Source organism: Adelges cooleyi, unplaced genomic scaffold (genome assembly GCF_023614345.1).
Source record: "Adelges cooleyi isolate 19-005CV unplaced genomic scaffold, UGA_ACOO_1.1 ACOO_flye_CR_arks_rails_tigmint_CR_PRNA_574, whole genome shotgun sequence".
NCBI classification, from domain to species: Eukaryota; Metazoa; Arthropoda; class Insecta; order Hemiptera; family Adelgidae; genus Adelges; species Adelges cooleyi.
The window spans coordinates 8,333,773-8,405,861 of NW_026096268.1; the positions used below are offsets into that span (position 1 = coordinate 8,333,773).

Here is a 72,089-nt window from a genome sequence, read left to right on the forward strand (position 1 = left end):
AGTTCTGGATGTACTTGAACAGTTTTCAGATATTTGATTTTTCCCGGTTGAAAGATAGCTGACGTCGTATCACACCCACCAATCTCATGTAGAAACAAAACGTATGAAATTTTAACTTTAAACAGCTCTCGAAAATATTTAACAGATTTATGTGATTTGGTTTCTGTACTTCCTTTAATAATTTCTTGAAAAACTATCTTTTTATCAACCGAGCTTCGTACCAAAAGAAGTACAATGATATTGAAGTAAACGACTAGTCTCTTGTTGTCATGTGTTCAAGGGGAAATGTAATATCTTTACAAATTCATAGCAAATGAACGGATAGATGAAAATTTAAAATTCAAACGCTAAAAAATGTTTTTCCTTCAAAATTATAGAACAACAATGACACACGTTGCCGTTTAGGAAAATCAAATACCTCTTTTTTTTTTCTCTGAAGGTTTGGTATTATACAAATTTTTAAAATTTTGAAAAATATAGTTCAATGTATACCTAAAAGAACAAGACATTGTTTTTTTTTCAAAATATTAAAATCTTCCGAGAAATCAAATGACTTATCCAAAATGAATCAACCTGTATACCATAAAAAAAACCAATTGTGTGATGAGTACGTCATACAGATTTTTTTGACCGCGTGAGATGCAAGCGCTTACTCACCTGACATTTTTGGGCAAAAAATGTTTACTGGAATTTAAAAACGTATGTATATTAAAGTAAAGTTTTTAACGGCAAATTGCTTATAAACATGAAAAATCTTTTTTGTTAATATTTTACATTGATATAATTATATTTATTTTAAACTATAAGAAAATTGATAAAGAATTTTTTAGAATATTCGTTTAGTCATATGCGGTGTTTACTATTTACTTTTTACTTCTAAACCAAATATGTAAACTTATTATGTTTATTATCAATCACCTACACTATTTGCCTTTTGGGATGTATTCATATTGAATGAAAAAAATATAAACATAATATAATTACCTTTAAATATGTTTTTAACGGATTTTGAATATTGGCATTATGAAGTGTTGCATAATAATTTAACTATTCATTTAAGTTATCAGGAAAACTTAACACGAAACCTAAATCTAAATAGTAATTCAGTTGACATTTTGAACGAGCTCTTCAATTTGAATTTCGAATTGATGCACGATATCCGTTATTCGTTTACCTGGTGACTCAATTTGAAATTGCTGCATTATTATTCTGATAGGCTGGCCGTACTTCACTGGAAGTATGCAATACATACATACAAACGGTTCCAACATAAATTTATTCTTGGAATTAATGGACTTGAACAATATTGAGGGAAAATGATCAACGTATGACTTGTATTTAACATCTTTTTCATCCATAAAAGTTGGAGAAAGGCTATTTAAATTTATTGATGCATCAGTGTACCACTGCACCAACAGTAAAATGTTTTGTATGTACATGTTGAAATGTAAAAAATATTCCACGGGTGGAACCAAATTTAATAAATAGCTCAATGCGTCATACATGTATTCAAACATCTGCTGGTCATGCAATAATTGTTCATACAAAAAATTAAAAAATGTCCATGAACTTTTATAAGTATTAACTTAATTGTAAGCAATTTTTTTCTCGACAACCGATGTAAGCACATTGTTTTCGAATCATCACTATTTTATCTACGTGGTTAATCATGTAGTTCGGTTTTCAAGCGCTTACTTTGCATTTGTTGTCGATCCTCATTTTCCTGTACGATTTTCCTCTTCCTTTGTCTCTAACGTGCCATATATGATCTCTGTTGAAAAAGTTGTCTTACATATGTACTTACATGTAAAATATTTTTTCCAACGTTGTAAATTTTTCTGTCGCACCCGATATCCATGTACATTCACTGTTATAGTAAATTACAAAAAAAAAACAAGTAACCCGACTAACACTTTGCTCGACGTACTATTGTGTTAAGAAACTGTAGGTATAATGAAACTAAACAATTTTTTTTAGTATTGTATTGTACGTAATCGTCAATATTTATTTTTTGCAGTTGTTTGTAGCAGTTCTATTGTGTGTAAAAATGAACAACAATTTGCAAATGTATGGTTACAGAACACTTGTTTTAAAAAAATAAACAACAGAAATGTAACCGAATGTTATAACATGGTGTGGCCTTCGTTTCGATTTTGAGAAATATCCGAAAAACATTTTTCTCTTAGTAAATGATCATCACAAAATACTTGAAATTATATTAAAATGAAATATCTTACATATTAACTTCCGAAAAAGAGAAATCTCTTTGTCATAATTTGAAACTTACCGGTGTTAATCCCAGAAGAAAATTTAGTTAGTGAACCTAAATCACTGAATTACAACGTTATTACCATCACCAGGATTCCAAAGCAGTGTTCAATATCAATCCCGAAAGTGGCAGATAGGTGTATGTTAGACCTATCTTAAACCTAATTTCCAGATCTAAAATCCTAATATTGCACAGCAAACGACCAACCCCGGTTTAAGAAAAAAATAGAAACATATTATCTTATCGAAATCAGTAGCTTCTTACTATCGCATCGATGCTAAGTTGATATTTTAAATGTATAAGCAATGAGTCCTATCTTCATTAGAGTTAGGTTATAATCTCACCCTAACCCTCCAAGTAGTTTTTAAAAATTCAATAATGATTATGTAAATTTTTTTTATTATTTAGTCTTCATCCACGATATGTCTTTAACCTATTTTTCTGATATTTTTATCAAAAAAATATTATTCACATTATTTGAAAAATTGTGCAGCAAACAAAAAAAAAGACTGTATTATAGCGTTATATTATATTGTTGTTTTTATATAGGCAAGTGTTTTAGAAACACAAAAATTCGTATACATGAATACATATATGACGCATTAAGTTATTTATTCAGGTTGGTTCCGTCCAAGCTTTACATTCTAGCATAGAAAACATATTACCGTTAATACAGTGGTACAAAAATAATATTAAAAATAAGATATTATTGCAACCAAATGTCATGAGATATTTGTATAAGTAGACGAGTATACAGGGTGATTTTTTATTTATTTTGGGCCACTTAATATCGCACTGGGTTTAACCAAAGGAAATAATTGAATTTTTTTATAGTGTGTTTTTTGTATAATGTAGACTCAATTGACCATCATTTTATGTTACTCCCTTCCTCCTAAACTAATTATTTTTATATCGAATTTTGAAATTTAAATGGTAACGCTTACATTTCATTAACTTTTTATATTGAGAATAAAGTACTAAATTTTTTACTGGTCGATAACCATTTTTGGATAACTATTTTTGATGTTATTGATATTGGAGTTAAGGGCAGGAGGAAAGGTTGATTGTGGTATTATTTTTGTCTGCGCGCACTTCCCAACCACACTACGGACTACCCTTTCCGCCCTAATTTTAAAACTCTTATAACATTAAAAATAGTTTTTCTTAACTTATAGTTATGTAATTTAACAGTTTTCCTAAACACGTCAAAATACCAGTAATTCTATTTAAAAATTAGATTACTCGTATCTCTACACTTTGATGTAGAAAATTAAATACGTAGATTTTACTTTTAAAATAAATAAACATTTATTTAAGTACAAAATTAATTTAAATAAAAAGTGTTTGAATTGAACGTGTATACTTATGATTATAATTTATAAAATAATTATTTAATTAGGTCATCAGGAAAACTAAATACGAAACCTAAATCTAAATAGTAATTCTTGATGACGTTTTGAACGAGATCTTTAATTTGAATACCAAATTGATGCATGATATCTGTTATTTCTATACCTGGCGACTTATTTTGAAATTGCTGTATTAATTTTTTGATAGACTGGTTGTGCTTCACTCGAACTATGCAATACATACACACAAACGGTTCCAACATAAATTTATTCTTCGAATTAATGGACTTGGACAATAGTAAAGAAAACTGACCAACTTTTGACTTGTAGTTTACATCTTTTTCATCAACAGAAGTTGGAAGAATGCTTTTTAAATTTATCGATGCGTCTTTGTACCACTGCACCAACAATAAAATTTTTTGTATGTTCATGTTAAAATGTAAAAAATATTTCTCGGGTGAAACCAAATTTATTAAATAACCTAATGCATCATACATATGTTCAAACATTTGCTGACCTTTCAATAATTGTTGATAAGTAAAAATTAAAATTTTCCATGAACTTTTATATTTAGCAAGTTCATTGTAATGCAATGGTGTATCATGAACATTATCTTTGACATTAATTCTATTCTGTTTACTTTCTTTGTCGATAACCGATGTATGCACATCGTTTTCCAAATCATCACTATTTTGTCTACATGATTGATCTTGTAGTTCAGCTTTCAAGCGCTTACTTTCCTTGGGTGGACGAGCCTCATTTTCTAGCCGGCGTTTCATCTTCCTTTGATTGTAACGTACCTTAGCTACTCTGTTTTGCATAAGAAGTCTTTCATTTCCACTAAGATTTAAAAGATTTTTAATCAACGTTGTAAATTCATCTGTCACATTTGCGTAAACACATGCTAACAAACCAATGACCATGTAGTATTTTTTGTACACGTTTTCAATAGTAACATGAGAGTTTTCAATGTTTCGAGTGTGGGAGAACAACCCTCTGTAAATAAATATATCTTTACCAGTGAAGGGAAATTGATTTGTGGAATCTGGATATTTGGCTTGCAGATGTGTGATCTTTGCCCATTGTGCATGTCCTAAAAGTGCGTTTATTACGTCACTTAGACTTTTTTTGTCCACGCCCGATGCCATTGTACGTTTACTGTTATAGTGAATTAGAAAAAAAACAAGCAAACCAAATAATACTTTGCCCGACATACTATTAAGTTAAGAAACTGTAGGTATACTGAAACTAAAAAAAATTTTTTTTAATGTAAAACATTATATGGTGATTGGCAATTCATGTAGCGCAGTTTTGTGTAGGAAATAACCTATACCGTCTAAATTTTAGAGATATTTGTATTAGTAAACGACTATTTGCAAATGTACAGTTACCAAACACTTGTCTACTTCTATAAAAAAACCCACAAAAATGTAACAAAATGTTATAACGTGGTGTTGTTTTTTAAAACTAGTTTTGGATTTCCTAAAATTCATAGACTTAAAAATTTTTAATTATTGGACCAACTTTGACTTGCAGTTAATATCGTGCTCACCGATATAATTTGTATTACGCCTTTTAAATTTGTTGATATATCTTTGTATCAGCTCACTAACCGTTTTAATTTTGGTACGTCTTTTATGTTAAAATGGTAAAAAGATTTCTCGGGAACCAAACTAAATAAAAAACTTAAGTCGTCATACATGTATTCAAACATTTGCTGGCCATTTATTAATTGTTGATACAATTGATTGAAAATTGTCCATGAACTTTTATAGTTAGTAAGTTCATCGAAACACTAACGTTTACAGCTATATATTTGATATTAATTCTATTCTGTTTACTTTCATTCTCATCAACCGATGTGTGTTCATTGTCTTTATCACTAGTTTGTCTATGTGATTTACCATGTTCAGCTCTTAACCGCTAACTGTCCATTTGTTGCCGAATCTCATTTTCCAGCTGGGGTTTCATAAATATTTTTTTATAATCCTAATATGCCCTGATTTTTGAACACTTTTCTATCGAGTCTTGTTATTTTTAAATGAGTTTGGGATTTGCTTTATAACTGAGAAATAACCGTAAATCATTTTTATCTTATTAATGATTACGATGTTTGAGAAACAAGGGGAAGCAATTATTAGGATAGTGGACCCATCAACCATAATCCCACATTATTGTGTTTGTTATTTAATATTTCTGCCACCTTGAAATTCATAAAGATGGTATTATTTAAAAGTGATTTCTGAAATGTTTAAAAATAGAATATGAAGTAGCTATAATTTTGTATACAAATTAAACATATTTGTTAATGTATTTTCATGATAATAATACTAGTTCATAAACATGTATTCATTTAGGATATTAAGTATAGACATTTAATGCAAATGTTCGATGTACAAAAAATCTAAATTGAAATAGTAATTATTGTTAACTTTTTTCAACAGCTAGGAATTGTTTTTTATATGGAAACTTAGTTTGAAATATATTTTTTTTAAAAAAATAGACCAATTTGGACTACATTGTGCTCACCGATATATTAGCTTGGGATATTGTTTTTAAATTTATTGATATATTATTGTACCATCTTACTAACCGTTTAAGTTTTGTACATTTTTTATGTTTGAATGTAAAACATATACCTAGGCTGAAATCGACCTGAATAAATAAATTAATGCGTCATACATGTACTCAAATATCAGCTGACTGTGCAATAGCTAAAAACATTTTCCATAAACTTTTATAGTAAAAAAAGTCATCCTGTAACAAACATAATATACTACAAACTTTAGATTTTAATATTATCACCATTCTGTTTGTTATATTTTACATCATCCGATGGCTATATTACTTATAGTGCTGTTCTACAGTTTTTTATTGCTTACTTTACCGTTGTTCTCCAGCCCCATTTTTTTGGCTTCCTCAGTTTTCACATAAATGTATTCTTACTATTAATGGAAACAAAACATTTTGAGGCAAAACTGAAGAACTTTTGATTTGTAGTTAATATCGTGTTTACCGATATGAGGTGACAGAAGGATATTTAAATTTATCTATACACCTTTAAACCACTGCATCAAAAGTATTATTTTTTGTACAAATGTTTTTTATGGTTAAATTAAAAAAAACATATTATAGGTTGTTTTGACTTCAATTGCTAGGTTGTGAATGCAATAACCTAAGGGCCTAAGCCTATTAAAGGTCTAATATTATTTTACTATAGGCGTACATTTTTATTCATGTGGTAACGTTTAGTATGACCTCATATTTATATTATTAAACATTTTAGTATTAATTAAAATTTATTTATAATTCTTTAGCTTATACCCTTTCAAGTATAGACCACATTTACAGTTTTTCACGTATTTTAAATTATAGTAGATATTATTACAGGTAACTAATAGTTATCAAATATTCTAAAATCATTTATTACTTATACCTTTATGATTATTATATTTTCTAAAGCCGAAAAAGCATTTATACCTAAAATTGAATGAATTATTTATTACATAAACACGTTTAACAAAGTATGTTGAATACTGGATTTTGAATTTGGTCGTTATAAAGTTTTGGGTAATAATTTAACATGTATTTCTATGATTATAAAAAAAAAATCATTCATTCAGGTTATCAGAAAAACTAAGTACGAAACCTAAATCTAAATAGTAATTTTTAATCACATTATTAATAAGCTCTTGAATTTGCTTTTCAAATTGATAGATGATAGTCGTTCTTTCTTGACCTTGAAAATCCCTTTGAAATTTCTGCAACATTTGTTTGATGGGCTGTTTGTCTTTTTCTAGAAGTATGCAATACTTGCATACAAATGGTTTCCATATAGAGCGAATCTTAATATTAATGGAATTAAACAATTTTAAGGAAAACCGACCAACTTTTGACTTGTAGTCTACATCTTTTTCACCGATATATGTTGGGAGTAGTCTTCTTAAATATATCGATACATCTTTGTACCACTGCAACAACAGCAATATTTTGTACTTATCTTTTAAGTTGAAGTGGAAAAGAGATGTCTCGGGGACCAAACTAAATAAAAAACTTAATGCGTCATACATGTATTTAAACATTTGTTGACCTTTTATTAATTGTCCACGCGCAAAATTGAAAATTTTCCATGAACTTTTATAATTAGTAAATTCATAGTAAGTTGAACGCATATCATTAACTTTATTTTTGTCATTACTTCTATTCTGTTGACTTTCTTTCTCAACAACTGATGTATGGAAATCGTTATTCGAATCATCACTCATCAAACGTTGTGATTGGTCATGTACAAGTTCAGCTTTTAAGCGCTTACTTTGTATTTGTTGACCAGCCTTATTTTCCAGTTTTAGTTTTCTTTTCCTTTGTCTATTACATTCCTTAACTGCTCTGCTTCGCGTTAGTAGTCTTTCATTTGTACCTACATTTAAAATGTTTTTAATCAACGTTGTAAATTCATCTGTCACGTACGCGTACAAACAAGCTACCAAACTAGTGACTATGTAGTATTTGTTGTATACATTTTTGACACTAACAAAAGAGTTTTCAATATTTTTAGTGCGGGAGTACAATCCTCTGTTAATAAATACATCTTTCCCAGAAAAGGTGTATTGATTAATGGAATCTGGATGTTTGGCATTTACAAATGTTACATTTTCCCATTGTTGGTGGCCTAAAAGAGCGTTTAGAACGTCAGCCAGATTTGTTTTGTCTATGTCCGATGCCAATATACGTTCACTGGTATAGTACACTACAAAAAAAACAAGAAAACCTATTAACACTTCGACCGACATTCTGTTGAGGCAAAAAACTGTAGATATACTAAAACTAAAAAATATGTTATCAAGTAAAATATTATACGGCTGTAAAAGCTGTACAAAGCGCTCTTGTATGTATAGAAAACGTATGCATGCCGTCTAATGTGTAGTGATATTTGTATAAGTAGTCGTCTATTTTCAAGCGTATAGTTGCAAAACACTTGTCTGCAAAAAAAAACAATTAATGTTATGCCGTTATTTGTTAACAGTGCTATTGCTTGCAAAATAAATATATCTATACAATCTAATAACTAGATATTTATATCCAATTTTTTTTTTATGAATACCAATGTTTTTTCTTGAAAATGAAAACCATAGGTACTACCATAGATAAATATGCCATAGATAAACAATGGTCACTGCTCATTTTATGATGGAAAACTCAAATACAACACAAATATTTTAAAGTGGATTTGGGTCGCTGGAAGCGCTCAATGGTTGAAAAGGCATAAGTTTGAAATCCATTCTGAGCCTTATTAGCAGAAAAACGAACAAAAAAAAGAACTCCCAACCTTTCCATATGCAACGTGTATTTATAGAAAATTGAATGTATGGTACTACTAACTACCAGTTATCAAACCAAAATCAAAATAGTAATTATTGAAAACATTATAAACGGGCTCTTGAATTAGCTTTTCAAATTTATACTTAATATTCGTTTATACCAAAAAAATATTAAATAATTTATTACAATAACACGTCTAATAAAGTAACTCAACTAATGGGTTTTAAATATGGTTATATGATTATAATTTATAAAATTAATACTCTTATTGGTAATCAGAAAAACTGAATACGAACCCTAAATCTAAATAGTAACTACTGATGACAATATCAATAAGCTTTTCAATTTGCTTTTCAAATTGATACATGATATCCGTTTTCTCTAGTCCCGGAAAATCACTATGGAATTTCTTCAGTATTTTTTTGATAGGCTGGTTGTCCCTCTCTTGAAGTATGCAAGTCTTACATACAAACGGTTTCCAATTAGCAAGATGCCTGCGATTAATTGATTTGAACAATTTTGAGGAATAATGACCAACGTTTGTCATGTAGTTAACATCGTGTTCACCGATATCACTTAGAAGAAGATCATTTAAATTTATCGATACATCTTTGTACCACTGTAACAGATGTAATAATTTTTGTATGTCTTTTATATTAAAAAGTAAAGAACATTCTACGAGCGAAACCAATTCTAACAAATAGTTTAATGCATCATACATATATTCAAACATTTGCTGACCTTTTAATAATTGTTCACACGCAAAATTAAATATTTTCCATGAACCTTTATAGTTAGTAAGATTGTCGTAGTGCAAACTTATACCATGAATTTTCTCATTGACATTAATTCTATTCTGTTTTCTTTCATTCTCAACAACCGATGTATGCTCATCGTCTTCCGAATCATTAATATTTTGTACATGTGATTGATCATGTTTAGTTTTCAAGCGCTTCTTTTGTAGTATATGACGAGCGTCATTTTCCAGCTGGGATTCCATTCGCTTTTGTTTGTTTCGTACCGCATATGCTCTCTTTTGCAATAGTTTTCTTACATTTCCACTAAGATTTAAAAGATTTTTAATCAACGTTGTAAATTCATCTGTCACATTTGCGTATACACATGCTAACAAACTAAAGACCATGTAGTATTTTTCGTACACGTTTTCGACTCTAACATGAGAGTTTCCAATTTGTTTAGTGCGGGATAACAATCCTCTGTTGATAAATACATCTTTCCCAGAAAAGTGATATTGATTTGTTGAATCTAGATATTTGGCTTTCACATGTGTGATATCTTTCCATTGTTGATGGCCTAACAGAGCGTTTAATACGTCAGACAGATTTTTTTTGTCCACGTCAGATGCCAAAATACGTTCACCATTATAGTACATTACAAAAAAAACAAAAATTCCGATTAACACGTCAAATGACATTCTGTTGAGGCAAAACACTTTAGGTATACTAAAACTAGTAAATATTTCTTTTTTTTATACATTTTTATGCACTGATTGCCAATTCATGTTTTGTCGTTGTTTGTAACAGTGCTATTGTTTGCAAAATCAACATATCTATACCATCTAAGGTCTAAATATGTTTGTGTTAGTAGACGACTATTTTTTAATTGTATAGTTACAAAACATATGTCTAAAAAAAACAAAAAAATGAAACGTAGCGTTATAACATAGTCATGTTATTGATAAACTAAATAACAATAGACTTAAATGAAATTTTGATGGAAATGGACCAAATTTTCACTTGTAGCCAAAAGCATGTTTGTCAATATAATGTAGGTAAAGCTTTTTAAATTTAACGATATATCTTTGATTCAGCTAACTAACCGTATTCATTTTTATACGTATTTTTGTTAGAATGTAAAACATATTCTTTGAGCAGAATCAACCTGAATAAATAACTTAATGTATCATCCATGTACTTAACAACTGCTGACTATGCAATAACTGATAACATTGTATTGTTATTTTAGAATGAGTTTTGGCTGTTTTTCGGAGTTAAGTTATGTACGAAAATTATTTTTATCGTATAAACGATTGCGATGTTTGAGAAACAAGAGCAAGCAATTATTAGGATAAATCATCCTATACGACTCATCCTATCATGACAATATACGTTCACTGTTATAGTACATTACACAATTAACAAGAAACCTGATTAACACTTCACACACATCGAAACCCCGATTTTTAGTTTCGGTGAGGGGCAGCGATCCTAATGGTTTTTTGAAGTGACACAAATATAAGTCATATTACATTTTATTATTGCGACAATGAATCTCAATGGCTTGTAAAAGTAAAGTAAGAAAATATAATATATATATATATATAAACAACTTTATTTAAAAAAGAATAATAAATATATATATAAAATTAACTGCATACATTTTGTGTTACCGGTCGACACATCACATTTAATAATCGCGTAAATGACATAACACACACTAGTAAAAGAAACTAATAGTTATCAAATAATCTAAATCAAATATCTAACTTATTATAAAAACTTTTATAACGCCTTAAATGCGTTTCTACCTAAAAATAACAAATAATTTATTGCAATTACTTGTCTAATAAAGTAAATCAACTAATAGGTTTTGAAAATGGTCATATGATTATAATTTATATAATAAATATTCATTTAAGCTATCAGACGAACTAAACACGAACCCTAAATCTAAATAGTATTTACTGATGACATTTTTAATAAGCCCTCCAATTTGCTCTCCAAATTGATTCATAATATCCGGGTTTTCTAAATCCGGAAAATCACTTCGGAATTTCTTCATAATTGTTCTGAGAGGCTGCATGTCCTTCTCTGGAAGTATGCAAGTCTTACATACAAACGGTTTCCAATTAGCAAGATGCCTGCGATTAATGGATTTGAACAATTTTGAAGAATAATGACCAACGTTTGTCATGTAGTTAACATCGTGTTCACCGATATCACTTAGAAGATCATTTAAATTTATCGATACATCTTTGTACCACTGCAACAGATGTAATAATTTTTGTATGTCTTTTATATTAAAAAGTAAAGAACATTCTACGGGCGAAACCAATTCTAACAAATAGTTTAATGCATCATACATATATTCAAACATTTGCTGACCTTTTAATAATTGTTCACAAGCAAAATTAAATATTTTCCATGAACCTATATAGTTATTAAGTTTGTCGAAGCGCATACTTATACCATGAATTTTCTCATTGACATTAATTCTATTCTGTTTTCTTTCATTCTCAACAACCGATGTATGCTCATCGTCTTCCGAATCATTATTATGTTGTACATGCGATTGATCATGTTTAGTTTTCAAGCGCTTCTTTTGCAGTATTTGACGAGCGTCATTTTCCAGCTCGGATTTCATTAGCATTTTTTTGTTACGTAAAGCATATGCTCTATTTCGCAATAGTTTTCTTACATTTCCATTAAAATTTAAAATATTTTTAATCAACGTTGTGAATTCACCTGACACATTTGCGTATACACATGCTAACAAACTAAAGACCATGTAGTATTTTTTGTACACGTTTTCGACTCTAACATGAGAGTTTCCAGTTTGTTTAGTGCGGGATAACAATCCTCTGTTGATAAATACATCTTTCCCAGAAAAGGGATATTGGTTTGTAAAAACTAGATATTTGGCTTTCACAAGCGTGATATCTTTCCATCGTTGGTGGCCTAACAGAGCGTTTAATACGTCAGACAAATTTTTTTTGTCCACGTCAGATGCCAAAATACGTTCACCATTATAGTACATTACAAAAAAAAAAAGAAACCCGATTAACACTTCGAACGACATTCTGTTGAGGCAAAGAACTTTAGTTATACTAAAACTAATGAATATTTTTTTAAAATAAAGTCTTATGCGGTGATTGTCGATTTAGGTTTTGCCTTTATTTGTAACAGTGCAATTGTTTGCAAAATGAACATACCTATACCATCTAAGGTCTAAATATGTTTGTATAAGTAGACGGCTATTTGCAAATGTATAGTTACAAAACACATGTCTAAACAAAAAAACAAAAAAAATGAAACGTTGTCGTGTTATTGATGAACTAAATAACAATAGAACAATAAACAATTATTTTGATGCATATAGCATTGATCTAACTATTTCGACAATTTTAATCTGTACAACACCCAGAATAAAAGCAAGCATTTTATAGGGCATGATTAAAAGATGATAAGTTCTTTAACGGGATCATTATATTATCAAAGTTCAAAAGATATTAATACCTAAAAAGAAATATATTGTTTATTACAATAACACGTCTAATAAATTTAATCAACCAACGGGTTTTGAATATGGTCATATGATTATAATTTATAAAACAAATATTTATTCAGGTTATCAGAAAAACTAAACACGAACCCTAAATCTAAAAAGTAATTATTGATGACATTATTATTTAGCTCTTGAATTTTCTTTTCAATTTTATGTGTGATATCCGTTCTTTCTAGACCTGGAAAATCGCTTTGAAATTCCTGCAATATTTTTTTGATGGGCTGCTTGTCTTTTTCTGGAAGCATGCAATACTTGCGTACAAATGGTTTCCACTTAAATAGAATCTTATTGTTAATAGACGCAAAAAAATTGGCTGGAAAACTCGCCCACTTTTGATTTGTATTCAACATCGTCTCCACCGATATAAGTCAGAAGAAGGTCGTTTAAATTTATCGATACATCTTTGAACCACTGCAACACAAGTAATAATTGTTGTACGTCTTCTGTATTAAAACGTAAAGAACATTCCTCGGACGGTTCCAAACCTATTAAATAACATACTGCATCAAACATATATTCAAACATTTGCTGACCTTTTAATAATTGTTCACAAGCAAAATTAAAAATTTTCCATGAACTTTTATAGTTAGTAAGTTCATCGTAATGCAAACGTATATCATCAGCATTACCATCAACTTCGTCTTCGATATTAGTTCTATTCTGTTTATTTTCCTTTTCAACAACCCATGTATAGTCATCGGCTTCCGAATGTTCACTACTGTCACCATGTGATTGAACTACAAGTTCAGCTTTTAAACGCTTACTTCGCATTTGTTGATGAATCTCTTTTTCCATTTGGCGTTTCCGTTTTTGATGTCTACATGCCCAATATGCTCTGCCTTGCGATAGTCGTCTTTCATTTATACTCACATTTAAAAGGTTTTTTATCAACGTTATACATGTATCCGTGTAGTAAATGCCATGTAGTATTTTTGGCACACGTTTTCGACACTAACATGAGAGTTTCCAACATTTCTAGTGCGGTAGAACAAACTTCTGTTGATGAATAAATCTTTCCCGGAAAACGGAAATTGATTTGTGTAATCTGGATATGTGACATTAACATCGGTGATTTTCTCCCATTTTGAATGGCCCAAAAGAGCAATTAGTACGTCAGACAGAGTTTTTTTGTCCACGCAGTATGCTAATGTACGTTCACTGTTAAAGTACATTACAAAAATAACGAGAAACCCGATTAACACTCTATTAAGGTAAAATACTGTATTAGGTACACTGAATCTAATAAATAATCGTTTAAGTAAAGTTTTATACGGCGATCGGCAATTATTTATGGATTGCAGTTGTTTATCGCACTGTGTGTAAAAAAATAATGTTTCAATACCGGCTAATATGTAGAGGTATTTTTATAAGTAGACGACTATTTGCAAACGTTTAGCTACAAAACACTCGTCTATAAAAAAAAAACAGTATAAATGTAACATAATGTTATAACATTAACACAAATTTTCAAAGGTCTCCCCTCAAAATCGAGAACAACCCCCAACGTAATTAAATTTGTTTCAACTTAAAATTAGGACGCTCTATATCTAACTTTTTTAAAAATCGTTGAATTTGTCCCAAATATGTATGGAATATTCTTAAAAACAGAGTACTATCGATAAACATTGACAAGGAAAAAGGGATGGACTTTTTCTTTATTTCACTTTTTAAGTACAATGTTAAGGTTTTAGTTCTGAAATTAGACCGCAGGTAAATTCAGAATTGCACTATAACGTACACAGTTTTATAAGAAATCTGTAGTTTTTATTAAATTTGAATTTTTTGTTTAGTAAAAATCCAATAAAAAGGGTAATATTATTTGTTGACCGTAATCAGTTTCCAGGTTGCTATGCGTGAGTGAATCAACACACGGGATTCCCAAACGAATGCGTTTCATTTTACGTAGGTATCAAAAATGATTTGAATAGTCAGCAGATGTTTGAATACATGTATGGCGCAAAAGTTATTTAATCAGATTGATTCTACTCTAGGAAAACAAAATATATCCTAACATAACAGACATATAAATAATAATACGGTTAGCGATGTGTTATTATATACTTTAGACAAATGTTTTTAATAATACGTATGATAATAAAATATTTTTTTTCATCTTCCTTGTATAAGAATTTTGTACAAATTGTTAATCTTTAAATAATAACGCTATTTTTTTAACATTTATATCATTTTTTCACGGGTACACATTTTTTTTCCTAAACGGAAAATTTGTTGATATGGTATTGATTTAGCGGTTGTTTTTTACGGCTAGATGGAAACAGGACGTTTTTTATCATCACTAGATGGCGCCAAAGAGATTACAAAACACCACAACCTCCAAAAACATATAAATGATTAAATGTTTTTCTGCGAAGCGGAGACATTTACTGTGAGTGTGTTTGTGTTTTTTTTTTTAATTTTTTGATAAATGCTCGTAGACTTTTAATGGAAGTATGCAAAAGCAATACTTCCAATGATGTATTCAACGGAACCTCCACTTTTTACAAGCACGTTTAGTAGGTCAGACAAATTTTTTTTGTCCACATAATATGCGTTTGTACGTTCAAACATACAGTACATTACAAAGAAAACATGAGAACCGACATACACTTCGCCCGACATTCTATTTAGGCAAAAAACTGTATACTAAAATTTTAATGTGAAATTTTATATGATGAACTGTAATATAAAGTTCTCTAATAAAGTGAGTAAATTAACAGGTTATAAATATATTCATTATAAGGTTTTGCGAAATAAATTAACGTTTATATTTATGATAATATTCCATTAAATTATTTTTCTGATATTAGGAAAAGACATCAAATGTGATTGTAACATAAATCTAAATAATAACTTTTGATGTCCTCTTTTACTAGATCTTGAATTTGCTTTTCAAATTGATACATGATATTCGATTTGTTTTATATTATGAGAACCCATTTTTAAATTTAATTTTAACTTCTTATCTTTTCAAGAAAATTTGTTGGTGAAATCTGTTTGTTTGGTTTTCATTTTAGCGATCTGTTCCCAATGCGGATGGCCTTAAAGTACGTTAAGTATGTCAGACAGATTTTGTTTGATTACATGAGACGCAATCGTTTGTTCACTGTTATAGTGTATCACAAATAAATAAAAAAACCAAATAACAACTAACCAGAATTGTAGGTAAAAACTGTTTACTGTAATTACAAATTTATTTTTCAAAGTGAAGTTATAAACGGTGAATGTCTTATCAATTTTAATCATCCTTTTATTTTTTTAATATTTAACATTGATACAAATCAAATTATGCTTTTGTTGTTGCGGCAATGGACCTATATGGCCCGTAAAAGCCGTCAAAGAAAGAAAGAAAATATTAACTATCGTAGGTATTAGTACTAGTAAATAATAGTTGTCCAATATACCACAATTATTTTATAACTTATTACATTTACCATTATGAATTTTATACTGTCAAAATCTGTAAGGCGTTTAGTTATAAAAATATATAAATTAATTCTTATATTAGTACGTTATTAAAGTAAGCCAACTACCGGGATTTGAATATGGTCATTTAATTATAGTTCATAAATCAGGAAAACCAAGCACGAAACCTAAATCTAAATAATAATTTTCGATAACATTATTGATAAGTTCTTGAATACGATTTCCAAATTGATAGATGATATAGGTTTTTTCTAGACCAGGGAAATTACTGTGAAACTTCTTCAACATTTTTTTGATGGGCTGCCTGCCTTTCACTGGAAGTATGCAATATTTTCCTACAAACGGTTTCCAATTAACGACAATTCTGCGATTAATGGCTTTGGACAATGTCGAGGAAAACCTTTCAACTTTTGACTTGTAGTCAACATCGTGTTCACCGAAATATGTTGGGAGTAGGGCGTTGAAATGTATCGATACATCCTTGTACCACTGTACAAACAGCAATATTTGTTGTTAATCTTTTTTGTTAAAATGGAAAAAAGATTCCTCGGGAACCAAACTAAACGAAAAAATTAATGCGCCGTACATGTATTCAAACATTCGCCGACCTTTTATTAACTGTTGATACGTAAAATTAAAAATTTTCCATGAACTTTTATAGTTAGTAAGTTCATCGCATTGTGAACGTATATCATCAACTTTATTTTCGACATAACATCTATTCTGTTCACTTACTTTCTTAAAAACTGATGTATGGACATCGTTATTCGAGTCATCACTCTTTAAACCTTGTGATTGGCCATGTAGAAGTTCAGCTTTCAAGCGCTTACATTGCATTTGTTGACTAGCCTCATTTTCAAGCTGTAGTTTCATATTTATTTTTTTACATGTTAAATATGCTCTGCTTCGCGATAGTCTTCTTTCATTTGTACTTACATTTAAAATGTTTTTAATCAACGTTGTAAATTCATCTGTCACGTAGGCGAATACACATGCTAACAAACTAGTGATCATATGGTATTTTTCGTACACGTTATCGGCAGTAACATAAGAGTTTCCAATATTTTTAGTGCTGGAGAACAATCCTCTGTTAATAAACAAATCTTTTCCAGAAAAGATTTGTTTATTTGTGAAATCTGGATATGTAGCTTTCACATCTGTTATTTGCGCCCATTGTGTATGGCTTAAAATTGCATTTAGTGTGATATTTTTTGTCGACGTCCGATGTCAATAAACATTCACTGTTAAAGTACATAACAAAAAAAAAAAGATACTTGAATAACATTTTGCCCGAAATTCTTCTAAAGCAAAAAACTGTAGTTGTACTGAATTTAAAAAATATTTTTTTGGGTAAAATTATATATGGTGATCGGCGATTTCTGTTTTGCAGTTGTTTGTAACATTGCTATTGTGTGTAAAATGAACATATCTATACCGGCTAATGTCTCGAGATATTTGTATTGGTCGACTACTATTTTCAAACGTGTAGTTACAAGATAACTGTTTATTAAAAAATAACAAAAATGTTACATAATGTTTTAACATAGTCCTGTTATGTTTAAATGAGTTTTTGCTTCGTTTTCGAAGTAGGGTATTATCCGAAAATTATTCTTATCGTATTAAAGTTTACGATGTTTGAATAACAAGCCATTTTTAAGATAGACGACCGATCAACTATAAAATTGTACCGTATTGTCTTTCCAACGCTATTGTTATTTAACACTTCTACTACTTTTGAATCCTCATATTTAAATGTGATTTATCACTTCATTTTTTTTTTTATTGATTATCTAGAAATGACTACTTAGTAATAAAATTGTATAAACAAAACGAATCAAGTTTGAGGACTACTGGCGTTAATTACTTTCGGAAGCCTTTTGGCGACATTAAAGTTTTTGGTTACCACGTTGACAGTTGAACAGTTCCAAAAATGTTTGATCATAATAATCGATTAATTCCCTTTTTGACTTCTGATCATAGAGTAGAGCCGAATTCTAATGATTGGTTGACGCCTCCCGAAGAAATCTTGAAATTTCAAAGTGACCGTGCGAATAGAGTGCCGAAAAACAAAGTTAGAGGGAAAAATTGTGGAAAAAAAATAATAAGTTTTTATAACATTACTGTCAGTACTAGGTCTTTTCTATGATGATAGTTTTCTGCATGCTCGTTCAATGAATATCCTACGCTATTAACAGAGGTATAATATATAAATAGCCGTGAGATATTAGCACCGGATGTGTTTGGCTGACTGTGCATTAAGAAGTAATCATGCTTAACATCGGTAAACGGTCAAGTTAAATGTTGGCTATAGGTTAGAGCAAGCCATTACAAATTGAGGTGCCCAATTCTGTAAATAATTTTAGTTACAGTAATAATCATTTTGTATTATACAATTTTGTGTTTACTTATTATGTTTGTTATCTATCATCTGTACTATTTGCCTCTTGGGCGTAATCATCTTGAATGAAGTAATAAAAAAAATTCATTATAATAAAATTTACAACATGTTTTTACTGAATTTTTATATAGTCTTTGTAAAGTTTTGCTTAATAAATTAACGTGTATATTTTTGATTATAAATTATAAAATAATTATTCATTCAGGTTATCAGAAAAACCAAGCACGAAACCTAAATCTAAATAATAATTTTCGATAACATTATTGATAAGTTCTTGAATACGATTTCCAAATTGATAGATGATATAGGTTTTTTCTAGACCAGGGAAATTACTGTGAAACTTCTTCAACATTTTTTTGATGGGCTGCCTGCCTTTCACTGGAAGTATGCAATATTTTCCTACAAACGGTTTCCACTTAAATTGATGCCTGCTGATAATGGACGCAAACAGTTTTCCGGAAAACTGACCAACTTTTGACTTGTAATCGTGTTCACCAATATAATTTGGAAGTAGAAGTTTTAAATTTATCGAAACATCTTTGTACCACTGCACCAACAGCAATATTTTTTGTTCATCATAATTTTTAAAAAATATAGAACATTTCTCTGGCGGAACCAAACCTAACAAATAAGTTAATGCATCATACATGTACTCAAACATTTTCTGTCCTTTTAATAATTGTTGGTACGCAAAATCAAAAATTGCCCATGAACTTTCGAGTTTAGTAAGTGCATCGTTGTTCAAACGTATATCATTAATATTACCATCAACTTTATCTTTGACATCAATTCTATTCTGTGAACTCACATTCTCAACAACCCGTGTATGTACACCGTATTCCGAATAATGAATATGTTGTACATATGATTGATCAGGTTGTTGTTTAACTTTAAAGCGCTTACTTTGCATTTGTTGATGAGCCCCATTTTCCATTTCTCTCTTTTTTGCCACATATGCTCTGCCTCGCGATAGTCTTCTTTCATTTTCACTTACACTTAAAATGTTTTTAATCAACGTTGTAAATTCATCTGTCACGTACGCGTACAAACAAGCTACCAAACTAGTGACCATGTAGTATTTTTTGTACACGTTTTCGACGCTAACATAAGAGTTTCCAATATTTTTAGTGCTGGAGAACAATCCTCTGTTAATAAATATATCTTTTCCAGAAAAGGGAAGTTGATTTGTGGAAACTGGATATTTGGCTTTTACATATGTGATGTTTTTCCATTGTTGATGGCCTAACAGAGCGTTTAGTACAACAGACAGATTTTTTTTGTCCAGGTAATATGCCAACGTATTTTCACTGTTGTAGTACATAACAAAAAAAACGAGATACTTGAATAACACTATAACCGACATTTTACTGAGGCAAAAACCTGTAGGTATACTGAATCTAAAAAATATTTTTTTTAATAACGTTTTTTACTGCTTTTGACAATTTTGCAGTTGTTTGTAACATTACTTTTGTGTGTAAAAAGAACTAATTATAGCGGCTAATGTCTCGAGATATTTGTATAAGTAGAAGACTGTTTGCAAATATACTGCTACAAAACAATTGTCTATAAAAAAAAAACAACAAAAATGTTACATAGTGTTTTAACATGGTATTGTTTTTTTAAAATAATTTTTGGCTTCGTTTCAGAATAGAGAAATATCCGAAAATTATTTTTGATTACGATATTTGAGTAACAAGGGCAAGCAATTATATAAAAATAATAATTCATAAAACAATAATTATTTATTTAGGATACCAATTACCAACAAAAGACATTAAATGCATATATTCGATATTCACGAAATCTAAATCTAAATAGTAATTATCGTTAATTTGTCTAAAAAAAAAAAAAAAATGTATCATAATGTTATAACATTAAAACAAAATTTCACACCTTCCTCCTTAAAATCGAGAAAAAACCCAACAGATTTTTATTTTTTCCGACTTAAATTTACAATGCTTTATAATAAACTTAAACTGTTTTTTAATTTAAAGAATTTAAAAAAAAATTTATTTATACTGGCTAATGTGTAGTGATATTTGTATTAGTAGACTATTAGTCCATATTTCTTTATTAGAAATTAAATAAAAAACTACAAAATTAAAATAAATACATATTAAATATAAATATGCTATATAAATAAATGTACCTATTTTAAAAAATTAAAAAGAATAATATTTGCTTTAAAACGGTTGTAAAAAGGCATTGACAGATAATATTGTGTCATCGTATACAGTTTTGTAATATTTCATATCGTTCATCTGAAGAATAAAAATATATACCCTTTACTATTTTAACTCTGTTTTCTGAAACAATTTCAGCTTAAAGAAATCAATCAATAAACAAATTAAAAGAGCTACTATTGTCTATTGGCACAGTGGTTAAAACTGGTACATCTACTGATCTACCCTATTCCATATTCTACATAATTGCTATATGGTATAACTTAAATTTATTACTAGTCGGCTGTCAACTAACTCTGATTGTACTCTATGAAAGTCGAAGCAAAAATGAAGGCGTATAAAAGAGCTGCGCTTCTATAACCAGTCAGTGGGGATTATAGTTAACGCGTTATGTATAGCATTTTTTTTTTCCGATATTAGGGTGTGCCTTGGCCTATGCTGTTATACAACATGTTAACTAATGTTTCTCGAAAAAGAAAAAATACAAAATTTTAATTATTTTGAAAGAAAGCGAGAGAGTCTCGTCCTTAATGACATTGCCCGTACTTTAGTTGAATAATGTAATAGGTTTTGTTTTAGAGTCACATAGGACATATCTTGTGTCTAATCTTTAGATTCAGAGTCAATAAAATACAAAATTTACACCTATATGACGGTATAAATGAAAAAGCTCCCATACCCTCTAGGAGAGGAGGTTTATGATAATATTTTTTGTCGTTTCTCACTGTATTTCGACAGAATTACTTCGACTTGATTGTGAAAGATTACAGCATGCCGTAGTTTCAAGTTGATAACCTAATCAATAATGTTAGTTTCATTAACCTAACACAATAGTGTTTGTCCGGTGCTCCTTAATTTAATTGATTTTCGCTTTTCGTCCACGTTATAGCTACTTTGAGCCCGGCAATTGGCACGCTTTCTTCTCATGAAAAGCTGTGACGGCGTTTCCATTTTTTTTTAATGACTAAATTATAACGCAATTCGTTCAATTATTGCGATGTATCCGCAACACTATAATACTAAAGTTTTGCGCTCAATCCTTTTAATTATTCCGTTTGTTTTGTGTTTTCTTAGCATTTAAATTATATTTATTTTTTCGATTTCGAATTAAAAATCTTGAACACACGCCTCGGCGGCCACGGCAGTGGGTGGCGGACGTCGCCTGCCGCTCGCGCATGTCCGCGGGTGGCCGCGGCGACGACGACGGCCGACGGCGGTACACGCGAGTCGGGACGGCGGCGTATATCGATCACGCGGGCGGCTCTGTGTAAGTGCGGCGGTGCTTTCCGGTCAGTCATCGCGCATTAACATCGGTCGGCCAGCGTGCGTTTGTCGTGGACGCGGTGTCGCACGTCGTCTCTAGTGTGTGGTGCGATCGGCGCAGCTTTCGCAGGTTGTCGAACGGGCGAGCGTGACGGTACGCGGCCGTGGTGTAAGCGAGTTGTAGGCGAGTTCCGCCCGGCCGGCAAATGACGACGGACGCGTCCGTGATCGACCTGAACGTCGGCGGCGTGTTCTACACGACGTCCGTGGCCACGCTGGTGCAGACGCAGCCGTCGATGCTGGCCGACCGGTTCAACGGTCGGCTGGACCCGTTGCCCAAGGACAGCAAGGGCCGGTACTTCATCGACCGCGACGGCGTGCTGTTCCGGTACGTGTTGGACTTCCTGCGCGACGGCAAGCTCACGTTGCCCGAGAGCTTCCGGGAGAAGGAACGGCTCCGGCTGGAGGCCGCTCACTTTGGGCTGGACGGACTGGCCGAGCGGCTCCGCGAACAGAAGCCCGGCTACATCACCGTCGGCTACCGCGGCACGTTCGCGTTCGGCCGGGACGGCCTGTCCGACGTCAACTTCCGCAAGATACCCAGGATACTCATATGCGGACGGGTGGCACTGTGCCGGGACGTGTTCGGCGACTCGCTCAACGAGAGTCGGGATCCGGATCACGGGGACACGGACCGTTACACGGCGAGGTGAGTGGCTGCCCTGCTGGGTAATAGATATTCTCCATCCCAAACCATTACCGGGTGACTGTCACAATTTTTATTGAAAATGACAATTTTCACCGTTTATGATTTAGTAATTTTATTTAAGAAAGGAGTTAAGTAATTCGTTTGTTTATGAAAAGGGTCAAATTCATTCGTTTAAAACCCTTGGTGTCGGTTAAAAAATACATTTAAACAATTGGCATTCGCTAATTTAAATAAGTATAGTGCATAAGGAGTAAAATTATTTTTTATAATTTATTTCAAGTAAAACTGTATGTGAAAAACAGTTATTTTTAATTTCTCTCTGAAATAGACATGTATCATAGTGGTTCGTTGAATTTATCAACTCTGTGCACACAAATTGCCATTTTTTCTAATTAAAAAAAAAAGTACATATTATTTGAAACGCTGTTTTTCTTATGAGTTTTTTATAAGCGTTTACCAAACCGTGCCATACAAATATTAGAACAGCGATTATTAGAAATATTGCGTTAATATTATTATCATATTTTTTTTGTTGGGCAAATTGTTTTCTTAGATTTTACTGCTACTACTACGGTAAAATATAAAGGTTTTGACTTATACCCAATGCCACAAACTATTGTCCCCCCCCCCCGTCTCAATAGCAATCCATAGGTCGGCGTATTAGCAACCGGCGGCGTGTCTTGTTTTGACGAGAAACGGCTAAGGCGCAGTAGGTTTAAGAAAGGCGGCTTGAATGAATATTTTAATAGACCATTTCGAGCAACACGTGTTTGAATAAACGAGCAAACAAACAGTAGCCGTTATACAATTTGGGTGAGGTTTGTCGAAAGAACCGTCATCAACCGTAATAAATTGTCTTATTTAAAAAAAAAAACATTTCTATAACAATTTCCGATCAATCGACGGCGATTTGGTAATTATAAAAATAACAATAAAAAAACCCGAAGTGATGACATCAACTTTTAACGTATAAAACTATAAACCGATTGTGGAAATTGGATTTTGTTTTAAGTCGCAACCCACGATATCTACTAAACCTGTAGTGCCGGCTGTTATAGTATTAAATATATAATTATTTATCATTTTGTTCCATACAATATATGTAAGTATAAAATATATATGCAACCACGGTATAGGTTTTAAATGCCAAAAACTCATATGAAAAAAACCAAGACTGTGGTATAACGTAACATAATATTGTTGTTGTATTTCAATAGACAAGTGTTCCGCAACAACGCCTAAGAAAATAGTAGTCAACTAATACAAATTACTTCAACCGTTAGCCGGTAACGATACGGGGGGCTTCTTGGCACACATAGCACTTTGAACAGCACGAACACCTAAACTCGCTTTCAATATCCGCATACATGTTTTTCGCTCAAACAACATGTCGGGCAAAGTGTTAATCGGGTTTCTGTTTTCTTTTTTAATAATCCATAAAAGTGAACAAAATATGTTTACCTCTAACGCGGTCAAAAAAAATCTATCCGACGTACTTACCGCACTTTTGGGACATCCGCAATGGGCACGGATGACGTTTGTGCAAGCCAGACAAAAACACTTCCCGAACGAATTGGTAGTGTTTTCAGGGAAAGATTTATCCATCGGCAGAGGATTGTTCACAAGCGCGAAAAAAATTGGTAATGCTTACGTTAATGTCGATAACGTTTACACAAAATACTACATGGTCACTAGTTTTTTAGGATGTGTATACGCTTACGCGACCGACACGCTTATATCGTTGGTTAAAAAACTTTTGTCTTTTAGTGAAAACGAAAGACTATTGTCGCAAAAGAATGCATATGGTAAATGTAGAAGACGAAGGAGAAAGGAAAACCATCTGGAAAGTACGGCTAGTGAAAAATTGCAAAGTAAGAAATCGAAAACTGAAAAACAACGTGATCTTGACAACGTTAAAGTAAATAATTATAGTGTACCGCCTGCGGACCACTTCACTGACTTTACAAGTTCTTGGAAAATTTTTAATTTTACATATCGAAAATTGTTGGAGAGTCAACCGATGTTTGAGTACATGCATGGCGCATTAGTTTATTTGCTCGGATTAATTCCGCCCAAAGAACTTGATTTATATCCTAATATAGCAGCCGTTCACGAATTCACAAAGTTTGTGGAATGGTACAAAGATATACCGATACATTTAAACCGCCTTCTTCCAACTTATATCGGCGCAAACGATGTACACTACAAGTCAAAGGTTGGTCAGTTTTCTTCAATATTGTTGAAGTCCATTAATCGCAGGCTCCAGTTTAAGTGGAAACCATTTGTTGACAAATATTGCATACTTCATGTGAAAGACAAACAATCCATCAAAAAAATATTGAAGAAACTTCAAAGTGATTTTCCAGGTCTAAGAAAATTGGAGATCATGTATCAATATGGAGTTCAAATTGAAAGGCTCGTTGAGGATGTAATCAAATATTGCTATTTAGATTTAGGTTTTATAAACATTGAACGATTGCATTTACATGACTTTTTCTAAACTAATAATTTATCTATGAATTATCATAGTATAAATACATCCATGTTTAATTATTATACCAATTACTACCATATTCAATACCCCGTTAATCACTCCATTAAGCATGACATTGTAGTATCTAATTCCAATAATAATTGTAATTATAAGCAGTATATAATTAGAAATGCAGTATAATAATTAGTCAGCAGTTGTTTGAGTACACGAATGAAGTATTAAGTCATTTATTCAGGTTGATACTATGAACCTTATACAATTGAATTAATCTATTGCTAAATTGATATAGTCGGAATCAATCTGAATAAATAACTTAATGCGTCAAACATGTACTCACAAATCTGCTGACTGTTCAATGCAAAACTACTAACAAACTTTATTTTACTTGTTTTTTTCCTCATAACACTTTTGGTGTAAAATTGTATACGTATAATACATTTGTATGATGTATTAACGAAGTATTATGTACAATAGTTTTTTTTCTTTATATTTTTATAGTAATTTGAATTGAATTTTTGTTAAGTCTATAATTGAATATAACCACTATGAAAAAAATTGTGACTAATAAACAATATTATATAATTATATTAAGTATAACAGTAAAATGTAAATAAACTAAATACACAAAAGTCAAAACAATCTAACATTATTTACCAGAAAAACTAAACATTTTTATATTAAAAACTATAGATGAAAATTTAATTTTTATGGTGCGCTTTGTTAGGCAAAATAATAAAAAAGTTCAGATATTCGCTTATATATTTATACGCATAGGATATTATAATATTTACTTGACTTTGAACACAAATCATTTGCTGAAAATAATGACTGGTCAAAGAGCAGTTTTGAATTATAACTTTAACTGACTATGTAAGTTCTCGGAATATTTCCAATTTACAAATCAAAAACTATTGGATAGCAGATGTTTGAGTATATTTATGAAACATTAAGTTGTTTATTCAAGTTGATTCTACCCGAGGAAAATAATATATATCCTACCATAACAGACAAACAAATAGTAATACGGTTAGCGAAGTGGTACAAAATGTTATAGAAAAATTGTAGTAGTGCTAATACAAAAAAATCTAGCTATTATTCAGTAGCAATGTCGGGCAAGGTGTTAATCGGTTTTCTGTTTTGTTTTGTAATAATTTACAACAGTAAGCAAACTTTTGCATCGTACAAGTTCAAAAAAAATCTTACTGACGTTCTTAAAGCACTTTTGGGCCATTCGAAATGGGCTCACATTACCGACGTGGAAGCTAAACTTCCAGTATACCCGAACAGGTTCGTTTCATATACAGGAAAGGATTTATTTATTTACAGAGGTTTGTTTTCTCATCCAAAAACGATAGGAAATTCGTATGTTAATGTCGATAACGTGTACGAAAAGTATTGCATGGTCATTAATTTGTTAGGATGTACATACGCGTACGTGGCCGACACATTTATAACGATAATAAAAAAAATTTTAACTGTAAGTAGTTATGACAGACTTCTGTCCAAAAATAGAGCATATGAAAAACGTAAAAGACTAAAGAGAAAACTGGCGAAGCTGCAAAATAAGAGATCGAAAACTGAAGTAAAACTTGATCAAGCACATGGCAACAATAATGACAAATCGGATGTTGAGAAAGAAAACGAACAGAACATTGGCAATGTCGATATAAATCATTTTGTACCACCTTTAGACGACTTAACGGACTTTGAAAGTTCTTGGAAAATTTTCAATTATGCGTATCAACAATTGTTGAACAGCCGGCAGATGTTTGAATACATGTCTGACGCATTCAATTATTTATTAAGATTGGTTCCGCCAGAGGAATACGATGGACATTCTAACAAAGGAAATGTAATAAATATATTAAAGTATTTGATGTGGTACAAAGATATATCGATACATTTAAATGCCCTCCTTCCAACTTATATCGGTGAATTTGATGTTGACTACAAGTCAAAGGTTGTTCCATTTTCCTTTAGATTATTTCAATCTATACATTCTAAGAATAGTAAATTGTTAATGCCAATCATAAAGAAATATTGCATACTTCCAGAGAAAGACAACGAGCCAATCTATAAAGCAATAAATCAATTTAAAACCGATTTTCCGGATAATGATAAAAATGATATCATTTATGAATTTGGGACTCAAATTCAAGAGCTCATAATTAATGTCATCAATAATTATTTTGTAGGTTTAGGTTTTGTGTACACTGAACATTTTTCGATTAACTGCTTTTCTGGTTTGTTCAAAAAACTCGATGGATTAGAAGCCGAAGTATACAATGAAATGTTCAAAGACATGTACAAATTATTATAAAAAGCTTATATTGTTAGTTCTTTGCATACACAGTTGATAGGCTTAAATTTTAGTTCGATAAAAAATTATCAATAGGTTGCTCCTCTTTCCTTTTGTACATTCAGATACAATAGTATTTATCGCATAGTCTATGTTTCGTGTCTGCACAATGTTGATTGAATAAAAGTATTATATTTATCATGAGCAACTTTTTTTAAAATTTTATTTAACTTGTATTTAAAATTTTTCAATATTTTATTAACTATGTGATCTCCAATAAATATAATATAACAATATATTGAGTGTTTTACCTCGATGCTTTTCCTAATCGTTCAATCTTCAGATTAAGTTATTGCACCGCTGATACTACGCTCTCCAATTCAACTCCATAACACCGGAGACATTGCATTTTAGTGGCGTCTTCCAATTAAATCTAGGTAGCATTATTAACTTACAACTATGGATATCAACGCGTTTTAAATAATTTGACGGTAACCACACAATTTGGAAAAACCATCATTGTTAAAAGCTTGAGTCTGCAGTGCTACGTTATTATCAAACAAATAATTATAAGATTATGCGTACAACTAATTATCCTGGTTGATTCTTTCAAATCATCGGCCACTTTATATCTCATATTGTTTTTATATATTGTGATCTCAAATTTTCACAACTGTTTTGTTTTTCACCCCTTCTCAACTTAGTTTTTTTTACTGCAACTTTAAAATTTTAATGTGAATAGTTTTAAAATGATTTCTAGTTTTTAAGATGTCGGAAAAGGAGTTTATAGCGTTAATAACAGCAAAACTTACTCCTGCGGTAATTATGGTTTTTTCAATCCTAATACAGAATGATCCATTGATCGTGAACCACTCAATATCTCATAGGGTTTAATAAGAAATTACAATTTTTTTTTTCATATTTATTTTATATAATGTGATATCAATTTTTCAAATTTATTTTTCATTTTTACCCCCCTCCCAACTTAGTTTTTTTGATAGCAACTTTTGAAACTTAAATCATAACGTATACATTTAATTAACTTTTTTAATTGAGAATGATATACTGAAAACGTTGACTGGTCGATAACTAGTTTCGGATACATTTTTTTACGTTATTAAAGTTTAATTTTAGAGCTGGAGAAAAGGTGGAGTGTAGAATTATTTTTATCAGCGTGCACTTCCCAACCGCTCTTCTCCTCCCATCATAATTTTAAAACTCTTACAATTTTAAAAATATTGTTGTAGTATTTTCTATAAACAAGTGTTTTTAAACTAAACGTACAAAATGTAATCATAACTAAGAATTATACGGTTAATAACGTGGTACAATATTGATTCGAAAGTCAAAATGTAAATATTGAAAATAATTTAATTATTTTTTTTAATCAGTTTTCGTGTACATCGGACGATTGAATTTTGATATCTTTTCCTAAATTAAAAGTTAGTTTCATAAATAATCATCATAAAAATACATTAAAAAATAACATCCGTGTTTAATTATTAAGCAATTACTACTATATTCAAAACCCTAATAATTACTCCATTAGACATGTTATAACATAATAATAAAATATGAATAACAATTATGAAAACGACGTGGATGAAATCGAACAGAACATTGTCAATGTCAAAGTATACAATTGTGTTTGGCCTGCAAACCATTTTAATATCTTTGTAAGATTCCGGAAAATGTTCAACTTACGTATCAACAACTATTAGATGTTAGCAGATGTTTGAATATATGTAGGGCGCATTAGGTTATTTATTCAAGTTGATTTAAAACGAGAAAAATAATACACATCCTAACACACCAAATTTTATAGGATAATGTTCTGCAACAATACGTACGATTCTCTGCTAATGCATCAAACTCTAGATATTATTCAGTAGCAATGTCGGGTAAGGTGTTAATCGGTTTTCTGTTTTGTTTTGTAATAATTTACAACAGTAAGCAAACTTTTGCATCGTACAAGTTCAAAAAAAATCTTACTGACGTTCTTAAAGCACTTTTGGGCCATTCGAAATGGGCTCACATTGCCGACGTGGGAGCTAAACTTCCAGTACACCCAAACGAGTTCGTTTCATATACAGGAAAGGATTTATTTATTTACAGAGGTTTGTTTTCTCACTCAAAAACGATAGGAAATTCGTATGTCAATGTCGATAACGTGTACGAAAAGTATTGCATGGTCATTAATTTATTAGGATGTACATACGCGTACGTGGCCGACACATTTATAACGATAATAAAAAACATTTTATCTGTAAGTAGTTATGACAGACTACTGTCCAAAAATAGAGCATATGAAAAACGTAAAAGACAAAAGAGGAAACCGGAAAAACGGCAAAACAAGAGATCAAAAACTAGAATAGAACATGATCAACCATATGGCAAAAGTAATGACAATTCGGACGTTGAGAAAGAAAACAAACAGAACATTGGCAATGTCGATATAAATCAGTGTGTACCACCTTTAGAAAAGTTAACTGACTTTGAAAGTTCTTGGAAAATATTTAATTTTGCGTATCAACAATTGTTGAAAAGTCGGCAGATGTTTGAATACATGTCTGACGCATTAAATTATTTATTCAGATTGGTTCCACCAAAAAAATTTTATGTACATTCTAACATTGAAGACGTAATAAATTTACTACAGTATTTGATGTGGTACAAAGATATATCGATACATTTAAATGGCCTCCTTCCAAGTTATGTCGGAGAACATGATGTTGACTACAAGTCAAAGGTTGTTCCATTTTCCTTTAAATTGTTTCAGTCTATAAATTCTAAGAATTATCATTCGTTGACGCCATTCAAAAAGAAATATTGCATACTTCCAGAGAAAGACAACAAGCCAATCAGTAAAGTAATACAGAAATTTAAAACTGATTTTCCAGATAAAGATAGGAAGGATATCATACATCATTTTGGGACTCAAATTCAAGAGCTCATAATTAATGTCATAAATAATTATTTTGTAGGTTTAGGTTTTGTGTACACTGAACATTTTGCGATTGACTTCTTTTCTGGTTTGTTTAAAAATTTCTATTGGTTATAATCCGAAGTATACAATGAAATATTCAAAGGCATGTAAAAATTATTATAAAAAACTTATATTGTTAGTTTTTTGTTTACACAGTTGATAGGTTTAAATTTTAGTTAGTTATAAAAATTATCAGTAGTTTGCTCCTCTTTTCATTTGTGCATAAGGAAACCTTTTTTTATTATTTTACCTAATTTCTTTTTTAAATTTGTTAAATATATAAACACTGTCATCTCCAAAAAATGTAAGATAATATATTTAATGTTTTACCTCGACGCTTTTCCTAATCGTTCTATCTTCAGCTTATAATAATTATTATACCACAGATACCACGATTTCCAATTCACCTCCATATTACCGGAGAATATTAAGTAGTTCATGATAAAAGAATAAACCTGTATTAAGGTGTTACATTTTACATAAAATGTACACTATTGTTCGTATCCTACATGTATTTTCAACTACAACAAATAAATCGGATCAACGTTTTGGAGATGAGTTAAAAAATCAAATACACATCATTAAAACCTCAATATTTTCTGAACTTCGCATTAGAACTAAAAGTAAAAAGACTATGTTGTAATATTATGTTATATTGTTGTAGTATTTTCTATAAACAAATGATTTTTAACTAAACGTATGAAATATAATTATAACTAAGAATTATTATGGTTAGTGATGGGCTACAATATTAATTCGAAAGTCAAATTGTAAGGCTTGAAGAATTTTTATTTAATTAGATTCAATTTTTGTGTACTTCAAACAATTCAATTATGGCATCTCTTCCTAAATTAAAAGTTAAATTCATTAATCACCATCATAAAAATAACATGACGTGTTATTACAGAATAATAATATATTGATAACAATTATTAAAATGGCGTGGAGGAAAACGCTCAGAACATTGTCAATATCCATATTATATAATTGTGTTGGTCCTGCAAACCATTTAAATGACTTTGTAAGTTTTCGGAAATTTTCCAATTTACGTATCAACAACTATTGGATAGTCAGCAGATGTTTGAGTACATGTATGACGCATTAGGTTATTTATTCAAGTTGATTCTAAACGAGCAAAATAATACACATCCTAACACACCAAATGTTATAGGACAATGTTTTGCAACAATACGTACGATTCTCTGCTAATACATCATACTCTATATATTATTTAGTTGCAATGTCGGGCAAAGTGGCAATGGTTTTTATTTTTGTGATAATTAATTACAGTGAACTAAAGTTGACCACGTTAAATGTCAAAAAAAACTTGACCGACGTTCTTAAAGCACTTTTGGGCCATTCGAAATGGGCTCACATTACCGACGTCAAAGTTAAACATCCAAACTTCCCAAACAAGTTCATTTCATACTCAGGAAAGGATTTATTCATTGATAGAGGTTTGTTGTCTCACTCAAAAACGATAGGAAATTCGTATGTTAATGTCGATAACGTGTACGAAAAGTATTGCATGGTCATTAATTTGTTAGGATGTACATATGCGTACGTGACCGATACATTTATAACGATAATAAAAAACATTTTATCTGTAAGTAGTTATAACAGAACACTGTCCAAAAATAGAGCATATGGAAAACGTAAAAGACAAAAGAGAAAACTGGCGAAGCTGCAAAATAAGAGATCAAAAACTGAAGTAAAACTTGATCAAGCACATGGCAACAATAATGACAAATCGGATGTTAAGAAAGATAACGAACAGAACATTGGCAATGTCGATATAAATCATTGTGTACCACCTTTAGACGACTTAACTGACTTTGAAAGTTCTTGGAAAATATTTAATTTTGCGTATCAACAATTGTTGAAAAGTCGGCAGATGTTTGAATACATGTCTGACGCATTAAATTATTTATTCAGATTGGTTCCACCAAAAAAATGTAATGTAAATTCTAACATTGAAGACGTAATAAATTTAGTACAGTATTTGATGTGGTACAAAGATATATCAATACATTTAAATGGCCTCCTTCCAAGTTATGTCGGAGAACTTGATGTTGACTACAAGTCAAAGGTTGTTCCATTTTCCTTTAGATTGTTTCAGTCTATAAATTCTAAGAATTATCATTCGTTGACGTCATTCATAAAGAAACATTGCACACTTCCAAAGAAAGACAACGTGCCAATCAGTAAATTAATACAGAAATTCATAACTGATTTTCCATATAAAGATAGAAAGGATATCGTAGATCAATTTGGGACTCAAATTCAAGAGCTCATAATTAATGTGATCAATAATTATTTTGTAGGTTTAGGTTTTGTGTTTACTAAACATTTTACGATTGACTTCCTTTCTGAATATTTTAATAAAATGTACTGATTTTAATCCGAAGTATACAATTAAATTTTAAAATGCATCACATGAATGATTTTCATATATATTCGCGTCAATGGTTGTTAACCGACGTTTCGGACTCTTTGCAGAGTCCATCTTCAGGGTAATGTTACGACTGTTCCGCTGCCGTGACTGTACGGCGCGCGATTCCCAATCGCTCTTCCCCCCCCCCCCCATCATAAGTTTAAAACTCTTATAATTTAAAAAATAGTTAAATGTTGTCCACAACTGGTTATCAACCAGTCAAACTATTTAGTACACTACTCTACGTAATTTACGTATCAACAACTATTGGATAGTCAGCAGATGTTTGAGTACATGTATGACGCATAAAGTTATTTATTCAAGTTGTTTCTACTAGAGAAAAATAATGTATATCCTAACATACCCAATTTTTTAGGATAATGTTCTGCAACAATACGTACGATTGTCTGCTAATACATCAAACTCTATATATTATTTAGTTGCAATGTCGGGCAAAGTGGCAATGGGGTTTTTGGTTTTTTTTGTGATAATTAATAACAGTGAACTAAAGTTGACATCGTTCAATGGCAAAAAAAACCTGACCGACGTTCTGAAAGCACTTTTGAGCCATTCGAAATGGGCTCACATTACCGAAGTCAAAGTTAAACATCCAAACTTCCCAAACAAGTTTATTTCATACTCAGGAAAGGATCTATTTATTTACAGAGGTTTGTTTTCTCACTCAAAAACGATAGGAAATTCGTATGTTAATGTCGATAACGTGTACGAAAAGTATTGCATGGTCATTAATTTGTTAGGATGTACATACGCGTACGTGACCAATATATTTTCAACTTTAATAAAAAACATTTTATCTGTAAGTAGTTATGACAGACTACTGTCCAAAAATAGAGCATATGAAAAATGTAATAGACAAAAGAAGAAACTGGCGAAGCTGCAAAATAAGAGATCGAAAACTAGAGTAGAACCATATGGCAAAAGTAATGACAAATCGGATGTTGAGAAAGAAAACGAACAGAACATTGGCAATGTCGATATAAATCAGTGTGTACCACCTTTAGAAAAGTTAACTGACTTTGAAAGTTCTTGGAAAATATTTAATTTTGCGTATCAACAATTGTTGAAAAGTCGGCAGATGTTTGAATACATGTCTGACGCATTAAATTATTTATTCAGATTGGTTCCACCAAAAAAATACGATGTAAATTCAAACAAAGAAAATGTAATGAATTTATTAAAGCATTTGAGTTGGTACAAAGATATATCGATACATTTAAATGGCCTCCTTCCAAGTTATGTCGGTGAACTTGATGCTGACTACAAGTCAAAGGTTGTTCCATTTTCCTTAAGATTGTTTCAGTCTATAAATTCTAAGAATAATAAATTGTTAATGCCAATCATAAAGAAATATTGCATACTTCCAAAGAAAGACAACGTGCCAATCAGTAAAATAATACAGAAATTTAAAACTGATTACCCATATAAAGATAGAAAGGATATCATACATCAATTTGGGACTCAAATTCAAGAGCTCATAATTAATGTCATCAATAATTATTTTGTAGGTTTAGGTTTTGTGTACACTAAACATTTTGCGATTGACTTCCTTTCTGAATATTTTAATAAAATGTACTGATTTTAATTCGAAGTATACAATTAAATATTAAAATGCATCAAATGATTGATTTTTGGATATATCCGTGTCAATGTTTGTTAACCGACGTTTCGGACTCTTTGCAGAGTCCATCTTCAGGGTAACGTTACGACTGCTCCGCCGTCGTGACTGTACGGCGCGCGATTCTCAACCGCTCTTCCCCCCCCCATCATAACTTTAAAACTCTTAATATTTTAAAAATAGTTGTTCACAACTGGTTATAAACCAGTCAAACTATTTTGTATCCTACTCTAATTAAAAAAGTTAATGAAATATATGCGTTACCATTTAAGTTTCAAAAGTGATTATAGAAAAAACTAATTTGGGGATAAAAACAAAAGAAGTTGTGAAAAATGTACATAACATTGGATTAAAACAAAGTGAAAATAAATTTGTATAGTATTTTAAAATAGTATGAGATATTGAGTAGCTCATGATAAAATATTTACTCTGTATGACATATTATATAACATGTCCAACACTATTGTTTGTATCCTATATGTAATTCGAATGACAACAAATAAATAGGATCGGCGGTTTAGGAGATAACGTGGGTCCAGTCAAAACTTTGTAAGTTCTTGAAAAATTTCCCATTTACGTATCAACAACTATTGGATGTAAGCAGATGTTTGAGTACGTCATGTATGACGCATTAAAATATCATAACATACCAAATGTTATAAAAAAATATTGTACAACAATACATACGATAATAGTCGTCTGCTAATGCAACATGCATTAAATATTAGTCAGTTGCAATGTCGGACAAAGTGGCAATGGTGTTTTTATTTTTTTTTGTGATAATTAATAACAGTGAACTAAAGTTGACATCGTACAATGGCAAAAAAAACCTGACCGACGTTCTTAAAGCACTTTTGAGCCATTCGAAATGGGCTCAGTTCACCGACGTCAAAGTTAAACATTCAGTATTCCTACCCAAGTTAGTTTCATATTCAGGAAAGGATTTATTTATTGACAGAGGTTTGTTGTCTCGCGCGAGAACGATAGGAAATTCTTATGTTAATGTTGATAATGTGTATGAAAAGTACTACATGGTCACTAATTTCTTGGGATGTGCATACGCAAACGCGACCGATGCATTAACAACATTGATTATAAACATTTTATCTGTGGGTACACATGAAAGACTATTGTCATATAAGAGAGCAAAAGATAACATTAGAAGACAAAAGAGGAAACTGGCGAAGCTGCAAAATAAGAGATCGAAAACTGAATTAGAACATGATCAATCAATTAGAGGCATTTTAGATTTAAACAGTAATGAAAGAGAATTATCACGAAAGAAAACATATTATAAATGTGGAAGACGCAAGACAAGTGATATAATTTTGGAAAATATGACTAGTGAACTAGTGATCTTACCAAAAAAGCAACCGAAAACTAAAGTCCAAGATATTCAACCACTAACTTCTTGGAAAATTTTCAATTTTGCGTATCAACAATTGTTGAACAGTCGGCAGATGTTTGAATACATGTATGACGCATTTAAATATTTATTCAGATTGGTTCCATCAGAGGAAGAGGTTGTACATTCTAACATAAAAGACGTAAAAAATTTAGTACAGTTATTGAGGTGGTACAAAGATATATCGACACATTTAGTTGACATTTTTCCATCTTACGTTGGTGAAATTGATGTTGATTACGAATCAAAAGTTGTTCCATTTTCCTCAAATTTGATTAAGTATTTAAGTACCAAGAATAATCATTCGTTGAGTCCATTCATAAAGAAATATTGCATATTTCCTTTGAAGGTCGACCAGCCCATCAAAGAAATAATACAGAAATTTCAAAGTGAGTTTCAAGATGAAGAAAAAACGGATGTCATATATCAATTTGGGACTCAAATTCAAGAGCTTGTAACTAATGTCATTAATAATTATTTTATAGGTTTAGGTTTCGTGTACACTAAACCACTCTCGTTTGACAATCTTTCGTGGTTGTTTTAATAAATTGAATTATTATAATCATTAAAATACAATATGTTCAATTATTATACATTTTATCATTGTTTGATTTGAACAATTGTATACTTTCAATTAAAGCTTAATCTACATTGTCACAAATGGTTAGGCAGGTTCAGCGAGAGGAGATAATGGGAGAGAGGCCTTTTATTTTTCGTACTTAAAGGTTTTAGCCTGAACCTTACATACGTGTCTAACCTTATAAGAGTTATATTAAAGTAACAATGAAGTTTTATAGCTCTACAATATTAAAAGGTTCAGTTATGATCCAGCGTCCAACTTTCATTCAACTTATTCATCAAATATATTTAGTTTTAATTCCACGTTTGTATTATATTATATTGTCTACATTAACCGAATATATACATGCAAATTTATAGTAAGTCGAAACAGTTTTGCAAAAAAATAAAATGACTATATCACAACAACATTGATGTTGTTTTTTTCTAAAAAATAAGTGTTTTTTTATCGATACTCATAAAATAAAATTGGAACTAAGAATTAATACGGTTAGTGGTGTGGTACATTATACCAGATGTGTAACGGTGTCACTACAATAGTTCTCTTCAAATTGTTAGGTCCATAAATCTCATGAATAATCAAACGATGAATGCCGTTTAAATATTATACAAATTACTACTTTGTTCAAAGCCCGTTGATCACTCCATTAGAAACGTCCACAACAACTCGTTTTTGTTAAAATGAAGTTTCAGAAGTCGAGTAAGAAAACAGAATTTAGTCAATGACAAAGTATATAATTATGTACCTATATTATAATTATGTGGCTGTAGACCGTTTAAAATGATATTGCAAGTTATTGGGAAATTTTTAATTTTGCGTATCAGTAATTATTGGATAGTCAGCAGATGTTAGAGTACATGTATGACGCATTATGTTTTTACATTATTTATTCAGGTTTATTCTTCCTGAGGAATATCATATATATCCTAACATAACATACTTACAAATAGTTATACGGTTAGTGCAAAATAACATAGAAAATGTTCTGAAACAATACGTATAAAAACAGTCGTGACAGTGGAAAACCTAAATTTCCGTTCAACTTTACATTAAAATATATACATTTTAAATTATTTAAATACAGTTTTTTTCCTAAATATTATGTCGGGCAAAGTGATATTCGGGTTTTTGTTTTTTTTTGTAATATTCTATTGCAATGAACAATCGTTTGCATCCTACGCAATCAAAAGAAATCTGACTGACGTACTTAAAGCACTTTTGGGACACTCGCAATGGGGACGGATCACCTATGTAAACGCGTTCGACATACATCCAAGACTTCCCAACCATTGTGTTGCATTTTCAGGAAAAGATTTATTTATCGACAGAGGTTTGTTCGCGAAAAACATGGAAAATTCTTATGTTAATGTCGATAACGTGTACGGAAAGTACTACATGGTCACTACATTTTTAGGATGTGTATATGCATATGCGACCAAATCATTTACAATGTTGATTGAAAAACTTTTATCATTATGTGAATTCGAAAGACGATTATCGCAAAAGAGTGCATACGAGAAACGTAAAAGACAAAATAAAAGGAAACTCGTTCTGGAAAATATGGCTCGTGAGCAAATGCAAAGAAAGAGATCTAGAATTGAAGTAAAAAATAGTCGAACACATGGCAAAAACCCTGTCAGCTTAGACGCTCAGAAAGATAACGGACAGACTGATGTCAATATCGAATGTGCTTGGAAAATGTTCAATACTACATATCAACAATTGTTGAACGGCCAGCATATGTTTGAATATATGTATGACGCATTAAATTATTTATTCAAATTGGTTCCACCAGAGGAAAGCGATGTACATTCTGACATAGCAGATGTAAAATATTTTGCACAGTTACTGAGGTGGTACAAGGATATATCGATATATTTGAATGATCTTCTGCCAACAAATATCGGTGAAGTTGATGATGACATGTCAAAAGTTGGTCAGCTTTCCCAAAAATTGTTGAAGAATATAAATATTAGGAATAATAATTTGTTGAGACCATTTATAAAGAAATATTGCATACTTCCGGAGAAAGACAACCGGCACATCTATGAAACAATACAGGCATTTAAAACGTTCAAGATGAAGTTTCCAAAAGAAACAAAAAATTACATCGTTAACCAATTTGTTATTCCAATTCAGAAGCTCCTGATAAATGTCATCAATAATTATTATATAAGTTTAGGTTTCGTGTACACTAAACAATTCTCGTTTGACAACCTTTTGTGGTTGTCTTAATAAATTGCATTTATTATAATCACCGAAATACAATAAAATATTAAAATACATGTTCAATTAATATACAAGCTTATAATTATTCAGGTTGATTACACCCGAGGAAACTAACATAACAGACATACAAATAATAATACGGTTAGCGGTGTGGTAAAATATATATTAGACAAATATTCGGCAAAAAGACGTATGCGAATAGTAGTCTACTAATATAAGTAACACTCATTAGCACTTTGAACAGCATAGAAGTGAAAATCGGGTTTATGTTTTTTTTTATATGTAATTGTCTATAAAATTGAAAAAACATTTGCATCTTACGCGGTCTAAAATAATCTATCCAAGCCGTTATTACTTATATCCGTCTTGGTATTTGATTAATTAAAGGTCCAAACATGATTCAACACTATTTACGACTTTAAACACAAAATAATAATACAAGTGTTTTAAAACTATTCATATATAAAATAGTGGTCTACCAATACAAACACAAATAGACATGGCGAATAATAATAACGGTACGATAAGTTTGTTCTTTACACGAATTAGATTTGTTTACAGAATAAATGTGGTAATGTGGTTAAGTTTCTGGTCGCCATACAAATCTTTGTTTTAAAGTACATTTAAATTCAGTACACAATGATTTGCCTAAATAAAATGTCGGATAAAGTGTTAATCAGTTTCCTCTTTTTTTATGTAATAATCTATAACAGTGAACGAACGTTTGCATCTAATGAGATGAAAAAAAATCTGTCAGCCGTACTTAAAGCACTATTAGGACATTCGCAATGGGCACAGTTTAACGAAGTGGAAGCTAAGCATCAAGTATTCCCAAACGAGTTCGTTTCATACTCAGGAAAAGATTTATTTATTGACAGAGGTGTGTTTTCTAACGCAAAAACGATGGGAAATTCATATATTAGTGTCGATAACGTGTATGAAAAGTACTACATGGTCACTAATCTGTTAGGATGTGCGTACGCGAACGCGACCGATATATTTATAACGTTAATAAAAATGATTTATTCTGTAATTTGTAATGAAACAATGTTGTTGAAAAGGAGTGCTTTTATTAAACGTAGAAGACAAACGAAAAGAAAAAGCTTTCTGGAAAATAAGGCTGGTGAACAAATACAAAGTAAGAGATCGAAAATTGATATAGAACATGATCAATCACATGGCAACAATAATGACTCGGATGTCCAGGAAGATGTTGAAGTAAATGATTGTGTACCATCCTTAGACCATTCAACTGACTTAGCGAGATCTTGGAAAATATTCAATTTTATGTATCAACAATTGTTGAACAGTCAGCAGATGTTTGAATACATGTACAACGCATTAAATTATTTATTCGGATTGATTCCGCTAGAGGAATACGGTGTACATTCTAACATAAGAGACGTAAAACATTTTGCACAGTTACTCAGGTGGTACAAAGATATATCGATACATATAAATATCATTCTTCCAACTTATATTGGTGAACTTGATGTTGACTACAAGTCAAAAGTTCGTCCATTTACTTCAAATTTGATTAAGTCTATAACTATCAAGAATAATCTTACGTTGACTCCATTCATAAAGAAATACTGCAGACTTCCAGTGAAGGACAACCAACAAATCAAAAAAATTATAGAGAAATTTCAAATTGAGTTTCAAGATAAAGAAAGAACAGATGTCGTTTATCAATTTGGGACTCAAATTCAAGAGCTTGTAATTAATGTCATCAATAATTATTTTACAAGGTTAGGTTTCGTTTACACTAAACAGTTCGCGTTTGACAACCTTTCCTGGTCATGTTAATAAAATATATGTATTATAATAATTGAAATACAATTAAATATTGATATGCAATTTGAATTGAAGTTTCAATTTTTTTTTTATTTCACCTTTTTAGAACTTAAGCTATTGTTTAAATTAACTGACTTTATACGTGCACTTCATAACTAATCGAACCAGTTCTTTGGTGTTTTCTTATACTTATTTAATAATCTGAATCGCCTTATTCAAGTCAACATAGGTTATTATAATTAATCTTAGTTGTTAAAATTTTTCATTTCATTTTAAAACATCTTAACCCCTGAAAATAGATCATTTTAGTTTATCAAATTTACAGTTGATAGATTTAAGTTTTAGCTCTATAAAAAAAGTATCAATAGTTTGCTTTTCTCTTTTCTTGTGCATTAAGAAACAAAAACATTTAAAGAATATAATTTTCTTACCAGCACAATGGTTGATTGAACAAAGGTATTATATTATTATCATAAATAATTTCTTTTTATAATAGTAATAAGACTATGCTATACCATTATATTATATTACTAAAATATAATTATTGCTAAGATTTAATACGGTTAATGATGTGATACAATGTTATACCGAATGTGTAACGATGTTCAATTATTTTTTTGTAGTCAGTGTACATCGAACGATTGAAGTATTTTGCAAAAATAATATTTATTGTTATTATTAAAATGACAATTCGAAAGACGAGAAGGAAAACAAACAAAACATTTTCAATTTCAAAGTATACAATTGAGTACGTCTTGCTAATCATTAAACTGACTTTGCAAGTTTTTGGAAAATTTTCAATTTTACGTACCACTAATTATTGAATAGGCAGCAGATGTTTGAGTACATGTATAATGCATTTAGTTATTTAGGTTGATCACTCCCTTGGAATACAATAAATAATTTAACATAACAGATATACAAATAGTAATACGGTTAGCGTGAGGTAAAATAATATATTTTAGACAAATTTTCAGCAATAATACGTATGAAAATAGCACCGCTGCTCTGTATCAAAGTTAAAAGTCGATTACTAATACAAATAATTCAAGACATAGTCAGTAACGATACAAGCTTCTTTACACACCATAGAACTTTGAACTGCACGAACCGAGGAAGCCTAAATTCCCGTTCTAAAATATTATTTTAAAATATATACAATCTAAATATTTGCATATAGTTTTTCACTTCAAGAATATGTCGCGGCAAGTATTAATCGGGTTTCTGTTTTTTTGTGTAATAATTTATAACAGTGAACAAAATATGTTTGCCTCTAACGAGGGCAAAAGAAATCTATCCGACGTACTTACCGCACTTTTGGGACATTTGAAATGGACACAGATTGCCGATGTGGAAGCCAAATTACCAAACGAGTTCGTTCCATTTTCAGGAAAGGATTTATTCATTTACAAAGGTTTGTTCTCTCGCACGAAAAATACTGGGAATTCTCATGTTTATGCCGATAACGTCTATGAATAACGTCTATGGTCATTCATTTGTTAGGATATAAATACGCGAACGTGACAGATACATTTACAACGTTGATAAAAAATATTTCATATGTAAGTAGCAATGAAACACTATTGTCATATAGGAGAGCAAATAATAAACGTAGAAGACAGGCTATAAACTGAAAAAAATGCAAAATAAAAGATTGAAAACTGACGTCGAACATGATCAATCACATGGCAAAAAAAACGACAATTCAGATGCCGAGAAAGAAAAAGAAAATAACATTGTCAATGAACATTTACCTGCCTTAGAAATTTCTTGGAAAATTTTCAATTTTATGTATCGTCAATTGCTGAACAGTCAGCAGATGTTTAAATACATGTATGACGCATTACATTATTTATTTAGTTTGGTACCACCAGAGGAATACGGTGTACTTTCTAACATAAGAGACGTAAAACATTTTGCACAGTTACTGAGGTGGTACAGAGATATATCGGTACATTTAAATTTTACTCTTCCAAATTATATCGGTGAACTTGATGATGACTACAAGTCAAAAGTTCGTTCATTTACCTCAAGCTTGATTATGTCTGTACTTTTTAAGAATAATCTTTTGTTGAGACCATTCATAAAAAAATATTGTACACTTCCAGTGCAGGACAACCAACACATCAAAAAAAAATTACAGATATTTCAAATTAAGTTTCCAGATGTAGAAAAAACGGATATCATATATCAATTGGAAAATAAAATTCAAGAGCTCATTATAACTGTCATCAATAATTATTTTTTAGATTTAGGTTTCGTGTACACTGAAGTCTGAACAATTCGTGTTTTCCATAGGTTATTTATATAAATGTCATGTATTATAATCATAAAAATTCAATGAAATATTTAAATGTATGTTTAATTGCTATGACAAATTATAATTAATATACTGAAATCCATTAGTTGCTTCATAGTTTACTTTAATAACGTGTTATTGCAATATACAATTAATAGCTATTCATTATTTCATAAATTGTCATCATAAATTAAAATTAAAAAAAAAACGGAAGAAAAAGTTTCTACCGGTTTTAGTCAGAGTGATAAAGGTATTTTCTTATGTTTTATTTAAGATTTACTGGTAGTTCGTACCATGTTCATTGAATATCATAGAAATATTCGGTAGTTATAAGACTCTTTTTATATAGATATATTAGGGCACATCATTTGTTTTTAAAATAATACTTGTACATTTTTATCGAAAATACTCGATTTGGTAATGGAACCGGTAAAATGTTTACATGATTTAGCCTACAGTTGAATTTTCATGTAGGTATAAAATTGAGTACGGATTGCAGATCATTTAACTGACTTTGCAAGTTTTTGGAAAATTTTCAATTTTACGTATCAAAAATTATTGCATTGTCACCAGCAGATGTTTGAGTACATGTATGACGCATTTAGTTATTTATTCAGGTTGATTCCTCTCTAGGAATATAATACATCCTAACATAACAGACGTACAAATAGGAATACAGTTAGCTTGTGGTAAAATAATATGTTTTAGACAAATTTTCAGCAACAATACGTATAACAACAATAACATCGCTGCTCCGTATCGAAGCTAAAAGTCGACAACTAATGCAAATAATTCTAGACATAGTATTAGCGATACAAGCTTCTTTAATTCCCGTTTTAAAATTATACTTTAAAATTTATACATTCTAAATATTCGATTACAGTTTTTCACTTAAATAGTATGTCGCGGAAAGTTTTAATCGGGTTTCTGTCTTTTTGTGTAATAATTTATAACAGTGAACAAAATATGTTTGCCTCTAACGAGGGCAAAAAAAATCTATCCGACGTACTTACCGCACTTTTGGGACATTCGAAATGGGCACAGGTTGCCGATGTGGAAGCCAATTTACCAAACGAGTTCGTTCCATTTTCAGGAAAGGATTTATTCATTTACAAAGGTTTGTTCTCTCGCACGAAAAATACTGCGAATTCTCATGTTAATGCCGATAACGTCTATGAAAAGTACTACATGGTCATTCATTTGTTAGGATGTATGTACGCGAACGTGACAGATACATTCACAACGTTGATAAAAAACATTTCATATGTAAATAGTAATGAAACATTATTGTCATATAGGAGAGCATATAGTAAACGTAGAAGACAGACTATAAAGCTGAAAAAAATGCAAAATAAAAGATTGAAAACTGACGTCGAACATGATCAATCACATGGCAAAAATAACGACAATTCAGATGTCAAAAAAGAAAAGAACATAATATTGAATGTCAATGAATATTTATTTGACTTTGCAATGTCTTGGAAAATTTTCAATTTTATGTATCGTCAATTGCTGAACAGTCAGAAGATGTTTAAATACATGTATGACGCATTAAATTATTTATTCACATTGGTTCCGCCAGCGGTATACGGTGTTCATTCTAACATAGTAGACGTAAAACATTTTGCACAGTTACTGAGGTGGTACAATGATATATCTATACATTTAAATGTCCTTCTTCCAACTTATATCGGTGAACTTGATGTTAACTACAAGTTAAAAGTTCGTCCATTTACTTCAAGTTTGATGAAGTCTATTCATGGCAAGAATCATCTTTTGTTGACACCATTTATAAAAAAGTATTGTGCACTTCCAGTGCAGGACAACCAACACATTAAACAAAAATTACAGTTATTTCAAATTAAGTTTCCAGATGTGGAAAAAACGGATATCATATATCAATTTGGAAATCAAATTCAAGAGCTCATTATAACAGTCATCAATAATTATTTTTTAGATTTAGGTTTCGTGTTCTCTGAAGTCTGAACAATTCGTGTTTTCCATAGGTTATTTATATAAATGTCATGTATTGTAATCATAAAAATTCAATGAAATATTTAAATGTATATTTAATTATTATGAAAAATTATAATTACTATACTGAAATCCATTAATTGTTTCATAGTTAACTTTAACTAACGTATTATTGCGATATATAGTTAATAGCTGTTCATTATTTCATTAATTATTATCAAAAATATAAATTAAAAAATAACATCCTTATATTTAATTACTATACAAAATACTATCTCATCGGTTATCGGTGTATAAGCAGTACCTTCCCGGCAGCGCGACGAATCTGAAACAATGAAGATGACCAATATAAATTTTATAGGTTTGTTATTTTTTTGCCGGTTCAACGATGAGCGTCGACTGGGTCGTTTAGGTGGATCTCGATTGCTTAACAAACGATGCCAGGAAATCCCATTGTTTTTTTTACCAAAGTAACGTCCTGCCAATTCGATGAAACAAAATTCAAAATCCGTTCTAGACACATTAAGCTGACGACTTGGTAGTAGTTCTCCTGGTAAAAAAGTCATACCGTTTCATTTCCGTTCGGTAGAAATCAACACCGAACGCCGGAGGAGGTAATGATATAAATAAGAAAAAAATTGTCCAACTGCGTCAACGGGATGACGGAAGTTTTTGAAAGTATTCCTGTCGATACTTGATATAATGTATGTACATAAAACGGTTTTTCGGCAGTTCATTTTAGCGATTGTTTCGCAAATTACATTGGGATGTTATTTCCCTTTTACCGCACCAAGGAAACTCGAGCTCAGCGTAAACGCCAGTTGACAACGCAATGGATTTTTATTTATATTATATATAACTCTCTGCGCCCGATCAGTCAACCGAATCGATCAGTCACTGTCCGGAAACAGTGAAGCATCTTTAGGATAATTTATTTTATTTTGAACTAATCTTGTACGTTGCACTCGAATGTTTTGTTAAAGTTAAATAAAAAATCAGCGCATATTGTGATGAAAATGTCATCGCTCATCAGCCATAGCAATGCATATTTGTAATAAACGTTGATAAAAATCCTCGCAGTGGAAATATTGGTTTTACATTAATTGTTTTTAGGCTGTTGACATCTTTTAATGGATTAATAAAAAGAGTTTGTCATTATTATTTTTTTTTGGAGGTTCACACTACATCTATCCTTTCAGTGGGATTTCCGGACGGATTTAGATCTACATGTAAAAAAGCGAAATCGACTCTGATATTAGTGTAAGCATTAAAAATCCCAAAATAGATGAATCTGGCAAAAAAAAAAATCGTGTTTACGTTACTATATATTTTAGTTTTAAATAAACTTGAGCGTTTTTTCTTACAATTTGTATTTTAGAACTACTATCACAATTCTGTGAGTTACGACCGTTGGAAATCGTGAATTTATTTCCGGTAAACACACAGCACACTTTATGTTCGGTTTGAAGACCAAATCAAAATACTTTACCATGACATAAAACTACCACGGCGAATCGTTCGGACGGGGGTATGTGTGCTTTTAAGTCGTCAACACACGGTCATAAACTCAGGTAAATCTCACCGCGGGCCCCTTGGCTTAAGGGTCAGGCTGGCAGTCGGGCCTCATAAAAATAAAAAGGTTTCCATATAAATCACGTCACTAACTGTTTACCTACGAAATCAAACGGCCGGATCCCAGTCATGGACCATTGAATGTCTTGCACGGCAGCAGAATCCCGAGATCGTATTAATCATTCACGGTCGGTCGAAAGTCCGCTTTGTCCACCAGTCAGAGCAATCCTAGCCACGTCGGTGTTCGGGCTTTTAACAAAAACTATAATGAAAAACAATGGATCATGAATATGTCTTATGGCACCTGAAAGAAGGAATTTTAACAAAACCGATAAACATGTGCATGTTCATTTTCCTCTCCTCCTTTCCCTATGTATAAAATATCCCTCCACACCTCCAATTATTAATGATATCTTATTATCTTTATCTTAACAGGAGCAACTATCAGCTGCAATTCTTTGTGCGGCTGTTTCTTATCACTATCGTCAAGATTTGGTCAGGTGTGCCATATTCATGTCGAAACCATAAAACTCAGCAGAGTTGTTTGAAATATTAAAGGTTCGCATAATTTCCATTGCTATTCGACAGTAGCTGAGCGGCACACTCAACAAAGATTGTAGGTCAACCCGGTAGTCTATAAATTAAATCTGAACGCACACAACCTTTGAATTGAGTATCATACTAGAAGGGTTTAACGTTGCCCGATTTGCATACAGATTCAGTCGCGACCGGAAAGCGTGCCCGTAATTAAATAAATATCGGTCCAACGTTATAGACTTTGTTTCTCGACCTCTGTCGACGGTCAGCAAATAGTATTACATTACAGTGTACAATAATAATTGAAAGCACGACCGGAACACAAGTAAAAGTGTCGGTCGCCAGTTTGTCTTCACCATAAAACGACCGCTATAAAATTATATACGGTTTGTAAGTAATAGCTAACACAGCCTCAGTTGTCCGACATTTGTTATTAAGAGATCATAATATATTTTTTGTTATCTCATCGTTAAACATACATGAAATGCCACTTTCACGAGTCGATTTGTTTGTTTTACAATTTCATAAGATTACAAATTCTGATCTATATCAGTAGCCGTTTGTTTATTTTCTAGAACACCCGATTGTCTTCATGTGCGACGGTAAAAAAAAAAACTATTATTATATTTATTAACTGAATGAAATCTTCAATGTCGATGCGAAGCTGATAAAATGTTTTTTTTATAATATTGTGTTTTTATTTTTGTGTCTGAACCCACAATATCGTCGGAGCCGTTGAACGGATTTCTTAATGTAGCCACTCTATAGATCAGAAATCGTTCCTTCTTAAGATAAAGTACAATTTATCAACGTTGACAGACCAAACGAATATCGTATACCATTTTCCCTAGAGGAGGAACGGAAACTTTTTCTTTATTTCTCTTTCTCGAAAAAACTTTTAGGAAGGTCTGAAGGTCTGAAAATTAGACTGATGGCAGATCTAGAGTAGGACCTGACATAAACAATTTTCTTTAAGAACCGTAGTCAAACTTCTTTTTTTATAAAGAAAAAACAAGTTGAAAGTGATAAAATTACATTCAATATCATAGTTCCTGTAGACCTGTGACCTCCCCCGTTTCAATATGCTCCGTTCCACAGACATAGTAGGGCTAAGGTTTAAATTATTTTGCAGTCAATTATTTTATTGTTATTATTATATTTTTTTAAACTATACTTACTTAAGGTTAATATTAAAGCCACGAGAAACACGCTTACCGTTTTATTGTTATTTTTTTTCATAGCATTGCATTGGTAAACAATGGCCACTCATTCAAATGCAAATGAAAATAATTTTCGTTTCGAATTGGCTCTCCGAGTTTACTGGTTTTTTTTTGTTCGTTTCTCCGTTGGACGATATTGGCTGTAAAACAGTAATTTTTATGCATTTTATATTGTCTTTTTTTATCCCCCCCCCCGTCGTTTGTTGACTCTGTTATACAAACTTTGACAAAACTTCTTTGGCTGATATGCGTCTTTAATGAGTATAGTAAAATAAAAAGTTGGTAAACGGTTTTTTGCCCTACCATTGTTTCCATTCCACCGAATGCCTCTGTGACAACCCAAACGATTTTATACGAGACTTAATTGTGTGTAATCGGTTTTGTGTTCTCCATCGCTTTCGGCCGGCTCTAACTACTGCCAAAAAATAGTAATAATATTATACAGGGTTATCCTAAGTTCGTAGTACAATGATATTTCGCAATGAAATAATAAAATATAAAAAAGTTTCCAACAAAAAAAATCTAAATAAATTTAATGATAAAAAAATATATTTATTACCTATTTAATAATAAATACAAGGTTGTTCTGATGGTCATTGAGTATAATAAGGATTTTTTTTGAAATATTTATAGCACAAACAATTTATCCATGGTAAAAAAAATCACAGTACCATGAAATTTGTATACCCTGTATATTATGAAAGAAAAAGACAGGTCAATTGGGTTACGGGCGGCTAACAACAATGTGAGGAAGGGAATGTGGGGGGCCGTAGCAATATAATAGTCGATTTGTTTTTGGGCAGACTTCCAAAAACACAGACGAACTTATCCAGTTTTCCCAGGGGAAATTTTTTTAACGGTAGTCCAACGTTGTTGTATAATTCCGGTTAGGTATTAAGGGAGTTTGCATTAGCATTAGCGGCGGAGTGATCCTGTTTAATATTTGATAATGTAACGTTTGCCTAGATCATTTTTCATCAGATAACGAGGTAGCATATTATAACGAGTGGGTAATTAATATCCACGGTAATTTCAGCTTTATGCTCGTTAAGATAAACTCCGACAAGATATCGATTGGCAAACGTCGGCAACGGTACGAACGGTCTGCATGTTTTCCATACTATTATAAAATGGTCGTTGTCATCATATTGTTTGAAACTTCTTGGCCGTCACTACGATAATCCGATCACTTGAGTGGTTAAGTCTTAGGGGAGACCCTTCGCCACAATTTACACAACAGAGTTGTTATTGCTATTTCATTTTCCCCGTCGACCCAATCCAAATAAGATTAAATCTAATCTCGAAACAAGAGCCGTTTTTTTTAAAAATGTTTTGATTTTTTTTCCGCAGGTTTTTCCTAAAGCACACGTCCATCGAACAGGCTTTCGACATGCTCCAGGAACAGGGATTCTACATGGCCGGCAGCTGCGGTTCCGGGACGGCTGGTGGTACGTCTGCGGCAGAACTCAAACCCGGCGTGGACTCTGAGGAGAGCCGTTGGAACCATTACAACGAGTTCGTGTTCGTCAGAGACTCCTGAACTGCCGCCACAACCTCGCCCGCTGTTCCAGACCAAACCGATATTTTGTAGATACTATTATCATCATTATCATTATTGTTCATTTTTTCGCGGTATTTTTTTTTTTCCAAGTGGTAATTCTTTTGTCGTTGTTTCGTTGGTCATCGTCAAAATCATCATAACCAATATTGCCGTCGGTAATCTTATCATTATTACTTTTATTGATCCTAATATATAATATATTAACATTATAGAGTTCAGAGATGTTAGTAAAATAATAATAAATAAAGGATAACGGTTCGTAAACTCCAAGTCAAATCTATATCCGATTATGGCGATTTATAATTTTAATAATATAATATAGAAATATAATATACGATTAATATTTGAAGTTTTGGTCTCGTTTACTTTTAGTGTTATCGTTGTCTATTATTATTAAAATATCGTACGTATCCATTTTTTAAGTATTTAATAAGAATATTTCGTTAATTACTAACGTTATTTTAGAACCAACGATTTTAGGTGAGAAATAAAAAAAAAAGTAAGTAACCCCTTTTAAGCGCCGTTATTATCGGATTTATGATCGTATCTCTTATTTTTTTTTTTAATAAATAAACAAACCTAGTCTTCGTTTTTATTACTATTATTATACACGTTACGTGACTATACTGTGTTGTAAATTTTATTATTTTTAATTATATACATCAATAAATATATAATATTATACATTTATATTTACATATTATAATATAGATGCTCTAAAAGCGAAAAAAAATATTTATATATATATTTAAAATAATTTAATATCGTTATTATTTATTATAATTTATAAACTATTATATATTATGGAAAATAAACCATTACTAAACGTCGATATTAAACAACGCTACATAATGTATTAATTACTTAATTTCTTATTACCATCATTATTTATATAAATGCAAAACTCATTGCACGTTTTTTTTAACGGGGGAGAACGGCTGTTCTAGTCTTGTCTCATAACATTTATTTATGAATTTTAAGGATAACGAGTTATAGTTTTTAAGTGCAACAAAAATTAAAAAAGAACATCCAAATACTGTGTATTTATTTACACTTCCTTAGACTTTTGATCGACAATAAGGATACCTTTAGTTCCACAGGCGGTTTATCAGGCGGAAAAGACGCATCAGACTATAAAAGGATGTTAACATGTCCTTTCCTCGTGGAAAATATAACCGCGCGTAAGAAAATTATAGGTACAAGTGTTTGTCATTATTCTATTTGATTACATTAAATCTTTAGCGAAAAGTAAAACAACGCGATTAAGGTAAGCTAAAATATTTTTGTTGTGATTTAAATTTAGTAACTTTTTAATGATATCGTCGGGCGTTCAAAATGATAATTTCAACGAAGAGCCATCGCGGTGGTGATTTGACGGTTTAAAAATATCTATACATTTGTAAGGTTATGATATTATTTTGGTCACGTAAACCCGTATTATTATTATTAGAATCCTCGAACGAGACCTCGGTTGTGATGAAGATAGTTTATTTCTTTAATGGTATTACCTTTTATGATTACACTGTGATTTTCACCGGGAGTGTTATTCAAATATTGTGTATTTTTTTTCCAAATGAGCAAAAACGGAGGGGTAAAAAACGTTGGATTAAAAACATAAGCTATTTATTTTGTTTTTTTTTAATACCCGAGATTAGCGAAGAGATAATTACACAACAGGCAATGTATAACCGAGATGACTCGACCTTCGGATTTTGTCGTTGCATACTTAAAACAACTTAAAATTTCGTTTGCATTATATTACTGGCCTTTAATTAATTTTGCTTAGAGATTATTACTAACATAAACAAAAGATCTTTTGACTAAACAAAAATGTACTGTCGTCATTGGCCATGTGAATCATATCCATAGCAACATTCTCAAATTTGTATTTATTTAATAAATAAGTGGTTAGGTTCAGCGTCTAGGCTGAGTAAGTTTATAACTGATATTAACTGTTATTATTGTAGTAATTTTGAAAATAAATTATAGTTTATTTAAGAGAAAAATAGTTCGCCTAAAAAACATTGATTTTATGTCTTAAACACAAGTTTGGCCTTAAGATTAATACTTTTTTTTTAGTATAACATTAATTATACCTCTGATTATTGAGCTGATATAGAAATTAACTTCGACGAAGATGAATTATAGCTAAAATACAGTTTCACATAAATTAATTCAGTTACTAGTGGAAATGCTATTGCTGGATTTTGTCACACATACAGTATGAACGAGATGGTATGTATGTTGTTACTCATATATATTTAAATAATATACGAAGCGATAAAAACGGAAACTAAATGAAATACCAAGTCGTTTAAACGTTTTTCAAATTCCATTTTGTCATAGTAATTGCTTTGGCATGCGACAGTGCCGACTGGCGGATGTAGTTCCCAGGTGTACTATTACACGTTTGCTTAATACAAATAAAACATTGTGTGCTTTTTAGTGTATTCTTGAAATACCTCATAACTCTAGAAAAAAATTATAGGAAAAAATAAGGTAGCTATTTTTAATAAGCAAGTGTTCCAATAATAATACTATGTAGCCGATCTAACATGCGACTATCTACCATTAACATCATTATGGAGATTGATAATGGAGAATAAACTGATAAGATATTAGGACGGTGTCTGAATAAAGATGAGTAGAGGACGGTGACTGAATAAAGATGAGTAGAGGAAATATTTCGATATGATAATAACAATGATGATTGGTGTACGGTTGGGGCTCGCCGTAAAACACATTTTTCTATGTTGTATTTTAATTTCGGAAGGGTTCAATGTTTAGTTTATCATAAAGGGAGTTTTGAGACCTCTTTCGCAAGACCTCTCTTGCATAAGCTTATTGTAAACGTCATGGGTCGTCAGTCTTGACGTTAAGAGTGTTCGACAATAGGGTGTTAACTGTATCGTTATCAATTAAAAAGTTTACCGCGAGTTTTTAAACTGGCACAAGGAAGTCCGAACGGAAACCGTAGTTGGTCACGATATTAATTTCATTCGCGTGCACTGTCGGCAAAACGGAAATAACAGCGTGCTATCGTCGAGCAACAAGAGGGCCGTACTTAAGAAATTAGCCGACAGAAGTGTTAGGCAATCTGCAGGGTAAGCCCCGGGGAAAATCTATTGAGACACGAAATCACACTAGTGTAAAACGTACATTGTTCTTGTTTTCTATGTGAAGCAATGTGAAATTTTACAGAAAAGTAAATATACATGGTATCTAGTCGAAAACTCTAAGAATAAAACTGTACAAGGCAGTCCCCCTAGGTATATAATATATAAATAAATAGTTTTTTAGTACTGTTTAAAAATTTAAAAAAACAAAAAAAAGCGAAAAATAACAAAGTAAAGTTAATACAATGAGTCCCGCCTAAATAATATGATGTACATAATATAATGTCTAGTCCCATAGCATTTTTAGTATTTTTTTAACAGCATTTTATCGATTTTACACATCAAAATATTACATAAGCAAACGTCAAAGATGTTTGACATTTTCAACACATTCAAACAATAACATGAAAATTGCTTATACCGGGTGATTGGTTAACTATGACTCAGTCAATAACTTTTATAGCAAATAGTTGAAAAAAATTGATAAACCTCTCCATCCCTTGTATGTAAAAATCGTACGAAATTAAGTTTTTTTTAATGGTAACGATTATATTTGTTTAACTTTTTAAATCAAGAATAATTTGCTGAACATTTTGATGGGTCGATAACCAGTTTAGGATAATTATTTTCGAAGTTATTAAAATGTAAAATGTAGGACAAGAGGAAAGGTGGACAGCAGAGATATATTAATCTAGCACATTACTCAGCCGTACTTCCCCTCTTGTCATAACGTTCTACTAACACAAATATCTCGGTTACCAATAGTCGGTAAAGATGCGTTTGTGTTGTATTTAACACAGAATATGCAAACACTCATTTTAAAATAACAAGACTTTGTTATAACAATATATTCAAGACAAATGTTCTGCGACAATACATAAGAAAATAGTAGTCTACTAACACAAAAAGCTATAGATATTAGCCGGTAGCAATGTCAGGTAAAGTTTTAATCGGGTTCCATTTTATTTTTGTAATATACTTCAACAGCAAACAAACATTCGCATCCAACGCGGTCAAAAAAGATCTATCTGACGTACTAAATGCACTATTAGGCCATCAACAATGGACACAGCTTACCGACGTGGAAGCTAAACATCCGGATTTCCCAAACGAGTTTGTTTCGTTTTCAGGAAAAGATTTACTCATTTACAGAGGTTTGTTCTCTCGTGAGAAAAACACTGAGCATTCTCATGTTAGTGTTGATAATGTGTTTAAAAAGCACTACATGGTCACTTCATTGTTAGGATGTGTGTACGCGAACAAGATCGTTATATTTACAACGTTGATCGAAAACATTTTATCTGTAAGTAGTAATGATAGACTATTATCGCGAAAAAAAGCATGGAGAAAACGAGACCGTGCGAGAAAGACCGTCAATTTGAAAAAGAGTAAAAAGTCGAAAACTAATGTACAACATGATGAACCTGATAAACCTGATGAAAATGACGATTCAGAGGTCCAGAGAGAAAACGAACAGAAAATTGTCAATAACGGAGAATTATACGACTTACCTGACTATGAAAATGCTTGGAAAATTTTTAATTTTACAATTCAACAATTATCGGATAGTCAGCCGATGTTTGAGTACATATATGACGCATTAGTTTATTTATTTAGTTTGATTCCGCCCGAGGAATTTTATTTATATCCTAACATAACAGACGTACTAAAAATAATAGATTTAGCGAAGTGGTACAAAGATGTATTGATAAATTTAAATCGTCTTCTTCCAACTTATATCGGTGAAAACGATGTTGACTACAAGTCAAAAGTTAGTCAGTTTACGTCAAAATTGTTGTTGTCCATTAAACGCAGGAAACACCTTAAGTTGACATCGTTTGTAGGCAAACATTGCAGACTTTCGGTGAAAAAGAACCAGCCCATCAAAAAAATATTACAGCAAATCCGGAATGAGTTTCCAGGTATAAAAAAAACCGATATAATACATCAATTTGAAAAGCAAATTCAAGAGCTCGTTAAAAATTGTATCGATAAATACTATTTAAAATTAGGTTTCGTGTACGTAGAACGATTACATTTTAATGTCTTTTCCAAAATGATACATTATTTATGAATTATTATATTAAAAATACATTAAAAAAAAAAACATCTAAGTTTAATTATTATACAAAATTCGTTTATATTTAAATCCCGTTAAACCTTTTACTGTATTAGAAATGTTATTGCAGAATAATATATTTTTTTTATATTACACAACCTATTTAATGTGTATGCAGAATAATATAATATTACTATATATTCATTTGTTTTAAATATCCAATAGTAATAGGGACTCAATTCAAACTGTCCCACATACTCATAGTTAAATAGGTTACAGGAAGTAACTACTATGAGAGACTTTTTACTATTAATCAAAATAGATACGAACATCTGATCCACAGAACGGTAAGGAGATAAGTTCTAAGCTATATTTAATCATGAACATATAACATTACATTGTAGACAAGTGTTTTATAACCATACGTATGCAAATAGTCGTCTACCAATACAAATATTTCTAGGCATTTGCCGCTAACGATACGTTGGTTTTACTTTAATACAGAATGCTAGTGTAAAATCTAAATTCCCGTTCACCATATAGAACTTCACTTGACTGAGAACATAGTTTTTTGCCAAAATAAAATGTTGGCCAAAGTTATAAAAAATTTAAATTTAGGACGGGTGGAAGGGAAGATAGTAGAGGTAATTCTACTTGTACGCATTACACGACCACACTTCCTCCCAAACTTCAACCGACCCCTCGCGTCCCAAATTTGCAACATATCTATTCGTTACCATTTAAAAAACTTAAGTTACAATGGTTTTAACATACAAGGGATAAAGTTATATTTTTTGTTTTAAGTCTAATGTCTTCTAATTTATTGACCAGGTCAAAAATTAATTGACCAAAAACCGATACTATGACTCATTTTTCAAAATAATATTTTTATGCTCGTAGTTCTTAGTACAAGTGCATTAAGATTATTTACGTGTTAGTAAATTTTGATCATATTAACTTTCAGGTTAATTTAGTTTTATACACTTAGTACAATTCTTGACTTATAAAGTATTTTGTTTGAGTTATATCAGCCATATTTTAGTGTAAAAACTCATTTAAAAACTAACAAGAATATGTTATACATTATTTTATAATATTGTTGTTGTTGTAATTTTATAGACAAGTGTTTAGTAAAAATACATGCGTAAACAGACTTCTTCTAATACAAATATTTTTAACCATATTCTGGGAACGATACGTTTGTTTTGTAAGCGTTAGTTGCAAACAAACTCATTTAAAAACAACAAGACTTATTTTAATACTATACAGGATGATTCTTTTAACATCCTACACTGCTTTACACAAAAAGAACTTCCTTTTTTACAAAAAAAATGTTTAATAATTTGTTTGTGTATGAAATACTAACTTGTTATTTAATACTTTCTTTCTAATGTCTTCCCTTCCTCAAAAACTCAACGCCGACTTTTATTTTTCAAATGGTAACCCATATAAATAGTTTCTTTTTTGGGTACATAATATTATTTTTAAAAAAAGGACATATTGCAAGCTTAGTTCCAACAATTATTAGTGTTAGAGTTATTAGCGGTAGCAGTAATAGACTATAAAATATTTTTTTGGACATTGAGTAATATTTAAGGGACACTTAAGCCAACGCTCGGACAGGAGCTTCTATACAACCAAGTTCCAATAACAATAATATTTAAATGATGTGAAACTATCAACTGATAACAAGATAATATTCGACGCTTGTTATCATAATTTAGCCAAAGTTATATCTGCTCTAATACTCGCAATAAATATATATATATATATATATTCGAATGGCGAATTTGGCCGGGAGGGCTATAGCTAACTTTATGCCAGTTTGGTCGCCGGAGGGTGCATGGCATTTCTGCCATGCATATCGGGGGTTGATGGTGTGGGTCGCCGCTAAAAATCCGGGTGGTCACCCATCCGAGTTCAAGCAGCAACGGCCACAGCTTAACCTCGAATGCCATGCGGCAGCTGAGGTGTCCACTGCGCCATACCGCCCCGATAACTTTTAGAATTTAGATTATAATTATTAAAAAAAGTAGGGGTTGCCATTAAAAAATTAAACTTGGTATCGGGTTTTCGAGAAAGGTGGAAGATATAAAAATAAAGTATTGAATAAATAAGTTAGGAATTTATTCACAAACAAATTAATATACCTTTGTATTGTAAGAATTTTTTTAGATAAACTAGTGTAGGACGTTAAAAGAATAAACCTTTATTATGCTGTTGTTGCAATTTTAAACACAAGTGTTTTGATTCAAATAACATTACATATTAGTCAGTAGCGATGTCGGGTAAAGTTTTGTTCGAGTTTGTGTTTTTTTTTGTAATATTCTTAAACATTGAACAAACGTTTGCAAAAAATCTATCTGACGTACTTAACGCACTATTAGGTCATCTACAATGGGCCGAGATTACTAATGTGGAAGCTAAACATCCAGATTTCCGAAACGTGCCCGTTCCATTTTCAGGAAAGGATTTATTCATTTACAAAGGTTTGTTCTCTCGTACGCAAAACACTGAAAGTTCTCATGTTAGTATCGATAACGTGTTCAGAAAACACTACATGGTCACAAATTTGTTAGCATGTTTATACGCCGACGCGACCGATACATTTACAACGTTGATAAAAAACATTTTATCTGTAAGTAGTTATGAAAGAAAATTATCGAGAGGCAGAGCATATGATGTACGTAGAGTAAAAAGGAGACACAAAATCTTTCAGGAAAATATAACTTGTGAACAATTGCAAAATAATGACGATTTTAAAGACGAGAAAGAAAACAAACAGAACATTACCAATGACAAACAGGGTAAATGTGTACCGCCTTCAGATCATTTAACTGACTATGCAAGTACTTGGGATATTTTTAACTTTACATTTCGACAATTATTGGATAGTCAACCAATGTTTGAGTACATGTATGATGCATTATTTTTTTTGTTTAGATTAATTCCACCAGCGGAATTTGTTTTATATCCTGAAATCAAAGCCGTACAAGAACTAATACAGTTAGTGAAATGGTACAAAGGGATATCTACAAACCTAAAACTCCTTCTTCCAAATTATAACGGTCAACAAGATGTTGACTACAAGTCAAAAGTCAGAAAGTTTTCTATAAAATTGATCAAATCTATTAATGCCAAAAATCAACATAAATGGAAACCATTTGTAAACAAATATTGCATACTTCCAGTGAACGACAACCCACACATCAAAAAAAAATTAAAGAAATTTAAAGTTGAATTCCCAAAACACAAAAAAATTGATATCATATATCAATTTGAAATTCAAATTCAAAATCTCGTACATATGGTCATTAACAATTATTTTTTAGATTTAGGTTTCGTGCACATCGATCGATTACATTTTGATGTCTTATCCAAAATGTATAATTAATTTATAATTTATCATAATAAAAAAACATCCATATTAAACTATTACACAAATGCAACTATATTTAAATCCCGTTAAACTTCTCACTGTATTAGACATGTTATTGCAGAAAAATATAATATTAATATATATTCATCATTTTCTTAATATTAAATACAAATAAGGGAATTATCCAAACTATTCGATATAGTTTGGAAATCGTTTTAAAACGCACTTAAAAACTTAATACTCAAATATTCAGTACGAAAGAAGACGTTTGAGGCTATCTTAAGGGGTGGACGTTTCGAAAAGTTATGTCATGTATGATTAGAGTGGTGTTCGGTATATCCTAATAATTCATTATATTAAAGTATTATACATAGTGGACGTTCTTAAATAATTAAAAATTTTCAAGCTTTAAGATTTAACTTTTACGTTTAATGAAGTGTAACATAAGTACACTGTGGTTTTTTTTCTTCCTAATATTGCAAATTACTATGGATAAACATAGACAAAACAGATTATCGAACAGTCAATATTCTCGGAAAGTTATTCCTAATAAAATCTTAAATTAAAAAAAAAAAAAAAAGAAACAATTAATTAAAAAGGTCAAATAGTGATGTATCATGAAAAAAACGATCTGTACATTTATTGTTATTTATTATTATATTATTCGTTATACATTTTAGAACTGATTAAATAATTTCTTTTTTTTTCATTTTTGTGTGTAGTACAGAAATAAAGTCTGAAATTAAATACTAAAACAACATATTTTGTGAACCAAGTGCAACAACAAGTTCTTTAGAAATCGTTAACAGCTATGCCATATGTATCATAAAACAAACAATAATGAATAAAACAACAACAGAATATTTTACCTTAAACTTATGTTACTTCTTAACAAAGATGAAAAAAGAAACAAAATTAGTATTTATGATACACAACTAGAATATAAAAAAGCTAGTACAGTAGGGCCGTGGCATAGTGGGGAGAGAAGGTTCACGGGTCTTCAAGAATCACAATAGCTGAAAGTGATAAAATCACTTTCAAATAAACATTTCGATGGGAAGTTGTGAGCACTGCACCTCGCCTTATTACATTCTTAATATGCTTGTTTATACTGTTCTTGGTTTGGACTGTACTGGTTTGAAATCTGAACTTACTATCCACAAATTCGAATACAATTTTTAACAAGTGAAATCAACGTATAAAAAAAAATGATATTCTTTATTAATACATGGAAGATATTCAGTGTTTCAAGATAAAATGATCATCCTGTATTTTTTTATAGACAAGTGTTTTAGAACTATACGCATGAAAATAGCCTTCTGTCAATACAAATATCTCTAGTTCTTCGTTGGTACGATACCTTTGTTTTTTACACACAATACAATTGTGAATACTTGAGACTTAGAATTCCTAGTTCGCCATATGAAACTTTACTTTAGAATATATACGTTTTATAATCAGTACACAATTTTATGGCTCAATAAAATGTCGACCAAAGTTTTAATCTGTCTCCTCTTTTTTTATGTAAAAATATTTAACAGTGAACGAACTTTTGCATCTATCAAGGTAAAACAAAATCTGTCTGATATAGTTAGCGCACTATTAGGTCATCAACAATGGGCACAAATTACCGATGTGGAAGCCAAACATCCAGATTACCCAAAAGAGTTAGTTTCGTTTTCAGGAAAGGATTTATTCATTCGGAGAGGTTTGTTCTCTCGTACGAAAAACATTGGGAATTCTCGCGTTAATGCCGATAACGTGTTCGATAAACACTACATGGTAACTTGTTTATTAGGGTGTTTATACGCGGAAGCGACCGTTAAATTTACAACGTTGATCAGAAAAATGTTATCTGTAATAGCAAATGAAAGGCTATAATCGCGAAAAAGAGCATGGCTGAAAAAAATCAGGAGTAAGAAACCCCTTTTGGAAAATATGACTTATGAACAAATGCAAAGAAAAAAATCGAAAAGTAATGTACGACACGACAAAACACATAGTGAAAATGTTGATTCGGAAGACGCCAATGAAAGTGAACAGATCATTGTCAATAACAGAGAAGATTATTGTGTACCGTCTTTATACGAATTACCTGACTATGAAAGTTCTTGGATCATTTTCAATTTTACCTATCGACAACTTTTGCATAGTCAGCCGATGTTTGAGTATATGTATGACGTATTATTTTATTTGTTTAGCTTGATAACGCAAGAAGAATTTCATTTATATCCCAACATAGTAGACGTACAAGATATAATAAAGTTAGTTAAGTGGTACAAAGATAAATCGAACAATTAATACGCCTTCTTTCAAATTATATCGGTGAAAACGATGTAAACTATAAGTCGAAATTTTTTAAAATTTCTTCAAAACTATTCAGGTCCATTCATCGCAGGAATATGTTAATGTGGAAACTCTTTGTAGACAAATATTGCATACTTTCTGTGAAGGACAACCAACCCATCAAAAAAGTATTACAAACATTACCATTAAAAAAAAAATCTGATATCATAGATTTATTTGAAAAGCAAATTCGAAAGCTCGTTGAAAAGGTAACTAAGAGTTATTATTTAGATTTAGGTTTTGTATACACCGAAAAATAGCATGTAATGTATTTTCCTAAAGGAATAATTAAATTATGAATTACTATTATTAAAATACAATAATAACATACACGTTTAATTATTATACAAATTATTAATACTTTGTTTGTTTCCAACTATTTTTGTTGGTCAATTTTTTGTTTTGTAATATTTTATACCATATATATAATGAACATTTGCATCTCACGCGGTCAAAAAAAATCTGGCTGACCTACTAAACTTACATCTGGGCCATCGGCAATGGGCATGGGTTATCGATATGAAAGCCAAACTTCCAAGTTTCCCAAACAAGTCCATTTTATTTTTAGGATAGATTTATTAATTTACAGAGGTTTGTTCTATTATCAAACACAGTAGAACCAGCATAGTAAGAAAGTATTAAAGTGAGGTGCAGTATTTTTTCGTATCATATGTCTTATAATTATACACATTTTTTTTATCGCGAAAAATCCTGCTCCAATTATTATAGTTAAATTTAACTTAAAGTATAAACTTTAAATAAATTTTCAAATTTCTTATCCCCATGAAACGCACATTATTAACTTAAAAACACATTGTATATTGTTTTGGTTTTTGGCAACTTATTCCCATGACTATTAGGATTAAATAATTACAGCTCATATTATAATAACAAATTAATAAAACTAATTTTTCTCAAAATAACATTTGCTGGATGCACGTTCTCATTGCCTGTGCCACAATTATAATATAACGTAACAATGAGCCAACTTTGAAATGTAATTTTTTTTTATTATTCATACATATATATACCATACAATACTACTATCTTTTGGAGAAGATCAGGGGTATTTCAAATTAGCCCCGAGCCCGTCAAAAGAAAGATGACAGGGTGGACCATTCTTTAAGCACCAGGGTGGCGTCTATGAGGTGGTCCCATTTCCTTTTAAAGTTCTCAAAAGATCCGAGAAACTAAGGGGTAGATGTCGTCGAAGCCATCAAAAAGACCACCAGATATATTTTATTAAAATTGGCCTTGCTGTAATTTCTAAATATTCGACATTGATAGGCAAGAGCCATGATCCTGAGAGCTCACAATTAATAACAGAAGGGGGTGGGGTAAGTTCACTGGGACAATAGGATTATGACAATTATATACAGTAAGTAACTACAATGAGAGATTTCTTACTATAATGGTTTTAACGCTTAAGGGATAAAGTTATATTTTTTGTAAAAAGTCTAATGTCTTCTAATTTATTGACTAGGCCATAATAAAAAAATCACCTGTTACTTTGTCTAATTTTTCAAACTAACATTTTCATACTCACAGTTCTTACTATAAGCACATTAAGAATATTTCTTTTTTTAAGATTAAAAAACGAAGGTGGCCCCGGAACTCACCGTTTAGCATTATTTCAGGCCCGCCTATATCGTTTATTTTGAATAAACGATACGTTTGTTTTGTAGGCGTTAGTTGCAAGCAAACTCATTTAAAAAAACAAAACTTATTGTAATACTGTACAGGAACATTCTTTTAACATCCTACACTACTTTCCACAAAAAGTACTTCCATTTTTACAAAAAAAAAAAAATGGTTAATAATTTATTTGTGTATGAAATACTAACTTGTTATATAGTACTTTCTTTTTAATGTCCCCTCTTAAAAACTCAACGCCGACTTTTAATTTTCAAATGGTAACCCATATAAATAATTTCTTGGGAGTAAAATATTTTTTCAGACTTTAAGTAATATTTAATAATATTTAAAAGACCCTTAAGCCAATGCTCGGACAGCAGCTGTTGTACAACCAATTTCCAATAAGAATATTTGTAAAAAAAAAAAAATGGGGGTGCCATTTCAAAATTAAAAGTTGGTAATGAGTTTTTAAGGAAGGGGAAAATACAAAAAAAAGTATTGTATAATAAGTTAGTAATTTATACAAATACAATTAAATATACATTTTTATTATAAAAATGAAATAATTTTTTGAGTCAAATAGTGTTGGGCGTTAAAAGAATCCACCTTTATTATGTTGTTGTTGTTGCAATTTAAAAGACAAGTGTTCTGCAACAAACCGGTTAAGAAATAGTAGTCAACTAATACAAATAACTTTAGATGTTAGTCAGTAGCGATGTCAGGTAAAGTGTTGTTCGGGTTTGTGTTTTTTTTTGTAATAATCTTAAACATTGAACAAACGTTTGCATGTATTGCGGTAAAACAAAATCTATCTAACGTACTTAACGCACTATTAGGGCATCTACAATGGGCCGAGATTACCGAAGTGGATGTCAAACATTCAGATATCCCAAACGTGCCCGTTCCATTTTCGGGAAAGGATTTATTCATTCAGAGAGGTTTGTTCTCACGTATGGAAAACACTGGAAATTCTCATGTTAATGTCGATAACGTGTATGTGAAGTACTTTATGGTGACTAATTTGTTAGGATGTGTGTACGCAAACGTGACCGATACATTTACAACGTTGATAAAAAACATTTTATCTGTAAGTAGTTATGAAAGAAAATTATCGAGAGGCAGAGCATATTATGTACGTAGAGTAAAAAGGAGACACAAAATCATTCAGGAAGATATAACTTGTGAACAATTGCAAAATAATGACGATTTTAAAGACGAGAAAGACAACAAACAGAACATTACCAATGACAAAAAGGGTAAAGGTGTACCGCCTTCAGATCATTTAACTGACTATGCAAGGACTTGGGATATTTTTAACTTTACATTTCGACAATTATTGGATAGTCAACCAATGTTTGAGTACATGTATGATGCATTATTTTTTTTGTTTAGATTAATTCCACCAGCGGAATTTGTTTTATATCCTGAAATCAAAGCCGTACAAGAACTAATACAGTTAGTGAAATGGTACAAAGGGATATCTACAAACCTAAAACTCCTTCTTCCAAATTATAACGGTCAACAAGATGTTGACTACAAGTCAAAAGTCAGAAAGTTTTCTATAAAATTGATCAAATCTATTAATGCCAAAAATCGACATAAATGGAAACCGTTTGTAAGCAAATATTGCATACATCCAGTGAACGACAACCAACACATCAAAAAAATATTAAAGAAATTTAAAGTTGAATTCCCAAAACACAAAAAAGTTGATATCATATATCAATTTGAAATTCAAATTCAAAATCTCGTACATATGGTCATTAACAATTATTTTTTAGATTTAGGTTTCGTGCACATCGATCGATTGCATTTTGATGTCTTATCCAAAATGTATAATTAATTTATAATTTATCATAATAAAAAAACATCCATATTAAACTATTACACAAATGCAACTATATTTAAATCCCGTTAAACTTCTCACTGTATTAGACATGTTATTGCAGAAAAATATAATATTAATATATATTCATCATTTTCTTAATATTAAATACAAATAAGAGAATTATTCAAACTATTCGATATAGTTTGGAAATCGTTTTAAAACGCACTTAAATACTTAATACTCAAATATTCAGTACGAAAGAAGACGTTTGAGGCTATCTTTAGGGGTGGACGTTTCGAAAAGTTATATGTCATGTATGATTAGAGTGGTATTCAGTATATCCTAATAATTCATTATATTAAAGTATTATACATAGTGGACGTTCTTAAATAATTAAAAATTTTCAAGCTTTAAGATTGTCTTATGATTCTAAATTGGGTAGTATACAGAAATTTATCGAAGCATAGCCTCCTAAGTTTAACAGACTTAAAAATAAGCTTATTGATATAGTTTTAACTTGAGTCCAAACTTAATAATTTACATCGTAAGGCCATTGACAAGGTCGATTCTATGATTATTGTTTGAAGTCAGAAATATTGCACCATATATTGAAGTATTGGATTTTTAATATTCGTTTCCCTATAGGGCCTTACTGTCTTACAAATATCAGCATTCCGTCAATTTAGGAGGTAACTAGATAGCAGTATTACCATTTATAAATATGTAATCATTATCGCACAAATGTGTTTTAACTTTTACGTTCAATGAAGTGTAATATAAGTACACTGTGGTTTTTTTTCTTCCTAATATTGCAAATTATTATGGATAAACATAGACAAAACAGATTATCGAATAGTCAATATTCTCAGGAAGTTATTTCTAATAAAATCTTAAATTAAAAAAAAAAGAAGAAACAATTAATTAAAAAGGTCAAATAGTGATGTATCATGAAAAAAACGATCTATACATTTATTGTTATTTATTATTATATTATTCGTTATACATTTTAGAACTGATTAAATAATTCCTTTTTTTTCATTTTTATGTGTAGTACAGAAATAAAGTCTGAAATTAAATACTAAAACCACATATTTTGTGACCCAAGTACAACAACAAGGTCTTCAGAAATCGTAAACAGCTATGCCATATGTATCATAAAACAAACAATAATGAATAAAAAAACAACAGAATATTTTACCTTAAAACTTATGTTACTTCTAAACAAAGATGAAAAAAAAAGAAACAAAATTAGTATTTATGATACACAACTAGAATATAAAAAACCTAGTTCAGTAGGGTCGTGGCATAGTGGGGAGAGAAGGTTCACGGGTCTTCAAGAATCACAATAGCTGAAAGTGATAAAATCACTTTCAAATAAAAATTTCGATGGGAAGTTGTGAGCACTGCACCTCGCCTTATTACATTCTTAATATGCTTGTTTATACTGTTCTTGGTTTGGACTGTACTGGTTTGAAATCTGAACTTACTATCCACAAATTCGAATAGAATTTTTAACAAGTGAAATCAACGTATTAAAAAAAAAATTATATTCCTTAATAAAATATAGAAGATATTCAGTGTTTCGAGATAAAATGATCCTCCTGTATTTTTTGTATAGACAAGTGTTTTAGAACTAAACGCATGAAAATTGCCTTCTGTCAATACAAAAATATCTCTAGCCCTTTGTCGGTACGATAAGATTGTTTATGATTGTTCAGTTTACAATTTTATGACTTAATAAAATGTCTGCCAAAGTGTTAATTCGTTTCCTCTTTTTTTATGTAATATTCTATAACAGTAAACGAACGTTTGCATGTAACGAGATGATAAAGAATCTGTCAGACGTACTTAAAGCACTATTAGGCCATTCGCAATGGGCACGGATTAACAAAGTGGAAGCCAAACATCCAGATTTCCAAAACGATTTCGTTTCATTTTCTGGAAGTTATCTGTTCATTGACAGAGGTATGTTCGCTTTTATGAAAAATACAGGAAATTATCAAGTTAATACCAATAATGTGCTTAAAACACACTACATGGTCACTCATTTGTTAGCATGCGAATACGGATACGCAACCGATACATTAATAACGCTGATTAAAAACATTTTATCTTTAAGTAGTAATGAGAGAAAAATATCACGAAAACGTGAATGGGCGAAACGAAAACATAATCAGTGTAAGAGTACTGTTCCAGAAAATGTGAGTGTCAATGAAAATATGACTCATGAACAAATGCAGAGTAAACAATTGAAAACTAATGGACAACATGATAAACAACATGATGAGAATGAAGATTCAGAAGACGTGAATGAAAACGAACAGAACATTGTTAAAGTCCAAATAAATAATTGTGCAGTTCTTATAAACTATTCATTCGATTTTCAATATTCTTGGGAAATTTTCAATTTTGCGTATCAACAATTAATAGATAGTCAACCGATGTTTGAGTATATGTATGACGCATTGGTTTATTTATTTAGATTAACCCCACCTGAAGAATTTCATTTATATCCTGGAATAAGAGACGTACAAAAAGTAATAGAATTGGTGGAGTGGTACAAAGATATATCGTTAAATTTAAATCGTATTTTTCCAAATTATATCGGTAAACACGATGTTGACTACAAGTTAAAAGTCAGAGAGTTTTCTATCAAATTGATGAGGTCCATCAATAGAAGAGCTCAATATTTTTCAAAATTATTTGTAGGCAAATATTGCAAAATTTCTGCGAAGGACAACCAGCCCATCAAAAAAAAATTACAGAAATTTAAATCTAAGTTTCTAGGTAAAAATAAAACTAATATCAAGTACCATCTTGAAATTCAAATCCAAGAGCTCGTTCAAAATGTTATAAAAAATTACTACTTAGATTTAGGTTTTGTGTACATCGAACGTTTGCATTTTAATGTCTTTTCCAAAAGGAATAATTAACCTTTGAATAAAAATAATAAAATAACATTTAAAAATATAACATCCATGTTTAATTAATACTTTTTACTGATATATCAAATAATAGTACTACGTACTATACTGTTAATGACAAAAACTTGTATGAAAGAGTCAGTACAGTTTGGACGGGTCATAGAGGGGACGCGTTGGGTGGTCACTGGTTTACATAAATTATTAAAACTGAAAGTGCTAAAATTACTTTTAAATAAACGCTTCAATGCGAATCAGTAGTTAGCATTTTCAAACCAGTAAAGTCCAATCCAAGTACAGTATGAACTAGCATTTAAGAAAGTATTAATGTGAGGTGCAGTGTTTAAAAATTAGCAAAAAAAGTTGGACTTTGTTGAATAGAACCCACGCATTTCTTTTTAGCCATTTTTGGTCGTTTTTTTATAAATAAATATTACGCGTTTTGTTAAAAAAAAAATATGATTTGTAAGTGAAAAAATATTATATGGATAATTATGATGCAAATTCGAGGTTTGTTTTCAATTTAAAAAAACACATTTGAAAATAACAAGACTATACTATATATTATTTTAATATATTGCTGTTGTTGTAGTTTTTAGACACGTGTTTTGCTAAAATACATATACATATTGTAATAGACTTCTACTAATACAGATATTTCTACCATAAGCTGGTAACGAAACGTTCTGTTCACACAAAATACTTTGTACATATTCCAAGTGGAAGACATAAAAACATAAGAATTAATAGTAGCCTACTAAATACTATAACTTTAGCTATTAGTAGGTAGCGATGGCGGACAAAGTGTTTTTCGGGTTTCTGTTTTTTGTTTTAAATAATCTTACACCTACACATTTTCCGTTACGCAAAATCGATTGGAAGAAGTAGCGAACAAAAATGTGTACCTGTAGCAAAAACACATACATGTTTTTAACAATGAAAAGACTATGTTTGAACATTAAATTATATTGTATTTTGTAGACTGCTGGTTTTTAACTATACGTATGCAAATAATCGTCTATCAATACAAATATCTCTAGCCATTCGCCGGTAACTGTACGTTAGTTTTTTTACATACAATAGACTTTTATACAGCATGTAAGTGTTAAGCTAAGGACCCACTGAAAGCGATTTGCGTGTGAGCGATTCCGCGATTTTACACGCCAGATGTCCACCAGCGATTTTGGTGGGGACACTTTAGCGTTTTTTTCTACATTAATTTTCAAATGCATTTTAGGTCATAAACATCCGAGCTCTATTTTTATTTATTTTATTACTACTTCTAAAACATATAATTTATAATAACTAATTTAATAAACCTAAATAATTGAACCACCATACATTTTATCAATTTTAAGGTTTTGTCCTATAACAGACCTACAACATCTCAGGACTGTGTTCCGATTTCTGTGGTCTGGGTGTCTCGGATTCCATATGGGTTCTTGTAGGTATACAGCAGCAGCAATTTGTTCTGACAGAACCGACGATGATACCATTTTAACAGCGATTAATCGCCGAAAATCAAACGATTTTGTTTTTTCAGCGATTCTCGCGCGTGTAGCTAAAATCGTAAAACGCTACACGCGGTCAGTGGGGACACTACATATTCATTTCTATACTGTTGATAAAATCGCTAAATCGCCAACACGCTACACGCTAAGACCCAAGCTTAAGACCCAAGCGTTCGCCTATAAGCGTTATAAAACTTGTCTTTAAAATATATGCGTTTTAAAATCAATACACAATTTTATACTTAAACAAAATGTCGGCCAAAGTTTTAATCTGGTTCCTTTTTTTTTTATGTAATAATCTGTAATAAAAAACGAACGTTTGCATCTACCGAGGTAAAACAAAATATATCTGATATACTTAACGCACTATTAGGCCATCTACAATGGAAACAGATTACCGACGTGAAGCCAAACATCCAGATTACCCAAAAGAGTTAGTTTCGTTTTCAGGAAAGGATTTATTCATTCGGAGAGGTTTGTTCTCTCGTACGAAAAACATTGGGAATTCTCGCGTTAAAGTCGATAACGTGTTCGAAAAACACTACATGGTAATTGTTTTGTTGGGATGCGTATACGCATACGTGACCGATATATTAACAACGTTGATTAAAAACATTTTATCTTTAAGTCGTAATAAAAGAGAAAGATCGAAGAAGAAAGCATATTTTAAAAATAAAATACGCAAGAGAAACAAAATCGTTCTGGAAAATATGACTCATCAACGAATGCAGACTAAACCATCAAAATCTAGAGTACAACATGATAAACCTCATGGTGAAAATGAAGATTCAGAAGACAACAAAGACGAAAAAGAAAACGAACAGCACATTGTTAACGTCGAAATAATTAATTGTGCAGAGCCTATAAACCATTCATTTGATTTAGAATATTCTTGGGACACTTTTAATTTTGCGTATCAACAATTAATAAATAGTCAACCGATGTTTGAGTACATGTATGACGCATTCGTTTATTTGTTCAAATTAATTCCGCTGGAAGAATTAAATTTATATCTTGCAAAAAGAAACGTATAAAAAGTAATAGTATTGATGGAGTGGTACAAAGATATGTCGACAAATTTAAAACGCCTTTTTCCAACTTATTTCGGTAAACACGATTCAGACTGCAAGTCCAAAGTCACAATGTTTTCTGTAACCTTGATCAGGTCCATTAATAGAAGGGATCAATGTTATTCGAAACCGTTTATCGGTGAATTTTGCCTAGTTCCATCGAACGACAACCTGGACATCACAAAGGTATTCTGTTTATCCTAATAATTCATTATATTAAAGTATTATACATAGTGGACGTTCTTAAATAATTAAACATTTTAAAGCTTTAATATTGTCTTATTGGGTAGTATACAGAAATTTGTCAAATCTTAAATTTAAAAAAAATTAATTAAAAAGATAAAACTGTGCTGTGTCATAAAAAACGCCCTGTACATTTATTGTTAATTATTATTATATTATTCATAATACATTTTAGAAGTGATTAAACAATTCCTTTTTATTTTTCATTTTTATGTGTAGTACAGAAATGATTGTCTGAAAATAAATACTAAAAGAAAATCTTTTGTGTCCCAAGTACAACAACAAGTTCTTCGGAAATCGTAAATAATTTATTGAACAGCTATGGCATATGTATCATAAAACAAATAATAAATGAATGAAAATATAGTACAGTTAGTACATAGTGTGGAAAAAGAGTTATAAAAGAGGGTGTTAAAATCACTTTCAAATAAACGTTTCGATGCGAAGTTGTGAGCACTGCACCTTACTTTATTACATTCTTAATATGATTGTTTATACTGTTCTTGGTTTGGACTGTACTGGTTTGAAATCTGAACTGACTATCATCAAATTCGAATAAAAGCGTTTATTTTAAAGTTATTTAATTACTTACAGACATAATAATAGTTCTTGAACACCGGTGACCTCTTCATATATACTACGCCCCGACCCCACAGTGCTTCAACCTCACTATACAAGAGTTGTTATTATTAGTTACTTATTGAGGGTTTTACAACCATAGTGGTGTAAGTTGCATTATCGTAAAAGTAGAGATGAATATTGTAGGCATGTCTTAAAACGTCAATTTATCGAAAGGAAAACTGAAGTAATTCGTTGATTATAATTTCTACCATCATATGGCAGATGGCACACTACAAACTTATAAAACAAGTGCTTTTTTTAACAAGTGTAATAAACGGATAAAAAAGTAAATTATATTCCTTATTAAAACATAGAAGATATTCATTGTTTCAAGATAAAATGATCATCCTGTATTTTTTTTATAGGCAAGTGTTTTAGAACTATACGCATGAAAATAACCGTCTGTCGATAAAAAAATATCTCTGGCCATTCGTTGGCACTATACGTTTGTTTTTTACACACAATACAATTTTTAACTGAAAACAATTAGAAAACTTGAAACTTAGAATTCCTGTTTGCCGTATAAAACTTTACTTATAAATATATACGTTTTATAATCAGTACACAATTTTTTGCCTCAATAAAATGTCCGGTGCCACATAATATATATTCATTATTATTTAAATACTAAAATATCCCATATAGCCGGATAGGTAAAGCTAGATTAAGTTTGGAGACTGTTATAGTACACATTTTAAAAATAAAAACGAAAATATTCAGTACGAAAAAAGACACCAGTACATCACTCTTTTCTATAATTTTTTTTTTTTTTTAATAAATATGCAATCTGTATAATACAATACTCGTACAATAAGTATATATTATGGTATGGTTAATATGTACAAATAGCTGTGTATCACTTGTTTGAAAAACCCGTCCAGTGATGAAACTCCAATGGCTGGAAGCTTTTCTATAATATTTATAATACTAAAAGATGTTTATTTTTTTTCTCTTATCCTTAGTCTATGATCTATTATCTCTAATATTTTGACATTTTCATGTCTTCGCTCTGGCACATACCGAAAAAAGCGTTAAATAAACGCCGTCACGCTGTCACGCTAGGGGATTGGGATGGGATGGGATGGAGTTGTGGTTGGAGTTTGGGATGAGGATGAGGTTGGA

At 30.9% G+C, this 72,089-nt stretch overlaps 1 protein-coding gene across 1 annotated transcript; it reads left to right on the forward strand.

Annotated features, from left to right (window-relative positions):
• Nucleotides 1-22,497: 22,497 nt before the first annotated feature.
• Nucleotides 22,498-50,972, forward strand: LOC126843055 (BTB/POZ domain-containing protein KCTD12). Its single transcript, XM_050580361.1, has 2 exons — nucleotides 22,498-23,218; nucleotides 50,028-50,972. Exons 1-2 carry the CDS (start codon nucleotides 22,716-22,718, stop codon nucleotides 50,215-50,217), a joined length of 693 nt encoding a protein of 230 aa, XP_050436318.1. The 5' UTR covers nucleotides 22,498-22,715; the 3' UTR covers nucleotides 50,218-50,972.
• Nucleotides 50,973-72,089: the final 21,117 nt, after the last annotated feature.

Bases quoted from the DNA above. Each gene is read 5' to 3' on its own strand.
- LOC126843055 (XM_050580361.1), top strand. From the start codon at position 22,716: ATGACGACGGACGCGTCCGTGATCGACCTGAACGTCGGCGGCGTGTTC. The intron at 23,219-50,027 runs GTGAGTGGCTGC...TTTTTTCCGCAG, and splicing joins ACGGACCGTTACACGGCGAG to GTTTTTCCTAAAGCACACGT.